The sequence below is a fragment of the Nicotiana sylvestris genome, chromosome 6 (genome assembly GCF_000393655.2).
Source record: "Nicotiana sylvestris chromosome 6, ASM39365v2, whole genome shotgun sequence".
In the NCBI taxonomy this organism is placed as follows: Eukaryota; Viridiplantae; Streptophyta; class Magnoliopsida; order Solanales; family Solanaceae; genus Nicotiana; species Nicotiana sylvestris.
The window spans coordinates 1,689,433-1,761,521 of NC_091062.1; the positions used below are offsets into that span (position 1 = coordinate 1,689,433).

The 72,089-nt window shown below is 36.7% G+C and overlaps 5 protein-coding genes across 8 annotated transcripts in view; 2 read left to right on the forward strand and 3 right to left on the reverse strand.

Moving 5' to 3' along the window:
- Positions 1 to 21,472: 21,472 nt before the first annotated feature.
- Positions 21,473 to 26,502, reverse strand: LOC104241845 (reticulon-like protein B21). The gene is made up of 9 exons (XM_009796801.2): positions 25,275 to 26,502; positions 25,131 to 25,181; positions 24,417 to 24,519; positions 24,234 to 24,308; positions 23,861 to 24,008; positions 23,669 to 23,738; positions 22,727 to 22,792; positions 22,361 to 22,483; positions 21,473 to 22,024 (listed from the first exon to the last, which is right to left on the reverse strand). The coding sequence occupies exons 1-9, from the start codon at positions 26,299 to 26,301 to the stop codon at positions 21,861 to 21,863; spliced, it is 1,827 nt and encodes a 608-aa protein (XP_009795103.1). The 5' UTR covers positions 26,302 to 26,502; the 3' UTR covers positions 21,473 to 21,860.
- A 6,181-nt stretch (positions 26,503 to 32,683) lies between these two features.
- LOC104241846 (formin-like protein 18) lies at positions 32,684 to 43,365 on the reverse strand. 4 transcript variants are annotated; one of them, XR_011400393.1, is made up of 19 exons: positions 43,193 to 43,365; positions 40,089 to 40,789; positions 39,746 to 39,961; positions 39,300 to 39,654; positions 37,786 to 39,103; positions 37,565 to 37,691; positions 37,342 to 37,413; positions 36,563 to 36,661; positions 36,429 to 36,470; positions 36,242 to 36,322; positions 36,103 to 36,153; positions 35,909 to 35,990; positions 35,606 to 35,700; positions 34,772 to 34,843; positions 34,570 to 34,686; positions 34,377 to 34,445; positions 34,218 to 34,284; positions 33,123 to 34,057; positions 32,684 to 32,897 (listed from the first exon to the last, which is right to left on the reverse strand). XR_011400393.1 is itself a non-coding variant. In XM_009796803.2 (18 exons), exons 1-18 carry the CDS (start codon positions 43,263 to 43,265, stop codon positions 33,915 to 33,917), a joined length of 3,780 nt encoding a protein of 1,259 aa, XP_009795105.1. In that variant the 5' UTR covers positions 43,266 to 43,365; the 3' UTR covers positions 32,684 to 33,914. The 4 variants fall into 4 exon arrangements, 1 of the variants encoding a protein (XP_009795105.1); XR_011400392.1 differs by having other exon boundaries at positions 32,684 to 33,030; XM_009796803.2 differs by having other exon boundaries at positions 32,684 to 34,057.
- A 6,081-nt stretch (positions 43,366 to 49,446) lies between these two features.
- Positions 49,447 to 50,594, reverse strand: LOC104241855 (BTB/POZ domain-containing protein At4g30940-like). The gene has a single exon (XM_009796815.2). It carries the CDS (start codon positions 50,554 to 50,556, stop codon positions 49,447 to 49,449), a length of 1,110 nt encoding a protein of 369 aa, XP_009795117.2. The 5' UTR covers positions 50,557 to 50,594.
- Positions 50,595 to 67,164: 16,570 nt separating this feature from the next.
- On the forward strand, positions 67,165 to 67,939 carry LOC104241847 (uncharacterized). The gene has a single exon (XM_009796804.2). The coding sequence runs from the start codon at positions 67,205 to 67,207 to the stop codon at positions 67,712 to 67,714; it is 510 nt and encodes a 169-aa protein (XP_009795106.1). The 5' UTR covers positions 67,165 to 67,204; the 3' UTR covers positions 67,715 to 67,939.
- A 1,745-nt stretch (positions 67,940 to 69,684) lies between these two features.
- The window catches only part of LOC104241848 (eukaryotic translation initiation factor 5A-1/2), a 2,710-nt gene continuing 305 nt past the window's right edge, over positions 69,685 to 72,089 (forward strand). The window contains exons 1-5 of the mRNA XM_009796805.2: positions 69,685 to 69,935; positions 71,268 to 71,390; positions 71,502 to 71,558; positions 71,914 to 71,988; positions 72,081 to 72,089. The exon at positions 72,081 to 72,089 is cut by the window's right edge and continues 305 nt beyond it. Coding sequence (XP_009795107.1) covers positions 69,813 to 69,935; positions 71,268 to 71,390; positions 71,502 to 71,558; positions 71,914 to 71,988; positions 72,081 to 72,089 — 387 coding nt within the window. The 5' untranslated portion in view covers positions 69,685 to 69,812. The remainder of the gene's footprint in view (positions 69,936 to 71,267; positions 71,391 to 71,501; positions 71,559 to 71,913; positions 71,989 to 72,080) is intronic.

A 72,089-nucleotide genomic window follows, 5' to 3' on the forward strand; every position in this document is an offset into this window, starting at 1 on the left:
CGAATAACCCAAAAATCCGAAAAAAACCGAGAGCGAAAAATCCGAGTTTTATTGGTTTGGTTTGGTTTTAAATTTAATAATCCGACACAATTAGTTTTATTTGGTAATTATAAAATCTGAACTAACCCGACATATGTACACCCCTAGTAACATCAAAGAAAATTTGAAAAGTTGAAAGTAGGGATAGAAATTATAACATAAATGACATATAGAAAAACACGACTTCCTCTCATTTCAAAATTTTGTATATCTTATCTGTTTTAAGATAAGTAAGGAATGACCACTCAATTCAAACTCCATCATTTGATAATGCTTATTGCTTAATAACGCAATTCCTGATAATTAAAAATTCAATCCTTTCCCTCTTTGATAAAAATAGAGAGAACAATCTGTATTTGTTTTCTTCCAACAAATTTATGGTTCACAAAATAAAATAAAATAAGCCCTTATTAACACAACCATAGACCACCAAAGGATGTGGTATAGTGGATGAGACTACTCCTCCCTTGACCAGAGATCTCAGGTTCGAGCCCTGGGTATGGAAAAATCCTTGGTAGGGAACGCTTCCCCCCGAATGGAGCCATACGCGGCGCGAATCCAGATATAATCGGGCTCCAATGCGGGTATCGGACACCGGGTGAGAAACCAAAAAAAAAAAACAAGCATAGAATGATAGTGTTACAACCCATATCCACACGTGTTAGTTCATGCCATATATTAGTTAACATAAATCCAAGAAGGAATTACCTTTGAGATGATAAGAAGTTAATCCTATTGGTCTTAAGTGATACAAGGGTGTATAAGGGTGATTAACAAGTATTAGAAGTTAAACGAATCAAGGATGTTGTAACTCGTATTTTCAGGTAAACCTAGAGGTTCTTAATACACTCAAGAGGTCATGTATTAAGGTATTTGAATCATATAATATCCGTATCATAAGTCTTGAAGTCAAACGAGTTATGAAACAAAAGTCGACAAACGTTGTCGCAACTTAGGTTCATAATTTTACTTAAACATTAGGTTAAATGTTTCTAAGCTTTTCTCCTAATTTACAAGGAATTACGGGGTGATCTACCCACAAAATTAAAGATCTATGAGTCTAGTTTCCAACGCATTAAACCGTTTGTCAATACGATCTCGGAGTATAGAGATATTCATATTTTCGCAAGCCTGCGCAGATTGGTAGATGACATGTAGGTGCATCACCTACTTGCCAAAATGATAGGACAAAATTAAAGGACCTAACTCGGCCAAGAGAGGACTTTTAAGGGGTTATGAACTCAGTTATTTCATCCATATTTCAGATCTCAAAACCAAAGTTAACCCCTGCAACTCCTCCCCAAAAATCCCACACAAACCCTAATCGATTTTCCCTCTCTTTCAAGTTCTATTTGAAGGTAAAACCTAGAGTTTGAAGAACCAAGGGAAGGGCTGAGTTATCCAACAAGTAAGGTAAGTTACTGCCATCTTTCATACATTTTTCTCTGCTGTGAATACATGGTAATTCGTTCTATACATGTAAGAACTTACGGGACGGTGATCGGAAGCCGTGAGTTCGAGTTATTCACTTGTAGCGGACTGTTTTGTGTTGCTATTGGGCTGCATGTTTTACTACTATTTTGTGGAGTTTTGGAGGTGGAAGGGTGTGGAGAAACACCATATATATGTAGGGTTGTGGGCTGATAGTTATTCGTAACATTTCCGGGTCGTTTGGCACGACTACAGTGGTCGTCGTATGTATGATGTAATTAGGTTGTGCGTAGATTGTTTTGGGAGGCTCAATATGTTTATTATTGATGTTGTTTGGGCTGTTTGGTGATTGTTTTGAATGGTGTGAAGTCATATATATAGGGGAAGTGCTGTCCGTTTCAACGTAAAATAGGTTGTGGTTGATACATAATAGTTATGACGCTTAAATGATAATGATAGTATCATTTCTCTTATTGTAGACTAAGGAGTTGTGACAATTGCATAACTTGTGATTGAGGCAGTATATACAAGGTATGTGAGGCTATCCCTTTTCTTCTTTTGCACCACTCCGATTGTACATAATGTAATGAACGAGCTTCCAAAGATACTCTACTCTTAGAAGCTAGCAGTACTTGCATTGCTTTCCCTCTTATGGAACGATTGATGTTAATGTTGCTTCTCTTATTCTTATGTTATCAATGTTGTTGGTACTTCGTGATTCTTATAAGGTTCGTAATGAAGAGTTGGTCCTAATAACGTGTACAGAGGATACCGACCTTACGTCACTCTGAAAGGTTTAGAATGTGATTCTATGAGTCGAGCATGCATTATATATATGTATCTATTTTACTCTACCGAGCCACGCTATAGTCGGTCGGGTACGGCACATATTGTGCAACTACTGATCAGTAGGGTTTTACCGAGCTCCACCTGGCCGGGTACGATTCTACCGAGCCTTATGACGGCTGGGTACGTTTTTACCAAGCCTATTATGGCTGGGTACGATATGATGATGATGATGCCCATAGAGGCGTATGTTTTAAAAGTTTATGTATACATACATATGTATCATGCATTTCATGTCAGTAGCCCTCAGAGGTACTCAGATGTTCCAGGTTGTATATTCTCTATCCGTGCTTACATTACTGTTCGTATTTATGGTTCCCTGCCTTACATACTCAGTACTTTATTCGTACTGATGTCCTTTTGTTTGTGGACGCTGCATGTCGTGCTGCAGATCCCTTCTCCGGACTTGCCTTGGTCTTGGTATGCATTTTTGTTATAGACATTATGGGTATGTCGGGGCCCTGTTCCGGCTATGTTGCAGCACTTATGTTCATTTAGAGGCTCATAGACAAGTGTCGACTCATGTATAGTTTGGTATGCCTTGTCGGCTGGTTTTTGTTGTATAGTCTTTCATGGTAGCGTGGTAGCTCGTACCTTATATGTAGTTTCTTGATTGTCTGGTCATCCCATGCTATGTATGTTCATGCCATCATATTTTATTGTTGGTTGTTCAGGATCCATGTCTACCATTTATATTGATCTCGTCAACTCTAAAAGATAATAAAAAAAAGGAGATTAGATAAAATGTACGTTGGTGCTCATGGTCGGGTGCTAGTCATGGCCCTCCGGTTTGGGTCGTGACAGATAGAATGTTTTCCAGTATTCTTTCCCACTATTTTCTTGTTATTTATAGGGAAATAAATTAGTATGCATGTCATATTCGGTGTCGGAGCCAGAATTTTTACAAAGGAAAATTAAAGTTTGAAGAAGTAAACACAATTAAAGAAGATTCACGATATAATATATATACATATAATATAAAAAATAACCTAACTTTACACGGTATAATTTTTCAGCAAAGGGTAACGATTGATACCCTGTAGATAAAGGTGGCTCTGTCACTTTGCCTAAAAAACAATTACGTACACTTAAATGTAAAACATTCAGGGCCTCAAGAAATTTTAGTCGATTGTAATTTTTTGAAAAAAAGAAAAGAAATATTATAATTGCTATGAAGTTTTAATGGTTCGGTGTAAAAGAAGAGACGAATAGGGAACGAAAATAAAATAAAAAATACGTTGAGACTTGTACTGTTTATTAGCCAATTATTTGCAAAATTCAGAAAAGTCATGATTAAAAATATGAAAACAGAAAATTGGACAATTTTCGTTACACATAATTAAAAGGCAATTTGCTCTACGAAACATCTCGCATTCATGCAAGATCAGGAAAAAACGGCATCACAAAGGGTATGATATAGACAGTCTATTCTTATACAAGTGTCAGTGTCTAATTCCATAGCTCGAATCCGCACCCTATAAATCACCCCCAAATAATTTTATTGTTGGTCTCACGCTCCTTGTAACCATAAATAATTTAGACCTTCCGTCCAAAGGGTGTAATATAGACATGCAGTCTACCCTTACGCAAGCATTCGTGTGTTATTCCATAGCTCGAATCTGTATCCTATAAATTACACGAAAATAATTTTAACGTTGCTCTCAGTCTCGTTTTAGCCATAAATGATTTAAGCTTTGACCTAGTTAACTACACTTAATGGTCGTAACCTTTTGCTACAAGTCATAACCTTGATCTAATTGTGTCATTATTCCAAAAAACATAATGTTAATCTAACAACCATTTAAAGAGATAAATTCTCATTTCCAGCTTACGCTGCCACTCACCAAAAAGACACATCATTTAGTACAATTACTAGTTTCTTAATCATATAACGTACGAAATACCAACATAAATTCTATCGAATTCACGGTCCTAAGAATGAATGTAGTGTCTAACTAGTCGTTATATAAGATGGGACACATGTTAAGATGTAAGTATTTCTGGTATATGGACCATAGTCAATATCGAGATAAACTAACAATTGAATGTTACACTTGGGAATTTTGTATCCACAAGACAAGAGTTTGACAACATGAAAGAAAACCTACAGAGAAAAGCAAGGTCCACCTTGTGTCTGTGTGATACAACTATTCAGCCGATTTGTGGTGGGGAAAGGACTTAAAATAATTGGCAGTCCGGTGTACGAAGCATTTCGTGTTTACACAAAGTTTCGGGAAGGGCCGTATTCCAAGAGGGTGTGATGTCGGCAATCTACCCTGACACAAACATCAAGGACTGATTTTACGGCTCGAAACCAATGACCTATAGATCACATATAGACAACTTTACGGCTGCTTCAATAGTCCCTTTAAAGGACTTACAAATGTTAGTATAAGAATTTATTAGTTACATTCCTTCTCAAGTAGGTGGTGTCAAAAAAATTAGAAATAGCTTCAAACCTGCTAACTGAAAATTACTTATAGTTTCAAAAGTAATTGAAATTTAGTAACTTTTTTTACGTAAAATAAAATCTGAATAAAAATACCCTTAAAAATTCGGAAAATTCCAGCAATATACTGGAGTTCGAATTCTTTACAAATAAAATTCCAGTATAATAGGTTGAAAATTAATATGCAAGAGTTCTATAATCCAACATATTATGCTAACTAGCATGGTGATTATTTGAATGTGTAACGCAGTACTAGTGTACAATAGCTAAAAATCAATCAACTTTGTTCACAAAGTAAATTAATAGTTTCAAAAGAGACACATGAATTGATTGGATTGTCTGAATCACGAGCCTTATCTAATGTACTACTTACTATCTTCTCATATGGTTTGAGATGAGAAGAGAAAGGAACGTCGACTAAACAAAATGAATAAATAAGAAATTGACATAGGCAATGAACTGGTTGCATTGCATGGATGTACTTCTTCAAATAAACTCTGATTTTTCATTTATATGAAGTTTTGAGTGCAGTTTAGACAACAATATTTACAAATACACACGAAAAATGGATATAATTATAAATTCGTATTGCATGACTTCGAAACGCTAGAAATGAACCTAAAAATCACGGTAAGCAATGGGTATATTGGTCACTAGGCCATTTTCTATGAACCTACGAAAGTTCATAACAATCAGAGTCCACACAAAAACTTCTACAAAATAAGCATGTACTAATGCATACGAAAAAAGATATACAAATTCGTATTGCATGACCTCGAAACACCATAAAATAAACTCGAAAGTCATGGCAAAGTAATGGGTATTGGTTAGTAGGCCATTTCCTATGGACCTATGAAATTTCAGGCTAATCGGAGTCCGTTAAAAAAATTCTACAAATAGGCATGTACTAATACACACGAAAAAATGGATATAATCACAAATTCGTATTGCATGACCTCGAAATGTCATAAAATAAATGCCAAAGTCATGGCAAAGCAATGGGTATTGGTTACTAGGCCGTTTCCTATGGACCTATACAATTTTAGGCGAATTAGAGCCCGTCAAAAAAATTCTACAACATCAACATGTACTAATACTCATGAAAAAAATGCATATAATCACAAATTCGTGTTACGTGACCTCGAAACGCCATAAAATGAACTCAAAAGTCATGGCGAAATGGACCTACGAAATTTTAGGTCGATCAAAGCCGGTCATTTAAACTTTACAAAATCAACATGTACTAATACACACGAAAAACTGGATATATTCATAAATTTGTGTTGCATGACCTCGAAACGCCATAAAATAAACCCGAAAGTCATGGTAAGCAACGAGAATTGGTCAGTAGGCCGTTAACTATGGACTTGCGAAAATTCAGGCCAATCGAAATCCATAAAAAAACTTCTACAAGAAAAGCATATACTAATATACACAAAAAGATGATATAATCACTAATTTGTGTTGCATGACTTCGAAGCGCCATAAAATGAACTCTAAAGTCATGGAGAAGCAATGAGGATTGGTATTAAGTCATTTCCTTTGGACCTACTAAATTTCAAGACTGTCGGAGTCCGTAACTAATATAATACATACGAAAAAAATGGATAAAATCATAAGTTCGTGTTGCATGACCTTGAAACGCCATAAAAAGAACTCGAAAGTCATTGCGAAGCAATGCGTATTGGTCACTAGGTCATTTCCTATGGAGCTATAAAATTTTAGGCCAATCAAGAGTCCGTCAATTTTTTTTACAAAATTAATATGTACTAATACACACAGAAAAGTGGAAATAGCCATACATTTGTGTTGCATGACTCTGAAACGTCAGAAAATGAACCCAAAAGTCATTGAGAAGCAATGCGTGATGGTCACTAGGTCATTTCCTATGGACCTACAAAATTTAAGGCCAATCAGAGTTTGTCAATTTTTTTTTTTTTTTTACAAAATCAATGCTCATATACTAATACACAAAAAAATAGATATAAGTAATGGTCCTACTTTCGTGTTGTATGACTCCAAAATACCAAAAAATAAACCCCAAACACCAAATACCAACATTAGTCATAGCTAAGCCATAAGTACTGGTCACTAGGTCGTTTCCTGTGAACTTAAGAAATTTCAGACCTATCGAAATCCGCCAAAAAAAACTACAAAATTAACATGTACTAATACACATGACAAGTGGAGAAGAGCACAAATTCGTGTTTCATGACCACAAAAGGCCATAAGATGAACCCGAAAGTTATATTATGTAATGAGTGACCACTAGGGCATTTCCTATGGACATACAAAAATTCAGGCCAATCGAATCCGTCAAAAAACTTTTACAAAATAGCATGTACTAATACACATTAAAAAATTGATATAATCACAAATTTAAGTTGCAAGACCTCAAAATACTATAAAATGAACTTGAAAGTCATGAAAAACAATGATTATTTGTAACTAGATTGTTTCCTTTGGACCTAAGAAATTTCAGGTCAATTAGAGTCTGTCAAAAAAGAATATCTAAAAAATCAACATGTGCGATACACATGAAAAAATGGATATAACCACAAATCGTGTTGTATGACCTTGAAACGCCACAAAATAAACTCGAAAGTTATGGCGAAAAAAAGTGAGTATTGGTCACTAGGTCATTTCCTATGGACCTACGAATTTCAGACCAATAAGAGTCCGTTAATTTTTTTTACAAAATCAACATGTACTAATACATACAAAAAAGTAGATATAATCATAAATTCATGTTGCATGACCCCGAAATACCAGAAAATGAACTCGAAAATTATGGCGAAGTAATAAGTATTGGTCATTAGACCGTTTCCTTTGGACTTACAAAATTTCAGGCCAATCAAAGTCTGTCAAAAAAATTCTACAAAAATCAGCATGTACTAATATACACGAAAAAGTAGATATAATCACAAATTCATGTTACTTGACCTCGAAACGTAATAAAACGAACTTGAAAGTGATTGGAAAGCAATAGGTATTGGTCACTAGGCCTTTCATATGGACCAACAAAAATTCAGGCCAATCAGAGTCCATAAAAAAATTCTACAAAATCAACATTAACCAATACACATGAAAAACGGGATATAATCACAAATTCGTGTTACATGACCTCGAAACTCCATAAAATAAACTTGAAAGTAATGACGAAGCAATGGCAATTGGTTATTAGGTCGTTTCCTTTGGACCTACAAAATTTCATGCCAATTAGAGTTCGTCATTTTTTTTTACAAAATCATCATGTATTAATGAAAATGAAAAACTGGATATAATCATAAATTCGTATTGCATGACCTCAAAATGCCATAAAATGAATCGAAAAATTAAGGTAAGAAATGAGTATTAGTCACTAGGCCGTTTCTAAATCTACAAAAATTTAGGTAAATCGGAGTCCGTTAAAAGCTTCTACAAAATCAACATGTAGTAATATTAGAATTTTGCCCGATTCAATGATTTTCGTGTGCTATAGCCCACGCTTCCTGCATGGGCCAGGCGACCAGACCCGGATTGCCTAAAATTTTGGCGCCCATCAAAAACAATCTAAGGAACAATAGTCACTGCCTCACCATGGTCGTTACTCATTTGTGGCATTTTATGGCCATAAAATTGGAATTTCGTGCGATTCCCAGATTTTCGTGTGCAATAGCCAACGCCTCCTAAATGGGCTGGGCGACCATACCCAGATCGCCTAAAATTTTGCCAATACATAAAAACGACGTAAGGAACAATAGTCATCGCCTCGCCATGACCGTTACTCGTATTTTGGCTCTTAGGACCATAAAACTGAAATTACGCCCAATTTTCAGATTTTTTGTGTGCTATAACACTCACCTCTTGCATGGGCCCGAGCGACTAGACCCGGATCGTCTAAAATTTCTCTGCCCATAAAAATGACCTAAAGAACAATAGTCACCACCTTGCCATGACCGTTACTCGATTTTGGCATTTTACGGTCATAAAACTGGAATTACGCTCGATTCTCAGATTTTTGTGTGCTATAATCCATGCCTCCAACATGGGCCCGGGCGACCGGACCTAAATCACCTAAAATTTTGTCGCCCTATTAAAAACGACGTAAGGAATAGTAGTCACTGCCTCGTAATAACCGTTACTCGTATTTTGGCCTTTTAGGCCCATAAAACTAGAATTCCGCTTGATTCCCAGATTCTCGTGTGCTATAACCTACGCCTCTTGTACGGGCCCGGGCGCCCGAACCTGGAGCGCCTAAAGTTTTTCCGACCCATAAAATATGACCTAGGGAACCATAATCACTAGCTCGTCATGATCTTACTCATATTTTGACGTTTTAGGGCAATGAAATCATAATTGCGCATGCCTCTTGTATGGGTCCAGGCGACCGGACCTGGATTACCTAAAAAAATTCGGCCCATAAAAAATGACCTAAGAAACAATAGTCATCACGTCTCCATTATCGTTACTATTTTTTCGTATTATGTCTATAAAACTGGAATGTTGCTCGATTTTTAGATTTTCGTGTGCTATAGCCCATGCCTAATGTATGGGCACAGGCGCCCGAGCCCGAAAATCCTAAAAATATTTCGACTCATAAAAATGACCTAAGTAATAATAGTCACTGTCTCTCCGTGACTGATACTGAAATTCCGTCGATTCTCAGATTTTTGTGTGCTATATCCACGCCTCTTGTAGGGGCCGGGAGCCAGACCCGGATCGCCTAATTTTGCCCGCCCATAACAAATGACCTAAGAAAAAATAGTCACCACCTCGCCATGACCATTACTCATCTTTTTGGCATTTTAGGGGCATAAAATTAGAATTTCACCTGATTTTCAAATTTTTGTGTGCTATAGCCACGCGTCCTACATGAGCCCGGGCAACTAGACCTGGATAGCCTAATATTTTTCCAACCCTTCAAAAACAACCTAAGAAACAATAGTCATCGCCTCGCCATGACCATTACTCATTTTTTGGAATTTTAGGGCCATAAAACCAGAATTGCGCACGATTCTCAGATTTTCGTGTGCTATAACCCATGCCTCCTGCATGGGCCCGGACGACTGGATCCGGATCGCCTAAAATTTTGTCGGCACATAAAAAATAACTTAAGGAACAATAGTCACCGCCTCTCCATGAATGTAACTAGGTTTTTTGCATTTTAGGGGCATAAAATTTGTAATTCCGTCCGATTCCTAGATTTTCACGTGCTATAGCCCGCACCTCCTGCATGGGACCAAATGACTGCACTCGGATCACCTAAAATGTTGTCGGCCCATAAAAAATAACCTAAGGAACAATAGTCACCGCCTCTCCATGAATGTTACTACGTTTTTTGCATTTTAGGGGCATAAAATTTGTAATTCCGTCCGATTCCTAGATTTTCACATACTATAGCCCGCACCTCCTGCATGGGACCAAATGACTGCACTCGGATCACCTAAAATGTTGTCGGCCCATAAAAAATAACCTAAGGAACCTCACCATTACTGTTACTAATTGTTTGGTATTTTAGGGGCATAAAATTGGAAATTCCGTCTGATTCCCAAATTTTTGTATACTATAGCCTGTGCCTCCTGCATAGGCCCGGACGACCGAACTCGAATCACCTAAAATTTTGTCAGCTCATTAAAAACAACCGAAGAAACAATAGTCATTGCCTCGCCATGAACATTACTCCTTTTTGGCGTCTTAAGGCCATAAAACAGGAATTTCGCCCGATTCCTAGATTTTCATGTGCTATAGCCCACACCTGAATGGGCGCGGGCGACCGGACCTGGGTCGCCTAAAGTTTTGTCAATCCATAAAAAATGACCTAAAGAACAATAGCCACTGCCTTACCATGACCGTTACTCGTTTTTTGCCGTTCTAGGACCATAAAATTGGATTTCGCCCGTTTTTCAAATTTTCGCGTGATGTAACCCACGACTCCTGCATGGCCCTGGGCACCTAGACCTGGATCGCCTAAAATTTTGCCAGTCCATCCGAAATGACTATGGAACAATAGTCACTATCTCGTCATAATCGACTCGTATTTTGGCGAATTAAGGCCATAAAATTATAATTTTGTCCGATTCTCAGATTTTCGTGTGGTATAGCTCATGCCTCCTGCATGGGGACGGTTGACCGGACCCGGATCGCCTATAACTTTGACGGCTCATCAAAAATGACTTGAGGGATAATAGTCATTGTCTCGCTATGATTATTACTCATTTTTTGGCGTTTCAGGGCCGAAAAATTAGTCCGCCCGATTTTCAAATTTTCGCCAAAAATTTTGTCGGCCCATCAAAAAGGACCAAAAGAACAAAAGTCACCGCCTCGCCATGATCGTTGCTTGTTTTTTTACGTTTTAGGGCTATAAAACTAATATTTCACCCGATTCTTAGATTTTCGTGTGCTATAGCACACGCCTCTAGCACGAGCCTAGATCGCCTAAAATTTTTGCGGCCCATCAAAAATGACCTTAGAAACAATCCTCACCGCATCGTCACGACCGTAAATCGTTTTTTTGGCAAATTAAGGCCATAAAATTGGAATTTCGTCTGAATCTCAGATGTTTGTGTGCTATAGCCTACGCCTCCTACATGGACCCGGGAGACCGGACGCAAATCGCCTATAATTTTAACGGTCCATCAAAAATGACCTAAGGAATATTAGTCACCACATCGCCATGACTATTACTCGTTTTTTGGCGTATTAAGGCCGTAAAACTAGTCTGCCGATTCCCAAATTTTTGTATGCGATAGCCCACGCCTTCTGCACGGGCCGGACACCTGGATCTGGATTGCCAAAAACTTTTCTGTCCCATAAAAAATAACCAAAAAAACAAAAGTCATCGCATCGCAATGATCGTTATTCGTTTTTTGGCGTCTTAGGGCAATAAAATTCAAATTCCGCCCGATTCTCATATATTCATGTGCTATATAGCACGCACATCCTGCTCGGGCCCAGGAGCCCGAACTCGGATCACCTAAAATTTTGGAGGCCCATAAAAATTGACCTAAGAAACAATAGTCACTGCCTCATCATGACTGTTGTGAGCACGTGGTTTTTGCCCTATATGAATTACTTTCATAAATTCAAAACAAAATAATTTCTTTTCATTATTTGCAATTTTTGTGAATTTTGTGGCATTTTCTGATAATTGTTTGCATTTGTGTGTGCATTTTCATTTTTGTTTAATTAATGAAAAATACAAAATATCACGCATTGCATTTAAGGTTTAATTTTACATCGTTTGGATTAATTAGTAAATTAGTTTGTTTTATAAAATATGAAAATCACAAAAAAAAATGTAGTTCATTTTTGCATTTTTACTCTTTAATTTTGGATTTTATGGTTTTCTTTAAATTTAGGATTTAATTAATTATTGTAAATACTATGATGAGTGATTAATCTAATTGGGTAGGTTAATTTAGATTAATTTAGGATTTTATTTTTAATTTGAAAAGAAAGGAGTTGAAATTGAAAAATAAAAAGAATTGAAATAAAAGGAAAAACTGAATTTTGGGCTGTTACAATTGAGTTTGTCCCATGCCCAAGTGTTAAACACTCCTTAACCCAGCCCAATACCTGTCCCCTAACCCGGTCCGCCCCACCCTAAAGCCAAACGACGTCGTTTCGTTAGGCTTGATCTGGGCTGTCGAGATTAGTTAATCAGACGGGTGAGAACTAAGGGGTTTTTTAATACTTATATGTCCGAATCCAGACCCCCCTCCCCCTCTCTCTTATCGTCTCGTTCTCACCTCCTCTCAGAGGCCAATAGGAACCCTAATCCGTCGCCCCTCTTTTCCCCACCTCGAGCCCGGCGGCGCCTAATCTCACCCAAATTAACACCAAACAACCATCACACTCTCCTCTTTCCAAATCCCAGACCAGTTTCCCTCGAACATGTCCCGAGCTCGTCGAATCTTAAGTTGAAGATGAGACCTAAAAAATGTCGAGCTCCAGAATCGGTAGATTTGGTGCCGATTAAGACCAAAACGGGCCTTGTTCAGGTGTTTTCATTTGAAAATACGTGATTGAGACCCTTTTCGATCAAAATCGAGAGTTTGAAGAAGAACTTCGCGGCTTGGCCAGTTCGTTTAGGTATCTTTACATTTTGGTTGGTTCTTTCTTTGTATTTTTCTGTCTTCTAAAGTCATCTTTCTTCATCGTGTTTCTGTGTTTGTGTTTTCATAGTATGCTTGTTGTTATTCATGCATGATTTGTCTGATAATCAGCTTAATTATCTTGTTGTCTGTTTAGAATTAGGTAAATCATTCTTGTTTTCTGTTTTGTTTTGGGCTTTGGTTTAAAGTTCCCGTCTCTTCTTTCTCCTGGTTAATTTTAGGTCAGTTTTGTTTAGAATGTTGAATCTTTGATTGATCTCAAGCGATGCTTAAAGACCAGCCCAAGAAGGATTTGAATTGGGTCTAGTTGGGTCATTTGGACCCGGGTTCTGCTAGGCTGGGAGGGTAAATAATCAGGGCTCGAGGGGTAGTTTAGGAAATGGGGAAGGGGGAATCTTTGGTAACTGTTTTAGAAGCTTCTAGTAGGGGTCTTCCGGGGAATTTTCAGATTTAACTTTGTAAGCAAGTCATAAAATTAGGGACCTAAGGGGTAAAATAAAATCTGAAAGGTTGCCCTATTTTCTTGCCTATAAAGACACCCTTTTCTTGCCTGAGAAGGCAGACCTAATTGATAGAGAATTCCAGAAAAACAAACGGCTGAGACATTTTTGAAAAAAGGAAACATACACTGTTCTATTGCTTTGGATCTTAAAGTTTGCATTCCCTGAATCAATTTCTGCTTTGCTTTGGGTGTAAAATGAATTGAGTTCGAATTTTTTAAATCTGGTTTGGACTTCTGCTGGGGTTAGAGTGTGTTTTTGAGTGCTGATTCTTCGATTTGAGTCTGCTGCTGTTGTTTTCTTTAAATTCCCTCTCAGCTCTGTTTTCTTTTGTTGATCATTCAGGTACACTATCAAAACTTGCCATGGAACTGAGTATTGACTAGCATGTATGAAGATTTGGAAATTCAAGTTGAAATTTGAATAAGACATCTTAAATTCCTAATGTAGTTACTGTTAGTTATCACCATTATGTATGATTAGGTGCTTCATTTCGTTAAGTTTGATTTCTGGTTTGTGCTAAGTGCTGGTTCATAACTTAGTGTGATTTAGTTGCTAGATTTAATGTATAATCTTAGAATATTAGGTATTGTAATATTGTTTGAACTCTAGTTGCACGAATGGACGGGTAAACATGCTATAAGGATAGACCGCTAGGGTATATTAATTGGCTTTTCTGTAACTTGAAATTAGTGAATGACTGGTTGAATCAGAATTACGTAGGTGTGTGACTGCATAAAGATTAGAATTTCCTCTTGCTACATCAATTTCAATACTTCTAGCTTGGTACCAGTTGATGGGTAATTTGAGTGGGCATAGTGATTTGGATCTGGATTGGGCTCACAAGGACTCGATCCTGAGCCAGTGTTTCATTTGCCATGCTTTCCAAAATAGGTCTCTTTTGGTGTTTCTTCTAAGCCACTTTTAAAATCGGTAGCTCAGCATTTGCAACAACGTGATGGGCTTTCCTTAAGGGCCCAACATCTGAAACAAAACAGACGCCCCTTTATTGATTCCGTGATTAAGTGTAAACTTTGGCATAAAAGGCCTCTGAATTCTTTAAATCTAATAAATTATCCCGACTCTTTTGAGGTGAGCCATATTAGTGACACAAGTAATTTGTGGCCCTCCAAATATAATTATGTAGGAACCCTTTTAAAAATGGAATTGAGGTGTGCCGCGCTAAATAAAATCTCAAATGCGTGGCCCTCACTTAATTGTTTATTTTGATATCCCTAGAATTCGAGGCGTGCCATTTAGCAAATTTCCATGGCACTCGCAAAGTTAAAAACGCGTAGCTGCTTTAAGCGCGTCATTAAATAACATTACCTTCCTAAACTCGGGTGCGCATTTATGTGACCCAAATCCAAATCTCAACGATGTTAAAATATGTCAAAGACCACGGGAGCATTTATGTGACATGGTTTGAGACGTGTTTTAATAGCGTTGCAATTTTCTCTAAAAAATGAATAAAAGCGGTTAAAGTTAAAAATGCACATAGGTTTGAAACTTGTTTTAAAATCAGATAATTAAGATGGATATAACAGTTGAGCGATCGTGCTAGAACCACGGAACTCGAGAATGCCTAACACCTTCTCTCGGGTTAACAGAATTCCTTACCCGGATTTCTAGTTCGCAGACTGTAATACAGATCAATATTTTCCTCTATTCGAGATTTGAAACCGGTGACTTGGGACCTCAATTAATAAATAAATAATCCTGTTTCGATTGTCACTTTAAGTTGGAAAAAACTCCCTTATACACCCTTCCCGGGGGGTGTAGGTAAAAAGGAGGTGTGACAACTGTTACTCATTTTTGGCGTTCCATGGCCAAAATATTGGAATTTCGCCCAATTCTCAAATTTTCTTGTGCTATAGACCACGCCTCCTTCATGGGACTAGGTGACCGGGCCTGCATCGCATAAAATTTACCGGCCCAACTACCTAAGGAACAATAATCACCTCCTCACTATGACTATTACTCATTTTTTGGCGTTGTAAAGCTATAAAACTAGAATTCTGCGAATTCTTTGGGCGACCGGACCCGTATCGCCTAAAATTTTACGAACCCATCAAAAACAACATAAGGAATAATATGCACCGCCTCGCCATGACCGTTACTCTTTTTTGGCGTTTTAGGGCCATAAAATTAGAAATTCGTCCGATTCCCAGATTTTCGTGTGATATAGCACACGACTTCTGAATGGGCCAGGACGTTCGGACTCTGATAGCCTAAACAATTTAGTCAGCCCAACAAAATGACCTAAGGAACAATAATCACTGTCTCGTCATGACCATTATTCTTTTTTGGCTTTTTAGGGTCAAAACCTGAAATTACGCCCAATTCAATGATTTTCGTATGCTATAGCCCACGCCTCTTGCATAGGCTCGAGCGATCACACCTTAATCGCCTAAAGCCCACACCTTCTGCACAGTCCTGGGCGCCGGACCAGAATCACCTAAAAGTTTGTAGGCCCATCAAAAACGACCTAAGGAACAATAGTCATTGCCTTGCCATGACCGTTACTCGTTTTTTTGGGGCATTTTAGGGCAACAAAACTTGAATTCCGCTCAATTTTCAGATTTTTCTGTGTTATATCCCACACCTCATGCACGGGACAGGGCGCTCGAACTCGGATTTCCAAATATTTTACGGGCTCATATAAATGACCTAAGGAACAATAGTCACCGCCTTGACGTGATCGTTACTCATTTTTTAGTGTTTTAAGGCTATAAAGCTAAAATTTCGCCCAATTCCCAAATTTTCGTGTGTTATGCCCACAACTCCTCAATAGGCCTGGGCGCTCGAATCCAGATAGCCTAAAAAAATTCAATCCATAAAAATGACCTAAGGAATAATAATCATTGCCTCGCCATGACTTTACTCGTTTTTTGGCGTTTTAGGACCATAAAATTGGAAATCCATCTAATTCCCAAATTTTTGTGTGCTATAACACACGCCTCCTGTATGGACCCGGACGCTGAACCCAGATAGCCTAAAATTTTGTCGGCCCATAATAAATGACCTAAGGAACAATAGTCACCGCCTCGCCATGACTGTTACTCATTTTTTGGCATTTTAGGACCATAAAATTAGAAATCTGTCTAATTCCTAGATTTTCCATGAGCCCAGACGCCAGACCCGGATAGCCTAAGATATTGTCAGCCCATAAAAAATGACCTAAGGAATAACAGCTACCGCATTGCCATGACCGTTACGCGTATTTTGGCGTTTTAGGGCCATAAAAATTGATTTTCGCCCGATTCCCACATTTCTGTATACTATAGCCCACGCTTCTTATATGGGCCCGAGCGACCAGACCCGAATCGCCTAAAAAAAATTCGATCCATCAAAAATGACCTAAGGAACAATAATCACCGCCTTGCCATGACTTATACTTGTTCTTTGGCATTTTAGGGACATAAGACTAGAATTCCATTCGATTCCCAAATTTTCGTCTGCTGTAGCCCAAGTCTCCTCCGTGGGCCCAGGAGACCGAACCCGAATTGCCTAAAATGCAGACGACGCATCAAAAACAACCTAAGGAACAATAGTCATCGTCTCACCATGACTGTTACTCGTTCTTTTGGTATTTTAGGGCCAGTAAACTGAAATTTCACCCGATTCCCATATTTTCGTGTGCTATAGCTCACTCCTCCTACACGGGCCCGACGTCCGGATTCGGATCGCCTAAAATTTTGCCCACCCATAAAAAACGACCTAAGGAACAATAGTTACCGTCTTGCCATGACTGTTACTCGTTTTTTGGCGTTTTAGAGCCATCAAACTAGAATTTCTCCCGATTTCCAGATATTTCGTACATTATAGCCCACGCTTCCTGCATGGACCCGGAAAACTAGATCTGGAATGCCTAAAAAAAATTTGGCCGAACAAAGACGACCTAAGAAACAATAGTCACTGTCTTTCCATGACTGTTACTTGTTTTTTGACGTTTTAAGGCCATAAAATTGGAATTTCGCTCAATTCCAAGATTCTCGTGTGCTATAGCCCACGCCTCCTACTTGGGCCCAAGGGACCGAACCTGGGTCTCCTAAAATTTTGCCGACCCATCATACACTTCAAACAATAATAGTCACTGTCTCACCGCGACCTTTACTCATTTTTAGGGGTTTTATGGCCATAAAGCCGGAATACCGCCCAATTTCTTGATTTTCGTGTGCTATAGCCCACGCCTCCTGCATGGGACCAGGTGCTTGGATCCTTATCCCCTAAAATTTTATCGGCCCATAAAAAATGACTTAAGAAATAATAATCACCGCCTCGCCATGATTGTTACTCATTTTTTAGCATTTTAAGGCAATAAAACTGAAATTCCGCATGATTTTCAGATTTTCGTGTGTTATAGCCCACACCTCCTGCATGGGCCGAAGCGGTCATCATCCAGATTGCCTATAAAAAATGTCCTAAGGAATAATAGTCACCGCCTCGCCATGACCGTTAACCTTTTTTGGCGTTTTAGGGCCATAAAACTAGAATTCTGCCCGATTCTCAAATATTCGTGTGTTATAGCCTACGCCTCTTGCATGGACTCGGGCGCCGGACCCGGATCGCCTAAAATCTAGTCGGACTATCAAAAATGTCATAAGGATAATAATCACCACCTTGCCATGACCGTTACTCGTTTTTGGTGTTTTAGGACCATAAAACTGAAAATCTGCCCGATTTCCAAATTTTTATGTGCTATAGCCCATGCCTCTTTCATGGGCCCGAAGCGACCATACCCTGATCGCCTAAAATTTTGTAGGCCCATCAAAAACGACCTAAGGAACAATAGTCACTGTCTCGCCATAACCGTTATTCGTTTTTTGCCATTTTAGGGCCATAAAACTAAAATTTTGCACCATTCCTAGATTTTTGTGTGCTATAGCGCACGCTTCCGGTATGGGCCCGGACGACCGGACCTGGATCGCCTAAACGACCTATCAAAAACTACCTAAGTGACGTTAGTCACTTTCTCGCCATGACCTTATGCATTTTTTTGGTTTTTGGGGGCATAAAAATGGAATTACGGCTGATTTCTAGATTTTTGTGTGTATAGCCCATGCCTCATGCATGGGCCTGGGCGCCTGGATCCGAATCGCCTAAAATTTTGCCGGCCCATCAAAATGACCTAAGGAACAATAGTCACCGCTTCGCCTTGACCGTTACTCGTTTTTTGGCGTTTTAGGGCCATAAAAATTGGAATTCCAACTGATTCCCAAATTTTCTGTGTACTATAGCCCACACCTCCTGCGTGGGCCCGCGTGACCGGACCTGAATCGCCTAAAATTTTGCTGGCCCATCAAAAACAGCCTAAGGAACAATAATCACTGTCTCGTCATGACCGTTACTCGTTTTTTAGTATTTTAGAACCATAAATCTAGAATTCCGCCTAATTTTCAAATTTTCGTGTGCTATATAGGTCACGCCTCCTACATAGACCCGGGCGACCGGATTTGAATCCCCTAAAATTTTGTCAGCCCATCAAAAACAACCTAAGGAACAATAGTTATTGCCTCTCCATGACCATTACTTGTGTTTTGGCATTTTAGGGCCATAAAAACTAGAATTCCGCCCTCTTCTCACATTTTCGTATGTTGTAGCCCATGCCTTCCTGCATGGGCCCGGGCGCCTGAACCTGAATTGCCTAAAATTTTGTTGGCCTATCAAAAATGATCTACGGAACAATAGTCACCGCCTCGCCTTGATCGTTACTTATTTTTTGGTGTTTTGGGCTATAAAACAGGAATTCTGCCCGATTCCTGGATTTTCGTGTGTTATAGTCCACGCCTCCTGCATGGGCACCTAGACCCAGATTGCCTAAAATTTTAATGGTCCATCAAAAATGATGTAATGAATAATAATCATTGCTTCACCATGACCGTTCCTCGTTTTTTGGTGTTTTAGAGCCATAAATTAGAAATTTAAGACGATTCCCGAATTTTCGAGTGCTACAGTCTCCCCATATTCATGAATTCGAGCAACCGACCCCGAATCTCCTAAAATTGTTCGGCCCATAAAAAACGATCTAATGATCAATAATCATCGTTTCGCCATGATTGTTCCTTGTTTATTGGCGTTTTAAGACCATAAAACAGGAATTGAAGACGATTCCTAGATTTTCGTGTGCTATAGTCAACGCCATCGCACGAATTCAAGCGACTAACACCGAATCTCCTAAAAATTTTGCGGGTCCATAAAAAACGATCTAATGAACAATAGTCATCGCTTCGCCATGATCGTTCCTTGTTTATTGGTATTTTAGGGCCATAAAAATAAAATTGAGGATGAATCCCAGATTTTCGTGGGTGCTATAGTCAACACCATCTGCATGAATTTGGGCAACCGGCTTCGAATCTCCTAAAAAATTTTGGGCCCATAAAAAATGACCTAATGGACAATAGTCATCGCTCCACCACGATCATTCCTCGTTTTTTGGAGTTTTAGGGCCATAAAATATGAATTGAGTACGATTCCCAGATTTTTGTGTGCTATAATAATAATCCACACTATCTGCATGAATTCAGGCAATCGGCCCCGAAGTTTACCATTTTTCAGGCCAATCTGGAGTCATCAAAATTTTTTTACAAAATCAACATGTACTAACACACACAATAAGTGGATATAATCACAAATCGGTATTGCATAACCTCGAAATGCCATAAAATGAACTAAAATGCAAAAAAGCGACACTAATCATGGCGAAGGGATGAGTATTAGAGCCCGTTTGGATTGGCTTTAAAAAAGTGGCTTTTAAGTATAAATGCTTAAAAGCACTTTTAAGTGCTGGAGCTTGTTTTATAAATAAGCAGTTAAGTGTTTGGATAAAAGTGCTGAAACTTAAAAAAAGTTGTTGAAGTGTTTGGTAAATAAGTGCTGGTAAGCAGTTCTTTCTGTTAAAATGACTGAAATATCCTTAAAGTTGTTAACACTATAAGAAAATGATTACGATAATATTTTATTCTAAATTAATACATATGCAAAAAAATTATAATTTAGTTCAATTTCAATTTAAACTGATTGCCTAAATATAAGTTATTTATTTAAATAACATGCAATAATCTATTATTTCACCAAAAAATATTTTTTCGGCTCATAGCTTCAAATTCTTTGTTAACATGTAGACTCATTGAAAATTTTGATTTAGAATAGAGTTTCACCAACTTAAAAAAATGAGGGATTCAACAACAATCTTTTTAAAGAAAATGTTATGGAACCAAAAAGAAACTAAAACAAAACAATGTATATAAAATATTAAATGTATCAAACATTTACAAAGCTACAGTTGGCTTTACGTTTACAACTTCAAACAAAGAAAAAAACATTATTTTTCACTCTCATGAATCCAAAACCAAAAGAGTTCGGCAATGATGGAATTTGAAAGGCACAAGTTGGAAATGGCAAAGGAAAGAAGAAAAAGAAAAGATTATGGAATTTGGAAGGCAAAGATTGAAAATGGCGGAGGAAAGGAGAAAAAGAAAAGATTGGGGTATTTTGGAAATTATACATAAATATCAGGGATAACAATGTAAAATATCTGGTCAAAGAAGAATGGCTTTTAAGCTAGAAAAAAAAGGTTGGGATTACCCAACTTATCACTTTTGGCTTAATTTGCACCTTTTGGCTTAAAAGCATTTGACCTTTAAGCAAATTTTAAGTTTGTCAAACACCTCAATAAGCTAAAAAATGACTTAAAAGCTGGTCTGATTTGACCAGCTTTTAAGCTCATCCAAACATGCTCTTAGTCACTAGGCCGTTTCCTATAGACCTACGAAATTTCAGACCAATCAGACAAAATCAACATCTTCTCTTTACTGGACGGACTGGGGACTAATTTTTGTTGTTTAGTTCTGTTGTCTGATATTTCTTTCTGAAAAGAGACCAAAAAGAAAAAAAATGGATTTTTTTTTATATTAAATTACTCTAAAATTTACAAGAAACTTACATTATTGATACAACCAGTCACTGAAGGCAACTAGTCAAATGACAACAATACATTTGATATTTCTAAAATAGACAGGAAATGTATTAACTAACAATAAATAGCTTAATGGAAATCACTGTAACATAAATCCAACCTGAACTTAGGTTACCACCATACCAAAAGCAAGTAAAAAGATCAAAACAATATTCCATTAAAATGTTAATTGCATAAAACTTTATTAGCCAATGGAGTCTATGCTCCAAAACATCAGTTTCTCAGTCAAACAACTATATGTACACTAAGAATAAAAGAATCTTAAAAAGATAAAAAGGGCAGCCCGATGCACTAAGCTCCCATTATGCGTGGGGTCCGGGAAAGGCCCGACCATAAGGGTCTATTGTATGTAGCCTTAAAATATAATGGTTGAAAAATGGGGGAGACGAAAATGAAGAAGACGCTCGTCATGGATCAAATTGGATTAATAGCTTTGTGCTGATCTATGAACGAGCCTGGTTAATGATCTCTCGCATATTAATAAAAAATATTATTACTTATAATATTAACTATTGATTAACTTAAAATGCTTTCTTTTGTTTTCTTGTTTCCATTAAACTGGACTTTCTCCCAACTTGTCTCTGTTCTCTAATTTTTCCTTGCCAAGAATCATCAGCTTTTATAGTAATGTCCTCTGTCATCAAGTTTTGTTGATAGTATCTAATTCCCACATATAACATGAACACTGCACAAATAAATTATAAATCTATCAGTATATGTAATAAGGTTTCTAATCCAAAAGGTAACCCGGTGCACTAAGCTCCCGTTATGCGCGGGGTCCGGGAAAGGGCCGGACCACAAGGGTCTATTGTATGCAGCTTTACCCTGCATTTCTGCAAGAGGCTGTTTCCTCGGCTCGAACCCGTAACCTCCTGGTCACATGGCAGCAACTTTACCAGTTACCCCAAGGCTCCCCTTCGTAATAAGGTTTTTCATTTTTACCAAAACATCATTCACTTAAACATATTTTAATTTGATTTTTTTTTCTTTCATGTGTAAAAATTGAATGTATATTTGTTACCTGCCCATGTTCTGGCAATGATTGAAGAGAAATTCCAAACTATTGTGAAGATTGCAAATCCAACAGCTTTTTTGTGAGTACAAGATTCCCAAGCATCTCTAATGTATCTTATCAAAAATGTACCTTCATATAAAATTTTGCATCGCCAATGAGATTCCAAATGCAGGATTTAAGTTATATGCACTGACAATATAAGAAGTATCAGTACAGTTTATTAACTATACTCGTTGTGACATGTCTCTAACCATTTTTATATCTAATATTTCTTAATCTTCAAAATAAGTGGAATGTTTAAGAAGTTAAAACAAATGAAGGAAAAGAAAATAAAAATAAAAATAAAAGAAAGAGAGATTAACTCGATTTTACCATAAGAGGTTAACTGTGTGGAATAAGAAGAGCAAGTTTTTGGTATGACCATAACTCCAAAAAAGCCTGCAAAACAGGAAATAAACAATAGTGAGCAAGCTATGGTTAGAGTAAATTGGAAAAAAAGAAAAATAAAAGTGTGGTAGTTTCAATTCCAGAAAAGAATCCTTCTTTTTTTCAATTTTGGCATTTTGTTGGAAGATTGATAAGGGACTATAGTAGGGTGTGCGCCAGACCGCCGATGAATAATAGGTACCCACACCCCGGCAGAGTTAGTGAGCCGTGTAATAGGCGATCATTTCTTGATGTTCAGAGGGCACTTGAGTCAGCCGCCTGCGCCTGACAGCGTCTTGACCCCCATCAAATTTTTGGGCCAATTCCCACTTCGTACTACCAAAAAATGAGATTCTTGCCTATTCTAGGAAGAATTACTAAAAGGAAGCTAAAACTTCAAAGTTCCATTTCCTTTCTGGTAACTTTCTTCTCTACTGAAAAAAGAAGTAAAAAGGATCAAACTTGCCTTTGTGCAGTTCAAAATTGAGCAAACTTTTGGTTTAATATTAATCTCGTCATTAGAAAAAAGTTTCATTTTTTGTCTTGAACCCTTAATAGAGCTCCAACATGAGGATAATTTCAAAAGTTGAGAGATATTGTTTGATTTTCTTTTTTTTTGCGAAGAATGTGGACACGTAGAGTCCATCAATTTCGTGTTATAATTTTGTTAATAGCAAGGATAAATATAACACGATTTGCTAACATAAGAGTCCCGGACCAAAAGTGTAAAGGATGGCAAAATTGGGCAATTCCGGATAGTACAATGACAAACTCGAACCTTTTCCCAAGAAAAAAATCAAAACAAGTAATACTTTTTTGACTGAGCATAAACATTCAAAAGAAGTCATTTTTAAGTAATGCAGATGGAACACTTATAGAAAAACTTACCCAATTTGGACAGTTTCCAAATGGTTATGGAGCTGCCATACCGAGCCAAAAGAAACAGCAGAACTGCCATCTACCAGAGGCAAAAATTTGTCAAATTTCCACAACTTTCACAAGATTGGTAAATATATGAATTCAGATCTAAAAAACTATAAGAAGATAATGAAATCCAATGGAAATGTTTGAACTCTTTACCTTCATTGTAGTTGCAGGATCACCGGAAAAAAGGGCTCTGATTTTCAAAAGAAACTCATTTATGAAAGGAAGTATCAACTTCAGTGCCCACACTGCTTCTTCTTCCCCTACTATATACTCGCTTGATTCACCAATATCATTCGCTCTCCTATTTACCCAAAAAAAAAAGATAAATAAAATCAAATAAAATGTTAGTCAAAGCTTTATCGGATAATCTCAAGATATGATACGATGAGCTTAAGTTATGTGCATTGACAGTGTAACTCTTTATACCATCAGGTTGAGCTGATATATAACCGAATTAAATTACACGGATAGTATAAAAATTCTTTATACTGACAGTATATATTAAATTCGTTTTACATTATATTACCTGTGAATGAGCGATCTAAAGAGAAAGATTGCAGCAAGATAGACCAGACCTAAGTAGGAAAGCACAGCAATGAAGCTGTAAAAAAAAGCCATAATTAAGAATACTTTACTTAACTTTTGCCGATTAAAATGATTCAAGAATAAACGAATAAAGATCTGATTTTTTTTTGAAGGAACTAATTACCTGATATTAAGATCTTGAGTATATGAAGATGAAATAATAACAAAGGTTCCAATTCCAAAGACTAATGTAGATTTTGATACATTTCTCCACATCACTAAATCAACTGCAGAAAATTTTAAGAGAAAATCAGAGCCAATAGTCGCAGGGTAAATATATGGGTAAAAATTAACCATACACCCGGTATTTACACCAATAAATGCATGACATGTGTTTTGTATTAAACTGTTAAAGTGAGACACATATTACTCACCAAATTAACCATCCTTAAGTTGATACTTACCCGTACGAACTCGATATTTTAAGTTTTTAACCAAACTAAACAATTTATCCTAAGCAAGTAAGACACACATCACTTCATAAATGGGTATTATTTGGTTTATAAATGGCGGGTCGCGGGTTATGGGTTGGTGGGTTTCATGGAGCGGGTCGTCTCTTATGTGCCCAGATTTAAAACAGGCATGGATGGATGCCACGTGGCACCTCCGTCTAACTAAGGGCAGATTTGTTAGGATAGTTGGACGGCAGGGACTTTTATGGCCCAATAGTATAACGGGGGACAATTTTAAACAATTTACCATAGTAGAGGGACAGATCAGACCCTTTTCCGTATAAACATTGCATTCAGATATTTGATATAAACACTGCGTGCAGATAAACTTTTACCATAAATATCACATTGAGTTTCTAAAAAAGATATTAAGAGGCTGAACTTACCAAAGCTTTGTAATTTGCCATTTTGTCTAGGATTTACATCTGAAACTGGAACTGAAAATCCAACAACATTGAAAAATGAATTCAGTATCAAACTTTGAAAATAAAGAGTAAATGAAACAAAACATAAAAGAAAATGCAGTTTACCTGATTTGGTTCTTGTTGGACTTGGATGAATTTTGGCATGAATTGAAGTAGGAGGGAGCTGTTTCCTATTAATTGAAGAAATTGGTATTTGTCTTTTATTATTATACTGAAGTTTCTTCTCTTCAATCACAATCTTTTTAGGTTTCTGTTCTTGTACTCTAATTTCTTTAACATCAACACTTTTCTTTTCAATTTCCTCATCAATTTCTTCCTCTAATACCTCATCCCATTCTTCTTCTTCCTCTTCATTTTCAAGATTCTTATCTACTTTAGTTACAAATTTGGCCTCAGAAGTTATCTCCCTCGACCTTAACTTCCGAACCTGCCTGTCCAAAATAGCCGACGAAACCTCCTCGTCATAAGTCAAATTCACCACATTGCTTGTGATGAATTTTTCTTCACAATTTTCCTCAGATTTTGTCTTCTTTATCCCAATTAATGGTTTCTTCTCATTTTCCTTAATTGATCCTTCAATATTCTTACTTGACTCCTCAAGATTGGATTTTTTCAAGATTTTTGAATCAAGATTCTTGCTTTCCTCATCAAATTCCTTACTTGATACTAATTTTGCTTTCCCATTAACAGACTCAGACTTTTTCTTGCTCCGAATTGGGATTTTACTCAAATCTTGACACTTTTCATCCAATTTTTTACTCAAATCTTGACACTTTTCATCCAATTTTTTGCTCAAATCAGTTCTTTTACTAGCAATCTGAATTGGGTTTCCTTCAAAATTTTCAGCTTTCCAAGTTTTTCTCTTCCCACTCATAACCCCAACAACACCAAGATTTGATTTTTTTGGCCCCATTTCTAACTTTTTATCCACTTGATTGTTGTTTCCATTAGTAAAGGTGCAATCTTTATCATCATTTTCATCTGGGGTTTCTTCAATATTGTTACTAATGAGTACTTTGATTCCACCTTTTACTTCATCAAGTTTCATTCTATTTTCCCAAACAGAACCTGAGGCCACAACACTACCATTATTTCTTGATGATGTGCTCTTTCTTCTATTGCCAACTTCCATATTTTCTCCTTTTTTTTCAACTTTTTTTTTGGTTCAGTCTAATGATTCAAGATTGTAATCATGAGTATTTTTGGTTGTGGGGCTTACTGTTTATTGAAGGAGTAATAATGGGATTAAAGGCTTTTAGCTGAAGAAATTGTGTTTGGTGGAAAAGGAAAGTTGTGACAACAATGGAATCCTAACATAGAGAGAGGGAGAAGGGACTTTATTTTGCTCCTCTTTTCCTGATGATGTTCTTTAATTACTATTATTTTTTGGTTTATTTTAGAAAGAATTACAAGAAAATACACATAACTTCACACGATAATAAAAAATGATTCATATTTTAAGTTTTAACCCACCTAACCCACATTGTACATATTTTAAAAGCACTAGCAAATTCAAAATCTGTGTTCTTACAACCATTGATTCTAAAAGTTATGGAGTTAAATATGTGTTCTCACACTCATTGCTTTCACCCTCTCTTCTCCTCGCATCTTCTACATATGCTTCAATGGACTGTGTATTTTCTGTTTCTCCTCTTGTGTCACCTGCTTGCATTGTAAGAAAATTGAAGAGTAGACGTCCACCATTGAAGACCATTCAAAACTTTGCTTTTGAAAATGGGTTTTTTTTGAATTTGTTAGTTGTTTGGATTAGGTGTTGTTCCAACTGATTTTAAATATCAAAAAGAGTTCAAATTTTAAATTTGAAGTGATTTGGAGTAGATTTGAGCAAGATTTGAGTTAAATTTGAAAAGACGCAAGGAAGAAGAGTTAGTTTTTTGTATAATTATATATAATCTTGTATAATAGTGTATATGAGCATAGAAACACACCTTATACACTATTATACACTTTTATATACATTTATACAAGCCCCTGTATACGAACTTCTTTCACGATTTTCAGTTGCAATTCTTGTTCAAAACCAGTCCAAATCTTCATTAAATGACTTTAAATTTTATATACAACCTCTTTATATTATTTCTAACAAGTCTAAATAACACTCACTCCAAAATTCTCACAAAATCAAATTCGAAATTTAAACCCACATATTTAAGCTTGTTAAAAATCTAATTTTCACCGCCCAAATGAATTTGATTTGTTGAATTAATATTTGAGTCACAATTACTTATTCGAAAATTAATTTAAAAGCTTAAGGAATCTTTTTTAAAAATTAAATAGTAATTTTTAGAACCTATTGGAGTTAGATGTTGAATCTTAGCGTATTATTTTTGAGTTAGTTGATTGTAAATTGAAATATGAGCTATAAAATTGAAAAGTAGGGAGCCTAGTTGTTCTAATGTGAAATTTTTCCTTTATTTTATGTATGTATGTATGTATCTTCTTTTATTTTTTTGGTTATTTCTTACCCTGTGTCCAGTATCCGCATTGGAGTCCGATTATATTCGTATTCGGGCTATGTAGGGTTCCATTCAGGGAAAGCGTTCTTACCAAGGATTTCTGAGACATCTGGTTAAGGAAAAAGCAGTCTCATCCGCTGCACCATATCCTTTGATGGTTCTTTACTTTCTTCTGCACAACCTCTCAAGCGGTGAAGGAGTGAGAAAAGGTGAAAATGGTTAAATTGAGGTAATAAATATATCTCGAAATTTCACAAATTGATCAAACATCAAATATTATCTTTTTCAAGTAGAAATAATTCATAGGTATTTTTCCTTTTCATAAAGATCAAATACATTTCAAGAAAATTTGTATCATCAATTTTACGTTCGAGAAATATGAAGTTTCAGACCTCGAAACACGGCAAAAAATTCAGTTAAAGGAACAAACAGAATTGCATTAATAAAAATTCATCAATAAATTTTTTTTCTTAAAGGTGATAAATATTGTGAGAAATGATATTTTGGTTTTCAAAATAACTTTCTAGAAAAATAAATTCGTAAAGAATAGGTACACACATTGGATTATGGTCTAAAATACAAGTATTGAACAAATGCTTATTGGTGTAATGGCGTGCATGATTGAATTATCTTGAATAAATATGAGAGGGAGAACATATTATCCTTTTTTTTTTTTTTTATATTCTTCTTTTCTATTTTCCTTTCTTTTCCACCCCCCCCCCCCCCAAAAAAAACAAACCCCCAAAAAAAACCAAAAAAAAAAAAAACAATCTTAAAGTTGGCTGTTTTCATGAAAGAATCACATGGTAGTGCAAAAGGACGAAGTAGCTACAGAATCCTATTTTATTGTCATATATATGCCGACCAATCTGACGATATTGTCTATTTCTCCATTAGAACAAAGTGAATAAGACCTATATATATGGGCCAATATATTTGTAAAAATAACACGGTATAGTCAGTTTTCGGATTGGTCATTCAAAAATAGTCAGCGTTTATCAAGTCAATGAAAAATAGTCACTATTTTGTTGTAATAGAGATTGGTCTAGCATAATATACTGGAGTTCGGTGCACCTGTGTATTAACTCCAGCATATTATGTTGGACCGGTATACTTTGCTGGCTCCAGTTTAGTATACTTGAGACTGGAGCACCGGTGCTCCAAACTCCAGTATATTATGCTGGACAGATATACTTGCTGGAACTCCAGTATATTATGCTGGAGTTCTAGTGAGTGTACTTATGTTGGAACTCTATCATATTATGCTGGAGTTCTAGCATACTTATCCTGGAACTCCAGTATAATATGTTGGAGATCAAGTATACTTATGCTGGAACTCCAGCATAATATACTGGCGTATTTTCTGGGTTTTGAACAGTGTTTTCGCTCATATTTATCTTTACATGAAAAGTGGCTAAATTTCGATTACTTTTGAAACTGGATTATTTTTGAACGATCAGTTGTAAATCTGGCTATTTTTAAATTTCTCCCAATATATTCTCTTGTTCCAAGAAAAAATAGTAAGGGTGCAATGATAATATTTCGATTTAGGACTCTATTAACTCTATTATAATTGGTGTGCCAAACATTTTGCATTTATACAAGTCCCGAAGAAGAGCGCACCCTAAGAGTTGTGATATAGATAGAGCATTACCGATATTTTCACGGTTCGAATTTGTAACATGTAGGTCACAATAAAATAACATCATCATTACTTTAAGACTATCCTACCTATTAACTCATATATATATATATATATATATGTGTGTGTGTGTGTGTAATCTAAGTCAGAACACAAAAATATTCAAAAAATTCTGATAGAAAGCGTTTTTTTCGTACAATTTCATATTAATCGAAACTCCAAAATGAACCTCGGATATAAAGAGTCGTTCCTAATTGGTAGAATTTATTTTAATCTTTTTATTTTTTTATTTTTTATTTTTTATTTTTTATTTTGTTTTTTTAACCGACATGTGAATCCAACTACCTAAATTAGTCACAGGAATGAGGAAGCTGCTCTTAAATTTCGACAAAAGCTGTCTTCTTCCCTTCCACCGACACTTTCTATTTACATTTATAAATCTCTTCCTATAAAATAAAAAAAATTGCAATATAACTTTTTTTGGGCAAAAATAATATTTCTTCCGTCCACTTTTACTTGTCAACTATTTGATAGTGACTCTTTCTTTTGGTAGGGCGAAGAAAGGCTACTTCAATGACGGAAATAGTCGGAAACTCGAAAGGGTTGACTTTAGAGAAGCGTTTGCCGGTAACCAAAGCCTCACTCTGATTATGTCGTGAGCCTGACTGAATCCAATCCATAAACTATGAACTTTGCATTCCCCTTAAAAAATAATAAATGAAATTCATAATTTACCATGATACTCATATTAATTGATGCATATTTTTAATTGAATCGAAAAAATGATTGAAATGAGTAATTAATATTGTGGGTATAACATAAAAAAAAGAATTATCTTCTTTTGATATGCTAAAAGTGACAAATAAAAATAAAAATCTATTTTTAAAAAATTGGACAAGTAAAAGTGAACGGAGAAATTATATTATTTTATATCAATGTAGTATTTCTAGTCGTTTGGACGTCAAAGTGCGTGCTTGCGTAATACCAAACCCAACCCCTTCACCTATTTTTAATAGTTCTCTACTTCATAACTTTTTTGGTGAAAATGACACTAGGTAGCTATTTTTAAAATTTAAAATTTATTTATTATTTACAATATATTTAGAATTAGCCAATTTGTTTAAAGTTTAAACTTCAGAATGTCGTGTTCTAAAGTTCAAAAATTATGTATAAAAATTCGAAATTTATGTCCTGAAATTTTAAATTAGCAGTTTAGAAATTCAGGACACTTAGTACTGAACTTCAAATTAGCAGCTCAAAATTTCGAACGATAAATCCTGAATTTCAAATTAGCAGCTCAAAAATTAGGATATTAATAACTCTTGAATTTCAAATTAGCATCTCAAAAATTCAGAATACAAAAATTCAAGATACTTAATCCTGAAATTCAGGTGAATTAAATAATTTTTAAATACATTATAAATTATGAATATATTTTAAATAACAAGCTTAAAAGTGGTTACCGGCGCCCTTTGCCCTTTTTCCCCAACCCCCACGCACCAATCTTCTCTTTACTTTCTGTCCATAATATATGTTTTATAAGATTTTAAAATCGAATCTTTTCTTTTTTTAAAACCAACATTAACTTTTACCTTTGAACTCACTAGTATTGGAAACAAATAAAATACATTCTTTATCTTAATAATCGTGCACAAACGTCTTGATGACTTCAAAATTGTGAGACAACAGTCCTCCCTCCGGTCCACAATAAATGATTTTTGTCTGTTTTCATACAGATTAATAAATTCATCTTTTAATATTAATTAGCAATAAAATTTATCATATTACTCCCTCTGGTTCACAATAAGTAACCAGTTTACTTTTTCATTTTGGTTCAAAATAAATGTCTAGTTAGGTAATAAAAAAAAAATTCAATTTGTTTTTACTATTTTACCCTTATGTGCATATCCCTAAAAAGTTTTCTCACTCCTCACTATAACTATGTAATAAGGGTAGTTTAGTCATACTAGAATTTTTTGTATAGGATAGCATTTTCTTAATGGGCGTGCTAAAAGGAAACTGGTCACTTAATGTGAACCGGAGGGAGTAATCTTTACTATTTCTTCACATAAACACTCCTAACACATACTTCAAGGGCAATGTAGGAACAACAACAACAACCCAGTATAATCTCACTTAGTGGGGTCTGGGGAGGGTAGTGTGTACGCAGACCTTACCCCTACCCTGGGGTAGAGAGGCTGTTTCCAAATAGACCCCCGACATCCTTCCTCCAAGAACTTCCCACCTTGCTCTTGGGGAGACTCGAACTCACAACCTCTTGGTTGGAAGTGGAGGTTGCTTACCATCAGAGCAACCCCTCTTGTCCAAGGGCAATGTAGGAAAAAATAATTAATTCATTCTTGAAATCTGGAAAAATCATTTATTTTGGACTACAAAAAAAAGACCAAAAAATTATTTATTCTGGACCGGAAAGAATACTGATAAAATATAAAATATAATTTAGGGTACATTAACCAGTAAACCGACCTGTTTTACTATAACCTCGTGCTTTGCAATAGCTTAAACTCTCGTGAAACGAACGCTAATTTCCCTAAGAATTATATACATTTACCATGCCCATTAAAAGCTTCAAGCTATCTTCTCGAAAATGACACAAAAATAAATAAATAAATAAATATATAAATATATAAATAATAAATATAAGAGAGGTACATAAACTTTCCCTAACCAGTAATATAATCTACTACATGACTTTTGAATTGAGAGGTACTATTACGGGTTCAATATATATACGAGTATTATCAAGAAAGTTGTAATCCGTCAATTTTCTACAAGGACATGGTCCTTGATAGGGAATTATGGAGGTCGAGCATTAAGGTTGTAGGTTAGGGGAAACTTGTGAATATTTCTACGGCACAATAGAGTGAGACTAGCCACTTAGGAGTTAGACTAAGAATGTCATTGGTCGTCTATTGATGCAGGGCTTTACCTGCTAGTTTTACTATACCAGCCATCTATTTCGTATTTCGTATTCTGTATTTCATATCTCTTATATTGCTGTTATTTTATTATGCATTTTTATGGTACTAATATATCGGCTCCTGTTGCTTTTTTTGAGCCGAGGGTCTCCTGGAAACAGCCTCTCTACCCTTCGGGGTAGGGGTAAGGTCTGCGTACATATTACCCTCCCAAGATCCCACTTGTGGGATTATACTGGGTCGTTATTGTTGTTGCTGTTGTAATCCGTCAATTTTCAAGTAAATAAAGAAGTTAAATAAATATAATAAGTAAAATAGTAGTTTTTGCGTCGAAAATATTTAGTTTATTCACGTTTTGATTCCCATGATATTCAACTGCATGTATATGCATATTTGATCTATTGCTATAAAAGGAACATGACCTGAACTCCAAATTGTATTTACAAAAAGCCATGGTGGCAAAAAAAAAATTAAATAAATATATTGAATCGAGAATGTGAAACACAAAATACAAAAAGTACAAAACTAATAACCAACAACAACTACGTCTCAGTACCAAACAAGTTGGAGTCGGCTATATGAGCATATCCTCCAAAAACTTTCTATACATCTTCCCCAGTGAATATTTACATATGACACATCTTGGAAGTAATCTCACCTGCTAGATATTCTGCAGAAACATTGGAAACAATTGAAAAGGGTAGTACAGTACACAAAACATCCCGCATTTACACAAGGTCTGAGGAAGGGCCGCACCCCAAGAGTATAATGTAGACAACCCACCCTAATGCAAGCATTAGTGGCTGGTTCACCGGAAACAATTATTCCAACAACCTAGGTGTTAAAAAAGGTCATTCAAAACAATAAAAAAAGACTATGAAGTTTGAAAAATTACCTGTTAGAGAACTGTACAGTACCATTGCCAACTTTTCCACAGAAAAGTTGTCCACTTTCACCATGTAGAACTGGCTTCTCACTCCCTCAGGATCTTCAATCTAGGGGAAGCTATGCTATTAATATAGAACAACTTCAACTATAGTGCTAAACCGCGTGAAAAAGCTCGGAGAGCTTGCTTTAATACAACTACATGCGTGTTGCCAATATTTCCACTTTGACACTTTTAAGAAACTGAACCTTGGGCCGAACTTGACCTCAAAAGTTATCCCATAAGGTGAGGATTGTCCAACACCATAGAAGGAGACGACAGTCCATTTCCTCAACCAATATGGGACAATCTAACAGAAATGTCCATCATCGATCTACCTATTCTCCATCAAGAACTGATTTCTCATTTCCCAGGATCTTCAATCTTCGGAAAGCTTTGCTATGATATGCAACTATTTGGAAGTTCCACTATAGCGCTGAAACAAGAGAAAAGGCTCAGGGAGCTTGCTTCAGTCCATTGAAAGCTTTGTGATGTCCGCAGACAAATCCACAATGTATGTTTGCAGGAGCATATGGTGATTGATGTATGACTACATTTATTCTTTTTGATAACTGCGAAATCTGCTGTCTCCATTTTCGAAACTTGGTGGATAACAGGCCCGCTCTTATATCCTTCTCAGCTTAAATACCAGACTCAGATCCCCAGGACTCGAACTCGAGATATACGCCTACCACATATCTCCCCGTTGGTGCTCATATATGACTATTATCAATTCGCACTATACACTGAATGCTCAAAGTTTCAAGTTTTCTTATTTGAAGCACGTGTCTTCTGCTTCTCCCTAGCTTCCTTCTCTGCTTTCTTTCTCTCAAATTCCAGCTGCTTGAGATTTTCCTCTAGGGCAAGATTGAACATTCTTTGAAAGCTCATAAACGTTGCGACAACTATGGGGAAAAAGATATAATAGAGGTAAGCTGAAGATCATCTCATTCAAAAGAAGACTTGTTTTACTAATCACCACTTAAAGGATATCAATATGCCCAGATACAGCCATATGAAATTCCTAGCAGAAGTAGATAATTGCTTGAATTCAACATTTATTACCTTGTTCAAATGGATAGCGAGCTGGATCTTCACCAAAGTAAACAATCATCGAATCCACATTTCTGCCCTGTCACATGCAATAATCACATGAGGAATATTTCAACATGGTCGAATTACAATAAGACCACGAAAACCTGTGTCATAAAAGGCCAGACATACCACATCAGAAAAAAGTTGAGCTAAGGACTCGACTTCGTCTTCAGCAGAGCTTAGAAACTCCTTCAGAGCCTGGCAAGTGGAAGTTACACCAATTAATTAAAAAACCAATGTTCTGTAATTTCTTTTTTTCATTAATTTTCCCACCATAACAAGTGTAACTAACCAGAAAAGATGAAATAAACTGGTAGGTTACCTTACAGAAATTCTCAGACACAGCTCCATCACTTTCTGACATGGACAGTTCGTCTTTAACTTTCTCCATTCCTTTGCTAATAGCTTGCATTTCCTCTGCTAAATATTTCAATTGTATCTGAATAAAACATGTATTAATTCATTAAGTTCCATCCATATCTCTAATGATTAACAATGTCATCGGCCGGTTCAAGTAAAGATACCTTCAATGCAGGTTCCAAGCTGGAAAGATCTTTTGAAAAATCAAGTAGCTCAGGCGATTTGTCAGCAAGTATCTGGTAGACAAAAATTCCGTAAAGTGTTTTGGAGAAGATGATTGTCACCAGCAAAGGAAAAGTTAATTCAAATGCATTTTTCCAAGATAAACCTAAAGTATTTTTCCTTTTTTTGTCTTGTGATAGGTAGATGAGACCTTAAATTATCACATTGCAAGCAACCTTTGAGAAAACCTTAGTCGTCAAGATGGTTCGTGCTTGCTAAAATCAAGTGTTAGAGGCAAAATGACATCAATATGATGAAAATTCTGAAAGTATAACACACACCATGTATTTTAGGGGACATTATATTGATTGATTTGGATGCAAAATACTTTGCAATAGAAGGTACATGAAGTCTAACCAATAAAGTATCCCAAAAAGAAAAAGTAATCAAGTGAAGGCAGATCCGTGACCGTTTTCACAAATAAACGGTATCTAACCACTTGAATGGATATTTTAATATCACCAAAAGCCATGAGTATCGAAAGGTTAATAACTGATATATGCTCTCTTATAACTAGTAATGGTTCATTTCAGCACACTACAGCATTTTCACTTTAAAGTTTCTCCACAAATCTGAGAGAAAAATTAACAAAGTAGAGAGCATTAATGGCAGAGAAGATTCATTGGATCGGCCAACAAATTGGGAGAAACTAATTAAACTGATTCTTTTCTTGAGCATGGGCAGTACATCTGCACACTACAGAAAAACCAGGTACAAAGTTTGTAGACTGCATTATTCTGCTCTCATGAAGCTATATACAAAGTGCAGATCTTTACCTTGCAAAGATAATGCATGAGAGTCATCTTAGCATTCGACGAACGTGTGTCAGTTAGCTTAAGGAGGCTATCCAACTTGAAACCAGCAGCAGACCCTATACCAGTTGCATCAAGACAAGCATGATATTAAAAGAGGAATAATAATTGCTCCAAGAATACACCAAATGGTTAATAACAGCATAAACCATGTCCGCGAAGCAAATGATAATATGAAGAATTTTAAGACCAGAAATGCACATTGCAATGAGAATAGCTGAGACATCAATAGTCGTTGGGCTTTTTTCAGTGGTGATGTTAACCAACCTCTTGCAGTTCCCTGGTTGAGAGCATTTCCCAAATACAGAATTGTCTGCAGAATCCCTTTCAATTTCGATGAACCTCTGATCTGATTAGGACATTAAAATGACACGGAGTGAACATGGAATATCAAGAAAGCATTCGATAGTAATAAAAGATCAATCAAGAAGGAAGAATAAAACAGAAAAAAGGATATTTGCCTGATCAGCTGCTGAATTCACAATACTGAGATTGTTCCTTAGGTCCGAAATCTGAAAATATTGAAAACAAAATATGCGCCTTTAGCAAGACAAAACCTCACATTTCTAAAGTCAGGCAGCAGACACACTATCCTCTCACCTGCGATTGAAACTGAATCTTAAATGAGAAAATCCGTAGCTTGGACTCTACACGAGGGACTTGTATCAATTCCAACATAAACTGCTACAGAGAATAGTCATAGCAATTTTATGTCAAATATACAAGAAAGTCCCTGAGAGAAACTGATATAGTAAACCAAGATAAGGTTAGTTCATAATAGGCTGACCTGTTCACATCTACCCAACATCTCCTTATCTCCTTTATAACCCTGTAACAGAAACATTGGAAAGTTTGTCTACAATATTGTAATATGCATTGAGTAATATTTTATTAAATTTATTTTGTGGATACATTTATTACCTTGAGCACCTCCATTTCTTCCTTTGTTGGGCAAAACTTAATCAGGTTCTCAACCTGATCAATATCTAATGCTGAATCTTCCAACGCTAGCACAGAACTCTGCCGAAAGTATCAAACTGGAATCAGCCAATGTATTGGAGACATCATTCAATTTCCAATAGGTCACATAGTTATGAATACTTTCATGGACAGTACAATTTTTGCTACTGGTACAGCTATACATTGGAAAAGAAATCAATGCTTTAGATCAATGCTTTAGATAGGTAAACAGAATAAGTTATCAAATCAATACACGTTCAAGCCGTATGTTATCCTTTAAATATGAAGACTGTAAATAAAAGCTCATATGGAAAATCCACTGTGTGGCCATGAACTCTCCAATAAAGTCAACTATCTGTTTAGTATTCCAGTTGCGAAGGTTAGTTCAGCATATCAAGAACAAAGCACAAAGGATGGGAAGTTATCAAGGTTAACAGTCTAGGAACTATGAGAGAAGAAGATATCATTACTAACAAGGAGCACCAAAAGTGAAACTTCCAGCTATAAAAGCAATGAAAAGGCAGGCTGCAAGTTGCTTGAGGCCTTAAAATGGTAAAAGAATTATGGCGATAACATCACCAACCTTATTGCATGCATGGAAAGGAAATAACGGTTACGCAAGCAAACATGGCACATACGAACATGAACATATGATTCATCCAGCTCTATTCAGAGAATAAATACATCGACTAAGTTATGCCAAAATGTAAGTCCAGTATATGCAAATGAATTTTGCTTACCAGCATGTCGTGCAGCGGTATCTTCACCTTGGAAAGCATGATTTCACAATTATAAGCCCGTCTATGATCAATCTGCCATAAAAGTATTTAGATAAATAATCTCTCTTAAAACTTGGAAGTAGAACAGCCAGTAGATTCCGGCAGTATTATGCAAGTATCAGGTAAGAGGTATTTATGAAATGTTACAAATTTAGATAACAGATTCAGATAACAGAAAAGTCACCAGCTGCACTTTCTGAGGCTTCTGCCCAATTTTGGACCTCAAATTCCCATTCCTTCCTGAACCTGCTTGGTCTAAACTTTGAACTGAGAAGAAATATTCAAGTTCTGACATATTAATCACCGATGACCTATAAAACAGAAACACATCAAAGTAAATGAGACATTATATTCTGAAAAAGGAGTTGACCACATGACTGCATTAACAATATATCCTGAACATACTTGGAGGCATAGCTACATTTTTCAATTTCGGCCCAAAAGCTTCCTTGGACTGTTTTACTTATTTTTAACCAATGCAAAGGCTTCAGCTTCTTTGAATTGCTTCTTGAAGTCATAGTACTAGACAACAGCCGTCGGTAAGTTTTATTAGGTGGAGGAGCAACAGGAGGGGCTGGAGATGGAGAAGCAGGCAGATTATTCCCTGCATTACCACTTGATGCTGACCGTGTGTGACCAGAACTTGCTTCTACATTCACCTTAGGAAAAGGAACCGGAGGAGGAGGAACAGGAGCAGTCGGTGGAAGATTGTTATTATCCTTGAGTGATGAATCCAGGGAAGGAGGAGGTGGCGGCGGCGGCAATTGCACTGCATATGAATTTGTAGGACTAGAATCATGTGCAGTAGGCAAAGGAGGTGGTGGAGGTGGAAAGGGCCCTCCAGTTAAAGAAGAATTCTCCTTCACAGGCTGCCCAGGAAGCGGTGGGGGTTGAGGAGGTAGCATTCCACCTTTGGACACTAATCTTTCCTTCTGGGGCGGGGTAGGTGGAGGTGGAGGTTGAGGTGGTCCACTTATTGAGGAGGAGCAGGCGGTGGCGGTGGTTGTATGTAAAGGAGGAGGAGGAGGAGCAGGCGGTGGCGGTGATGGTGATGGCTCTCCAATGGAAGTTGATTTTTTTTCCAAAGGTGGTGTAAGAGGTGCTGGACTTTGAGGAGATCCACTAACAGAAGCAGAATTCTCCTCCAATACAGAGGTTGAATGTGGTAGAGGTGGTGGCAACGGCAACGGCCCACACTCTCTACCCAACTTTTCTTCTAGAGGTTTGACATTGGGTATGGAGGCTGATGGAGAAGAAAAACTTGGGATAAGCGGTTGGGGATAAGGAGAACTTTCGGACGGGCAAGTACGCAGAGAAGGTTCCATTTTGGAAATTTTGTCATCCTCACATGGACTTGAAAGCATCTCAAGAGGAAGTCGAGATGTGTCAGGTTGAGATACTGTAGTTCTATCATCTTTCAAATATACAGTATTAGGACTTTGGTTTCTGGGCGTAGAAGGCTGTGAGGGAGAAGGTACAGTTCCAATGACTACTTTATCCTTGGGAGGAGTGAGTAGTGTTGGTGGCATTGGAGCAGGAGAGAGAGGCTTTCCAGAGACAATATCTTGATCCTTTGCCGGTAAAGGTGGAGGGGGCGAAGTGAGAACATCCGTCATGAGTGGTCGGTTCTTGTTTTCAGGTAGAGAAGAAACTCTTTTCAGCTTACCACATTCTTGTCCATGAAATGAAGGATGTTCCACTGTTGTGACATCATGAGGTGACACTGATGATGATGTAGCAGAAGCATTAGAGTCTACACTAATACCAATAGAGGAAAGCATTGGAAAAGATTTTGATGGCTGCAACTTTGATATTTTCATCTCAGTTTTTTAATTGAGCATTAGTTTCTATGCTAGAGTCAATACGAGAAGATTCTGAAAAAGCAGTTAATGGTTGCAAGTCTGACATTTTCATCTCACCTTTGGTTTCAATAAGCTGAAGCTCAGCTTTTTGTTTGTTGCCATGGTATTCTTCGGACGACGGATCGGAGAATGACCCAACCTGCTGCTCCAAAGTTGACTGTCTCAAGCCCTTAGAAATATTTTCTAATGCTGTAGCTCTTTGCCTCTCTTGAGGCTTCTCTAAAGCAGCTTGATCAACGAGCAGGCTAGTGTCCGCATTCTCGGACGAAGATTCCAATCTTTCCGGGATCAAATTTGACGCAGCTATTTGTTGGAGCGTATTGCCAACAACATCACCCTTTTGATTCAGCCAATCTGCACTATCCTCCATAGGATCTATGGAAGCAACATCATCCATCTCTGAAAAAAGAACCTTCATCCCGTGCATAGTCGTTAATTATAATATGCTTCTTGATAGAGCAAACATAAAATAACAGAAGTGCATCTAAGGAGAACAATGATACCTCTGTTTTAAAGTCTTTTGGAAATTGATCCTTAGCATCCCACAATGTGTCAAATTCATCACGGTTAAGTATCAGAACGTTTGACTGAATAAAAGATGTGTTAAACATTGTCCGAAACATCATCTTTTCCCGGTCATCGTTCAAGCTAATACATTCCAAGACTACATCACCTTGTATATGGCAATTGATATCAATCTTCACCAATTCACATTCTACCTGCAACAACATGATGAATGCCTTATCTGATCCAAAAAAGTTAACAAAGCTACCATCTTTCTATGATAGCAAAAGCCCTGAAATAGCAAAGAATACTTGAGATTTCCGAAGGAGAAAAATATCTTACCTGTTTGTAGTGATGGACAACATTATTTTTCTTTGGTGTTGAGAACAAAATTTTCCGAGATTGATCAGCAACTATTAATGGATCCTGTCCATAAATACGAATTATGGGCCGGCAACCACCCTCGCCATCAAAGTTAGGTATTTTCCTAATAATGATGCAATCCAAAGTGAGTGCTCTATCCAATGGAGGCCATTGCGTGTTCATGTTCCTCCTTGCTACATACTGTAAATATCTTAGCTGAGAAGGAATTGGATTCAGTGGTTGCGACAAGTACAAAAGCTCGCGAGGAGCCTGCTTATAAATCATGTCTAAGGTCTTCTGTTCCCCCGTGAAATGTCGTCTATATATTAGTAATGCAGCCAACATAAATGCCAAAACTGGCCAACCACCCCATTCACAGTGCATTAGGAGCACATTTTGTTGCCCAAGGGAGAGCCAACTTTCACTTGATCTAAGAAAATGGTTTATCATCTCCATAGTGAGCAAAGGACATCCTTCATAGTGTCGAGGGTAGTCCATTATGGTCACATCATGTGCCGATAGATCTTTTGCAATCAGGCTTTGTGACTCGCCCTCCCGAAAATTGAAAGCCAAAATTGACACATCAGGGTAATGATCCTGAAGTTGGCTAATTACACCTGCTACATAGCCTTTGTAATTTTTTTCTTCCCAAACATCAGTAGTGAAACACCTATCAAATACTGCAAATAACGACAGATGCAATTATTAGCTAAACTATTATGCAGCAGGCAAACGCTATAAATTCATCAACTATGTCATTTCCTGAAAGAGAGATGGCATGACTTCGTAGTCAACAGCTCTAACCTTTCCAACTTCAGACAAACTAACAAATGTCTCAACAACTCTTTGTATACAGTAAAACATCTTCTTGCGTCACAGTTGTATTTGCATTGTCCACTTCAAGGAAGCATGCCGATGTGTGTTCTTGGATTTTCTTAACATTACATTCGTAGTTATAGACATATTAGCTTCGGAATCTCCTACTTTTTGGGTCAAGGAGAAGTAAGAGTATATGGATATCAACAGGCACTCTGTGGGATATGAGAGGAGATTACGGATTGCGTGCGACAAGTGTATTACACCTAGAATGTATATAGATATCTATAAAGGTGTAATACAAGTACAATACAAGGGTGGTAAAAGACTTACAAGTTAGTAAAACCTCTAAAGGTAACATGTGCATGTTACATTCTAGGGAAAAGGTCCAAATTTGCTCCCTATACTATGAGAAATGGTCTAGATTTGCTTTCCATTAATAATTTTGCGTCAGATATGTGCTTGCCGCTACAAAAATGGGCTAGATTTACCTTAGTTTCAGATGGCAGTGTTTAGAACCAGGTTTTGCCATGCGCCCAATAAGTGGCTGAACTTTAACCACCCTGACATCAAACCACCCTTCCACCACCTTCGGACCACAACCTTTGATACCTACACACTTCAAGCCAAAAATAACAGTACTACACCAAGACCAGCAACCGTGGGAAAATTCCAAGCCACGCAGGGGCGGACCTAGCCCTTCGAGCTTCGACTGCCGATTTGGCTGAACCAATAGTTTTATTCCACACTATGTATTTGTCTTAAAATCTGTTGAATATATATAATTATTAATTTAGAAACTGATAACTTAAAAGGACTAGAATCCTGAATCCATAAGCTTCAAATCGTGGCTCATCTGCTGCCTCTAGTTTTGAGGGAAGCCCAATAAGTAGACATCCAGCTGATACGGCTACCAGGGCCCAGGTATGTGCTTGCTGTTTCAAAAATGGGCTAGATTTACCTTAATTTCAAATGGCAGAAGCTTAGAGACTAATAAGTCTAACAACAATGTCTAGCACCAGGTTTTGCCACGTGCCCAATACATGGCTGAACTTAAACCACCCTCCACCACCTTCGGGCCACCGCCTCTGAAACCTACACACTTCAAACCATAACCAACGGTAATACACCAAGACCAGCTATCGCAGGAAAATCCCACGGCCATGCAAGGCGGATGTAGAGCAAACGGTACGGGTTCCCGTGAACTCAGTAACTTTTGCATAGACCCTGTATTTATATTAAAAAATTCATTAAAAATATATTAATATTTAGCTTGGAACCCAGTTCGTTTGTCCAGTTATCATGTAGATTAACTTGAGATTATTATAGGAATCTATAAGCTTAAAAGTCTGGATCCGCCTCGGGGCGGAGCTAGCTTTTCGACAATGAATTCGGCCGAACTCAATAGCTTTAGTCCACTATGTATTTGTCTTCAAATCTACTGAATATACAACAACAACAACAACAACAACAACAACAACAACAACAACAACAACAACGACCCAGTATAATCCCACAAGTGGGGTCTGGGGATGGTAATATGTACGCAGACCTTACCCCTACCCCGAAGGGTAGAGAGGCTGTTTCCAGGAGACCCTCGGCTCAAAAAAGCAACAGGAGCCGATATATTAGTACCATAAAAATGCATAATAAAATACCAGCAATATAAGAGATATGAAATATAGAATACGAAATAGATGGTTGGTATAGTACAACTAGCAGGTAAAGTCTTGCATCAATAGACGACCAATGACATTCTTAGTCTAACTCCTAACTGGTTAGTCTCACTCTATTGTGCCGTAGAAATATTCACAAGTTTCCCCTAACCTACAACCTTAATGCTCGACCTCCATAATTCCCTGTCAAATCTCAATCCCATAAGCTTCAAATCCTGACTCCGCCTCTGCTGCCACGAATTTGGGGAAAGCCCAATAAGTAGACATCCAGCTGATTCAATAGCTACCAGGCAAAAGGTGAACTTGAACCAAATGAATTTCCCTCATATCCTACCATTTGAGCGCACAAAGAAAGAACCTAGCAGATGATCACTTCTACAGTTTCCATTTATACACAAAAACATGAACAGATAAAGCAAACTTAACAATTATTGATCTCCCCATAACAAATCAAAATATGAACCAATAAATCAAATTTAGCAATTGGAGTAGTATTTATCAACTTTGACTGAGTTTGCTACAGAGTTCATCGATCAATAAGTCAACTTTGAGAGAAAAAAAAAATTTGAAAACAGAGTAAAAAATACGAACCATAAACTCTTTCGCAGATCTCTAACAGTCCATCAGGTGGCTTCCGATAAAACAATTTCCGAAACAGTGCCATGTATTAATTCCTTTCAATTAACAGAATTTTATATTATACAGTTTAATTTAGATGGTTACTTATATAATTTCTGTAAGTTTCTGTGTGCATGTGAACAGAAAATTTGGTTAGTTGACGAGGAAGAAAATGTATTTTTTATTTTATTTTATATTTATAGTATGTTTTTCTTTGTACACAAGAAAAGCAGTAGTTTACAATACAAGCTGAGGGTCACCTACTGTTAACCACTTTAACTGTATATAGAGAAAGGAGTCAAATTTGTTTTTGTTTTTTTTTTAATAAAAAGGACAGCCCGGTGCACTAGGACCACACACAAGTAGGGCTGGGCATATATCGGGTATAACCGATAGCCCGAACCGAAAAAAGCTTATTGGGGTATCGATATTGGGTTATTGGGTTAACAGTTCGATAACGGTTTAAAATTTTTTCACTATTGGGTTATCGGTACGGGCCTACATTTGCCCAATTTCTTATCGGGTTAACCGATAACCCAATAAGAAGTAAAAATTGTACGGGGCGCCCTATTTGGTCGTCCCCATTTAACGTATACCCATTTCTTTAAAACTTTTAACTTGTACCCACTTTTTAAACAACTTCAGCCCCATTTCTTCTCATCCTTCTCCCAGTGATCTCCATATCTCTCCGGAACTTAACATTGATGTAACAATATCTCTCCTTCTGTGGCTTCACTCAATTCCTCAGAAGCCATCTTACTATATATTCTAGTAGCGTTATTGTACTAATATTTACTAAACTATCAGCATATGAAGAAAATTAAACATTATATTTGTCATCCCACAACGATATAAAAGCAGGAGATGATGATGAAGCCAAATTTACTCTTATACAACAACTCCTCTTCTGAGTTCGATCTCGTCTTCAAATGTTTTCTTCAATATGTTTAATTTGTTTGGTGTTTGTGATGACTGATGGCGCTTTAGATGTTTGGAAAAGAACGTACAGATCAGAACATTATTGATAGCTAAATCTATATCCTCTTTTGAACCTGCTTGTTTTATCAAGTCTGAGCTTTTGGTTCAAAAATGAATATTGTCGAACTGAAAATATTTCTCATACCTTTTTTCAAAAAAAAAAAAAACAATTGTAGTAAGTGTTGACTAAATATTTCTTCTGATACAAATACAAATGCATTAATATAAAGAATAGCTTCATTCCAGATCAGAAATTGTATAAACCAAGAGATTCGACAGTTACACATAAAAACTTCAGGTATAGAGCTGAAGTTCGACAGTTACAAAACAAAAACTTCAGCTCTAGAGCTGAAGCTTACAAACAAAAACTTCAGCTCTAGAGCTGAAGCTTACAAACAAAAACTTCAGCTCTAGAGTTGAAGCTTACAAACAAAAACTTCAACTCTAGAGCGGAAGTTTGCCAGTTACAAACAAAAACTTCAGATTTAGAGCTGAAGTTCGACAGTTACAAAACAAAAACTTCAGCTCTAGAGCTGAACTTCAAGCCCGACTAATAGAAAGCTCAAGTTTTGCGTGATTCTCTTTGCTACTTCAGCCTCGTATGCTGAAGTTATGCGAAAAAGCGGGTACGCTTACAATTTTTTTTTGCAAAGCGGGCACAAGTTAAAACGTGACACAAAAAGTGGGTATAGATGCAAATGCCCCCAATAAGAATTAGTACTATTTCAGTTGTGTTTGGACACTGTTGAATTACTAGTACTCTTGTTGCTCTTGCTACAATTAGACTCTGAAAAAAGACATTGATCTCTTGATTATAGTTTGGCAGGAAACCAAAAAATTGTTACTTATGTTCCTGTTAACTGCTATTTCCAGCGAATTGGAGACGAAATGTTTGTGGAGTTGTAGTATCAATATTTGAGATTGCACATGTCTTGAATTTGTCAAAATGAAGCATGCTTCAAATATTAGTTGTGGTCATAACGCAGAAATGGGTAGTATGTTATATGCGAATTCTTCTCTTTTTTGCTTAACTCTAGTGAATTGTCTTTTTTTTTTCCTTAACTCTATATTGAGTTATCTTATCGGGTAAACCGATAACCGAACCGATAATGGTCAATAACCAATTAACCGATAACTAATAACCGATATCTTATCAATTCGGTTATCGGTTTATCATATTTGTAAATCGATAACCGATATGCTACCGATAATATTCACAGCCGAATCGAACCGACCGATGCCCACCCCTACACACAAGGGTCTATTGTACGCAGCCTTACCCTGCATTTTTGCAAGAGGTTGTTTCCACGACTTGAACCAGTGACCTCCTGGTCACATGACAACAATTTTAACAGTTACGCCAAGGCCCCCTCCTTTTTTTGTGATTCAAAAATTATTGGTCCGATTAATCTGGTTTCGCGAGTAGATTCCTTATTAAGAAATTTTTCATTTCCAAATGTGAACTATTAAGGAGGGAGGGATCTTAATTATTCTGTCCCATCCCCTTAGTGGTGATCAAATTTGTTCTTGTATTATCCAATGTTGAATAGCTTTGCTCTCCATTAAACATTTGGTCAAAATTAAGCCATCATTAGAAAAAGTCAACCTTTTTGCTCTTGTTGTTCTCTAACAAGTTTCAACTTGAGGGTAATTCTAAACTATAGTAATTAATAGTTGATGGGTAAATTTGAGTTTTGTATTTTTCTCGAAAATTTAGATATGTGCAGTCCACCTATTTCACGCACTGAGCTCTGTTAATGATAAGGGCAAATAATTTAGTAATGACAATAGCGTATATGAAATGTAACGAATGACAAAACTAATCAATTTCGAATAATACATGCATAATTTTGGATTTTTTTCATTTTACTATATAAAGGATTTTAAGGTATTGGTAATACTTTTTGCATTATGTGGATTTAATATGTGATAACATGTTAGTCACTATTTAGACTAATTTTCCAATTAATGATTATTATAAAGATTTACTAATAAATAATTTATCATTCAATTGATTATGTAAATAATTATTTTGCCATCAACATATAGAGTTTAAGCTTTTTTATAATTTCTATATTCCAATACAGAATGTAACTTAATTTCTTTAAAGTCTATTTACTCAATTAGTATATATTAACTCGTTGGTAGATAGCTAATTCAAAATACCGTAGACGATATATGTTGTTCTATCTTAAATGACTTGTAAAGAAAATTTCATTTGTACTAATTGCTACAAAGTGAAACTCTTCGCCAAAGTGCATATATATATATATATATATATATATATATATATATATATCTGTGTGTGTGCCACTTTTATAATTCTTACATTGCTGTTATTTTATGTATTTTATGTTATTTTGTGTTATTTAAGTATGAGTTTATTAATTGTACTAATGTTTAGTCTCTTTTTGTTGTCTTGAGCCGAGGGTTTCCGGGAAACAGCCTCCCTGCCCCTCTGGGTAGGGGTAAGGTCTTCGTACATATTACCCTCCCCAGACTCCACTTGTGAGATTATACTGGGTTGTTGTTGTTGTTATTGTTGTGCTACGTTTAGCCATGGGCAGCTTTAGGGGACGGAAAGAGCTCATTCGAATTCGCTTCGAAAAAGTTATTGTATATAAGATTAAATTTCTTTTATGTATATATTATATGTTGAATTTTCTTAGTTCTTCCCTATTTATTTTTTATTTTGTATTTCCTCGGAGAAAATTCGGTCTTTATTTAGCTACTAAAATGACGTGTACATCACCCTCGCACCCACACAAAAATATAGAACAAAACATAGCACGTGGACGTTCAAATTTCAAACCCTACGATGCTTTTCTAAAATAAGTAGGTTCACATAAATTGGAACGAAGGAGTAGTTGTTGTGAGTACTTTTTTTCTGTTTCATAAATTTGTCAGATTTTTAATCTGTATAGATCTTGAAATGCTGCTCTGATTTTATGAAATAATAACATAATATTATTTATAAATATTTTGGAAATGAATAAAATATATAGACTGGTAAATTAAATCTTATAACATGGGACAATCGAGTAGTTGAGGAGCCATAAGCTCTATTAATACCTTGGTATTAAAGTAGCAATATCACTTTGCTAAAAAGTTCATAATATTCTGATAAAAAATATCAGAATATTATATAATATAATACTATACTTCGCCATTTCACATTCATTCTAAAATTTTGTACACTTTGACAGGTTAATCAGAAAAGCCCAATTCTCAATTTATATTAATCATTTTTATTGACAATGAAAAGTATAGTAGAAGATTCCTACTTTATCCAAGTGACATATATATATATATATATATATATATCAAAATGTGCAGGCAATCCTTGTTGTTATATCCTGTCTTTGGATAAGTATTGTGATTAAGGGTCGTTTGGTAGGGTGTATAAGAATAGTGCGGAATAAGGTATATTAACAATGCATGGGTTAGTAATGCAAGCATTAGTTATGCAAATATTATTTCTTATCTATTGTTTGGTGTGGTGTATTAAAATTATAATGCATCGCATAATTTTTAAGAAAAATAGTTGCTTACAAAAATGTCCTCCATATTCTCTAGCTTTAAGGGACTTTAAGGACAATTTTGTCTTTAATCATGCTAATGCATGCATTAAAGCCTTGGTATTACTAATGCCATGGTTTTCTATACATTACTTATGCATAGGATAATGCCAAGTATAATGTATAACTAATACAAGTAAAAGTTATATACAAGTTGAAAAAAGTACCAAACAAGGTATTAGTAATGCATAGAACTAATGCTTGCACTATTTTTTCTAATACCTCCTACCAAACGACCCCTAAGTCACTTAATAAGACAAGAGTCTGAAAATTGAAATAAAAATCGTCTAGTGATTCTCTAATGCTTCTACTTATATAGATGGAGTCCAGTACGCTACCATACAAAACAACAACAATCCAGTGTAATATCACAAGTGGGGTCTGAGGAGAGTAGTGTGTACGTAAACCTTACCCTTATCCCTTGGGGGTAGAGACAGTTTCCGATAGACACTCGGCTCAACAACAACAACAACCCAATGTAATCCCATAAATAGAGTCTGGGGATGATAGTGTGTACGCAGATCTTACCCCTACTCTGGAGGATAGATAGACTGTTTCCAATAGACACTCGGCTCAAAAAGATGAAAAGAGACAATAGAATCCAATGGGCTATTATACAACAACAACAACGACCCAGTGTAATATCACAAGTGGGATATGGGGAGAGTAGTGTGTACGCAGATCTTACACCCACCCTAGACCTGGAGGGTAGAGAGACGGTAATCTGATAGACTTTCGGCTCAACAATAACAATCCAGTGTAATCCCACAAGTAGGGTCTGGGGAGAATAGTGTGTACGCAGACCTTACCCATACCTGGAGGATAGAGAAATTGTTTCTGATAGACTCTCGGTTCAAGAAGATGAAAAAGACAATAGAATCAAGTAAATAGCTTAAAATTCTCACGCGGGAGTACCCATCTTATCTGAATATAGATTATGAATGCATGTATTAAAAGAAACTTCCAAGTTACTCTGTTTAAAAGTTCACAAGAAGATTAACAGGTAGAGTAAATAATGAGAGAATTCATCTGCTTGAATTAACGCCAAATTGAAAATGCATGTTAATTAATCAGTTTCTATCAACCTAAAAGGGCAGTACGGTGCATTAAGCTTTCGCTCTTGTGTTTTTACGGCTTGAGCTTGTGATCTCATAGTCATATGGAAGCAACGTTACCTCTTATGCCAATACTCCCTTTCTTCCAACTCTAACAACCTATTGAAGATCACCAATCGAAAAATCACAAATTGGACCACCATGACTCTGTCGAAGTTGTGATGTTAGAGCCCAGTCACGACCACTATAAACCGAAATGGTATCGTTCATTGACGAGAACAATTGCCCCTCATGAAATGCCAGTTTGGGATAGCAAGGCCTATTATCCACAGCAGTAATTGGTGTGCAACTTTCTTTCCATTGTACACTTCTAGTAGCAGCAACAACAACAACAACAACAACAACAACAACAACAACAACAACAACAACAACAACAACAACAACAACAACAACAACAACAACAACAACCCAGTATAATCCCACTTAGTGGGGTCTGGGGAGGGTAGTGTGTACGCAGACCTTACCCCTACCCTAGGGTAGAGAGACTGTTTCCAAATAGACCCCCGACATCCTTCCCTCCAAGAACTTCCCACCTTGCTCTTGGGGAGACTCGAACTCACAACCTCTCGGTTGGAAGTGGGGGTTGCTTACCATCAGAGCAACTTCTAGTAGTAGCAGTATTCCTCAAATCAATGAAACGCAAACATCCTTTATCATCTACTACACAAATGGAGTTACTATTCTTTATAACTATCACATCTACAAATTTCTGTAGTTGGCGACTAACGAGATACTGGTTTCTTTCTTCCCAAGCAGAACCATTCCACGACGAAACCAATGCCTTCTCCCTAATATCGAACAAGACGATGCAACAGTTTTGATTCAATGGATACGTAGTAGCGATCATCAAACAGTTGGTATCATACCATTGCAGCTTGCTAACATCACCAAGCGTTCGCGCATCTATGTTGTTCATTAGCTCCCCCGTGACGTAGTCCCAAACACCAATCCTACACCCATTGCTACTGCTTTTACAATTGGAGGATAACTTGTTATCAGAGCTAAAACATAGTGTACCTGCTGTGTAATCCTTTAATTGATTTGTAAACTGGTGTTTATAGCTCAGCTTCCCTGTAGATACGTTGAATAACCCTATGCCTCCAATATCTGACTTTCTATCAAAACTAGCTACAATATTTTCAGAATCAACCCAACAGACATCATTCACACGACGATAATCAAGATTGATTGTAGGGTGCTCTTGAAGCATCCAGTCGTAGACGCGAACCACGCTACCCTGAGCCACACAGCACCAGCCATTTGAGCTAGCTCGAATGGCCTGAGTAGTGCCCGCACCATCCCCTACTGGCCGGCCTGTTATGGACTGTGCCAACCGAAGCCTATTGCCATCAAACGGATCGCACTCAGCAGACCGAACATGATCCAAGAGACCATAATATAGAGCCTCTCTGTATAGGAATTTCTTATCGATTTTGGGAGGAATATAGAGCTCACCTGTTCTGAGTAAGTTAAGAATGACGGCAAAATAATCAGGGTCTCTATCAATGAAGTATTCATTGGTTGTGGCATTAGAATGCAGGTTCCAATTCTCATCAAACATGGCTCCAAAGAATGAATTCCTACCAGCGGAAGCTAAGGTTGTGGCCGTAGTTTCGAATATTCTGCCACCAACATTAAGTTTCACCCTGTCTTTTTGGTTTTCCATGTCGAAGCCAACTTACGGGTTCAGACCGAACTTAATAGCTTTTGCTCAAACAGTAAATCTAGAACTCAGTAATTAATACTTGAAGTCGTGGTTAAAAAATTCAAAACTCATAAAGTTGAAATTTTGGCTTTATAACGATGAGATGTTTTTATAGGTGTGATTTTGTATGAAATTACAAGTAGGTTTCTGAAAAAGAACTTAAAACCCTTCAATTTTCGCAAAGAATTTATTTTTACCTATTCCAAGTAGTTTTCTAAAATAGAACTTGAATAGGACTAGAAACATTCCTAAAATAGAACAATTTTCTAAATTCCTATCAATAAATCACTTGCCATAAATATTTATTGGCTGTGCCACATTACGATAATTATTTAATTAGTAGTGCCGTTTAAATCTTAGGCTTTCTAGCTACCAAATAGTATATTTGGCATAATCGCTCTATACCAAGGATTTTTTCATATTCAGAGTTCGAACCCGAGACCTCTGGTTAAGGGAGGAGCAGTCTCACTGCACCACATCCTTTGATGGTCACAATGAATTTAAGTTCTATACCAAAGAAAGTGTAAAAAAATATTTATACAATTAAATCATCATTATCAACTTAATTATTTATAAGATAATAACAAATAACTGATAATTTTTTCTTATAATAATGCTAACGTTCAAGCTATTTTGCATGCAACTTGACTAATTTATCTAATACCTATCAATTAGTATCTCGCAATACCACTGGTCAAAAATAACTCTACCACGAAATCAAACTATATAGCAAAATCATCAAAAACATATTCTTCCCTATGAAGAGCAAAAACCAAATAAAACTATATAGAGAATTATATAATTGACTGCGTACAATAAACCTTTGTGATCATCGGGTTGCCCTTTTTATATAATTGATGGACGAGGGGTCTCCCAGACACCAATCGTACACGTGAACCACACTACCATGAGTCACAGAGCACCAGCCACTAGGGGAAGCTCGAATGGCTCGATTGACCTCACCATCCCTTGATGGCCAGCTTGTTACTGACTGCACCAACCGGAGCCTATTGCCATCAAATGGACCGCACTTAGCTGACCAGATATGATCCAAAAGGCCATAATATAGAGCAGGGGTGTTCATAAAAAATCCGAAAAATCGAACCAAACCGAAAACCAAACCAAATCGATCAAAAAAATCAATACTTTTTGATTTGATTTGGTTTTGGTTTTGAAATTTAAAAACCGATCAAATTTGGTTTGGTTTTGGTTTTAATAAAAAAAAAACCGAACCAAACCTAATATAGGAGTAACTATTTTAAATTTAGAATTACACCTATATATATGTATACTTTTATACAAAGTTTCAAAAATTTTATAGTAAATGTTAATCGTTTGCACTTTTAGTACAGTTCTTTACCTTTACATTCTAGTTTGATTGGTAGTTTTCTTTTGTTAAGTGTAAGAATCTATTTCATGTTAAAAATAATATATTTTTAATTGAGTCCTTAAATTATTCATCACTATTTGATTCAATTATCATCAATATATGTTGGTAAATAATAGATTTCTCAAAGGGCAATTAATTTGATAGTGTTACGTTAAAAATGTGGTCGCCGAAATATGTGTTTGGTAGTGTATGTCTTATATTTAAGAAAAAAATCGAAAAGTAACCGAAAAAACCGACATAAACCGAATCGAGAAAAAACCGACTTAATTGGTTTGGTTTGGTTCTAATATTTGGAAAACCGACTTACTTGATTTGGTTTCTTTTTAGAGAAAAACCGATCCAAACCGAACCATGAACACCCCTAATATAGAGCCTCTCTGTATAGGAGGTTTTTATCGATCTTGGGAGGAATATAAAGCTCCCTTGTTCTGAGTAGGCCAAGAAGGACAGCAAAATAATTAGGATTTCTATCAATGAAGTGTTCATTGGTTGCGGCATCAGAATGCAGGCTCCAATTCTCATCAAACATGGCTCCAAAGAATGAATTCTTGCCTGCACTCGCTAAGGTTGTGGCCGTAGTTTCAAAGATTCTGCCACCAACATTGAGTTTCACCCTATCTTTCTGGCTTTTCATTGTTCAGAAATGTTGTTTTACTCAGATATTCAAATCAATACTAATGTAAGAGATCTGTTTACATAACAAATTCAGGCTCAATAACAATCACAACTAACATCAGCATTATTATTCATGCGACTTATACTAATGTAATTTCTTCATGTTGATAGTAGAAGTATTAAAAAAATTGATGTAACCACTAACCAATGGTACAACTATATGGTCACCTCAAGAATAAATTTGCTATTTATGATCCTTTTGAATTTCTTTTTCGTGTTTGGCTAAAATATCTCCTTTTTTATGTTACCAATATGTTGTACAATATTAGTTGCAGTATGAATAAAAAGGGTTGCTGGTATATAAGGTATTTCGCGTTCACACAGGGTCCGGGGAAGGGTCGCACCCCAAGAGGTGTGATGTAGACAGCCTATTCTAATGCAAGCATTAGTGGCTGCTTCTACGGCTCGAACCCATGACCTGTGTGACCCATAGTTGCGGTATGAATATTGATCCTAAAATCAGTTCTTTAAAGTTCCCTTTTTAATTCTCTTCTCTTACAGTTGTTTTTTCGAATATTGGAACATTCGGAAGCTCGAAAATATATATATATATATATATATATATATATATATATATATATATATATATATATATATATATATATATTATGGAATGATAAAATAGTACAAAAATTACATACCGGACTGAGAGCTTTTTACTTTTACGGTGAAAACTTACCCGCTGTAATTATTAACTCTAGATTTTTGTTATCATATTAGGCTTGGTGTGAAGGGTTTAACTCATACACCAACGTGTAAAACTTTTTTACACTAGGTTAACCTCAATATATAAAAAATGTGATATTCGTAATCTTGAAAATAAGACAATATGTATGCTGCAAGATGTAAAGGTAACTTAATTAATAGCATAAAAGTTCTTTACACGGGTGTATAATTAATTTGTTTTAAAAATTGCTCCATTTATTTCAATTTATATGATGTATTTTCTTTTTTAGTTTGTCCTAAGAATTATATTTCTATATTGAGAAATAATTTAACTTTAAGTTTCTTATTTTACCCTTAATAAGATGATTTATTGGTATACAAGTATCTATAACTCGTTTTAGACTACAAGTTTTAAAAATCTTGCTGTCACGGCCCAAAATTCCCACCTTCGGGACCGTGATGGCGCCTAACATTTCACTTGCTAGGCAAGCCAATGTAAAATAATATTAGCCACTTTTAAACCATTTTCATTTAATTAATAACAAAGAAACAATTGCGGAAATAAAATTATTAATCCATAATAATAGCAATGTCTAAAATCATCCCAGAACTGGTGTCACAAGTACACGAGCTACTAGAATAATACAAATAAAGGTCCGAACGAAAATAAAGTTGTCTGAAAGAAAATACACAGCCAAGATAAGTAGAAGGGGACTCAAAGCTGCGAACGTCGTGCAGCTATACCTCAAGTCTCCTGTGGATAGCTGAATCCGAGCAAATCTACTGTGCGCCGCTAGAATCAACTCTGGTATCTGCACAAGAAGTGCAGAGTGTAGTATGAGTACAACCGACTCCATGTACCCAATAAGTGCCGAGCCTAACCTCGACGAAGTAGTGACAAGGCTAAGGCGGGTCACTTACATTAACATGTACGCAATATTAATAATAACAATAATAGGAAAACAGGAATAGAAATTAAACGGGTAAATCATTTCAGCAATCGAGTCAACTCGGTAGTCATAACCAATTATTATTTCGATCAATTTCCGTTGCAGCGTGCAACCCGATCCCACAATATATTCATATTCAATTCTGTTGCGGTGTGCAACCTGATCCTCAATATATTCATTTTTAATTCCGTTGCGGCGTGCAACCCGATCCTCAATGTATTCATTTTCACTTAATTTTGTTGCGGTGTGCAACCCGATCCTCAATATATCTTTTCAATCAATTCTGTTGCGACGTGCACCCCGCTCCTCCAATATATTAACTTTTATTTCTGTTGCGGCGTGCAACCCGCTCCTCAAATAATATAATTTACCAATCCTTATTAAAAAAAATTAATCCAATAATTGCAGCAATTAATATGGAATTATATGGCAAATAAGCATACAATAATTACGATTTATTTAGGAAACAAGTAACATGTAGCAATTAATTGTGGAATTAGGGAGGAAATATACAATTTAATACTTAATATGTTAAATGTCAAGTAACAATTAAGTCACATAAATCAATTAAGCATGTATCAATCAAGCATGGATTTAAGGCATAATATTGAGCAAGGAATATGAGAGAGATAATTAATATAACAATTAATTCATGATTTAAACAATTTATGTTTTTCAGAAAATTATGCAAACAATTAATTTGACGACGTATAGGCACTCGTCACCTTGCCTATACGTTGTATACATGGAATTCACATAACAAATAATTCAAGGGTTCTATTCCCTCAAGTCAAGGTTAACCACGACACTTACCTCGCTTTGCAACCAAATTCAAGATTCCAATAAACCTTTGCCTCGTGAATTCGTGTTCGAAGGCTTCAAATCTAGTCCCAAACAATTCAATATACTCAACACAAATCGTAGGAATTAATTCCATATGAATTTACTAACTTTCATATGGGATTATATGGCAAATAAGCATACAATAATTACAATTTATTTAGGAAACAAGTAATGACATGTAGCAATTAATTGTGGAATTAGAGAGGAAATATGCAATTTAATACTTAATATGTTAAATGTCAAGTAACAATTAAGTCACATAAATCAATTAAGCATGTATCAATCAAGCATGGATTTAAGGCATAATATTGAGCAAGGAATATGAGAGAGATAATTAATATAACAATTAATTCATGATTTAAACAATTTATGCGATAATAGCCTGCCAAACCAAAAAAGTTGCGAATCTCTATGGCTGAGGACGGTCTGGGCCAACTCTGAACCGCGACAGATTCCATATGAATTTACTAATTTTCCGGATAAAAATCTGAAATTTACTTTAAAAGTCAAAAGTGGGACCCACATCTCGAATACCGAAAAACTCACGAAATCTGAACACCCGTTCCGATACGAGTTAAACCATACAAATTATTGAATTCTAACATCGAATCGACTTTCAAATCTTCATTTTTTTTTATTTTTGCAAAATTTATAAAAATCTCAATTTCTTACATCTAAATCAGAAATAATTGATAAATGATTTATGAAATATGATCACTTTCGGGTATAGAACACCTACCTCAGTCCAAGTTGTGAAAAATCCCTCTAGAATCGCCCAAATCAGGAGAGGCTTCGTACAACGCAGTCGAGGCAAAAGAGTTATGCTGACAGGAAGGTTCGAGATGCATCCTACATGGTTGGTGAAAAGATTATGTTGAAGGTTTCGCCCATGAAGGGTGTTATGAGATTTGGAAAGAAAGGTAAATTGAGTCCTCGGTTCATTAGACCTTTTGAGGTGCTTCGGAAGATTGGGGAGGTGGCTTATGAGCTTGCTTTGCCACCCAACTTATCGAGTGTGCATCCGGTATTTCATATTTCTATGCTCGGAAAGTATATTGGGGATCCGTCTCATGTTCTGGATTTCAGCACGGTTCAGTTAGATGACAATTTGACTTATGTTGTGGAGCCAATAGCTATTTTGGGTCGTCAGGTTCGAAAGTTGAGGTCAAAGGATATAACTTCAGTGAAAGTGCAGTGGAGAGGCCAGCCCGTGGAGGAGGCTACCTAGGCGACTGAGCGAGCGATGCGGAGCATATATCCTTATCTGTTTGAGGCTTCGGGTATGTTTCCTGACTCGTTCGAGAACAAATGTTTGTTTAAGTTGGGGAGGATGTGACGACCCAGCCAATCATCTCATGAGTTATTGCTCTGCTTCCCCCATTTCTGCTTCTAATTGCTTTGTATAATGGTTCTATATGTGATCGGGTTGATTGCTTAGGGTTTCGGAAAGGATTTGGTAAGGTTTGAGACACTTAGTCTCTTTTAAGGAAGGTTAAGTTGGAAAAGTCAAATGGATGTTGACTTATGTGTTAGAGGGCTCGGATGTTGGATCGGGCTGCACGCTGCAACGATATGACTCTTGGATTGTAGGAGCCCCTCCGGAGTCTGTACACCCCCAGTGAGCGTAGTTGACTATAAATTACGGATCGGGTTGCACGCCGCAGTGGTTACTATGATTTTTTATTACTATGAGATATTAATGAGCCTGAGTGCTGAGAGTGAGTACTGAGTGACGAGAGCTGAGTCACGAGTGACTGAGAGGCTGCCCGAGAGGCCATATTCTGAGTGATACCTTGCCTGAGGGGCCCATTTATGATATTTTTACCGTTTTCACTCTTCTTTTGAAATAAGCCTCTGGTGGAAAAAATTGCTAAGTATATGATTTCAAGTGTTTAAACTAAAATTTGATGATTTTTTGACGAAACTGGTTTTAAACTGTGGAGTTGATCTGTTATTCTGTCGTTTATTAAATTATATGATTTTTAACTGCTCCTCACTGCTTTCAGACCTTATTTACTTTAGTTACTTACTGAGTTGGCGTACTCACGTTACTCCCTGCACCTTGTGTGCAGATCCAGGCGCCCGAGCGGCAGAGTGAGAGTCCTCAACATTGTCAGAGTTTGCCGAAGATTGTAAGGTAGCTGCATGGCGTCCGCAGCCCTGCTTTCTTCCTCTTATCCTTGTTTTCCCGCACTTTAGACTTGTTATGTATTAGACATGAAGATTTGTATATTTAGAGGCTCTAGACTCGTGACACCAGATTATGGGGCGGTGTAGTTTCCTCTTATTTGACTTCCGTATATTTTCTGTTGTTTTAAAACGTTTATAATTTGGTATTTAGAACCTGTGTTAGAAAATGGCTTATTGTTAAAGGAAAAAGGGTTAAGATTCATTGATTGGTTGGCTTTCCTAGTAATGTGATAGGCGCCATCACAACTGGTATTTGGGGTCGTGACACTCGTATTTGTGGAACAGGGCTGCCTGTCTAGTGGCTGCATCTGCACCCAGAATGTCGCACCTACAACATCGCAGAAACGCTCCAATGACCGCAGAAGTGGTCTGCCTCGCAGAAGCGGCTCATCCATCGCAGAAGCATCTGCGCACCTGCGCTAATTTCTCCACAGAAGTGGAGCTCGGCAGGGTTGTCCAATGTTAGAGAAGCGCCCGGAATTCCGGAGGAGCGACCACGCACCTGCGCACAAAAACTCGCAGGTGCACGCACTAGAACCAGCACTGGACAGCAAGTTCCAATTGTTCCGTGGCTCGTCCGAAACTCATTCGAGCCACTCGGGACCTTGTCCAAATATTCCAACTAGTCTCGAAACATAATACGGACTTGCTCGGGGTTTCAAATCACGTTAAACAATGTCGAATTTACAATTCACACCTCGATTCAAACTTTTGATTTTCAAACTTTTCAATTTACAAAACCCGTGTCAAAACATATTAAACGAATCCAGAATGACTTCAAATTTGGCACACAAGTCATAAATGACGTAATGGAGCTATTTTAATTTTTAGAATCTCAATCCGAGTTGATATCAATAAAGTCAAATCTGCGGTCAAACTTTGGAAAGTCTTTAGATTTCTAGTTTCCGTTAAATGGCGATACCTTGAGCTAGGACCTTTGAATTCGATTTCGGGCATATGCCCAAGTCCCAAATCACGATATGGACCTACTGGAACTGTCAAAATACTGATCCGAATCCGTTTGCTCAAAATGTTGACCAAAGTCAACTCAGTTGAGTTTTAAAACTCCATTTCACATTTTAATCCATTTTTCACATAAAAACTTTCTTAAAAAAATTACGAACTATGCACGCAAGTCGAGGAATGATAAATAGTGCTTTTCGAGGTCTTAGATCAAAGAAATGAATGTTTAAATTAAATATGACATTTTGGGTCATCACATTTTCCACCTCTAAAATAAATGTTCGTCCTCGAACGAAATTAGAAAAGTACTTGAGCTGGTGAAAAGATGTGGATATTTACTCCGCATGTACGACTCAGACTCCGAGGTAGCTGCCTCAATCGGCTGACCTATCCATTGCACCCGAACTAAAGGATAACTCTTATATCTCAACTATCAGACCCACCGGTCTAGAATAAGTATCGGCTCCTCTTCGTAAGTCAAATCTTTGTCCAACTGGATTGAGCTGAAATCTAATACATGCGACATATCACTATGATATTTCTGTAGCATGGATACATAGAATACCGGATGAATTGCTGATAAGTTAGGTGGTAGTGCAAGCTTGTAAGCTACGATACCCACCTTTTCAAGAATTTCAAAGGGTCCAATATACCTAGGGCTCAACTTGCCCTTCTTTCTGAATCTCATTACACCTTTTATAGGTGAAACTCGGAGCAATACTCTTTCTTCAGTCATGAATGCAACATCATGAACCTTACGATTAGCCTAGATTGAGCTGTGCGAAGTCGATCCTGGATAGTCTTGACCTTATCTAAGGCATTATGTACCAAATCAGTACCCAAAAATGAGCCTCTCCCGGTTCAAACCAGCCAATTGGCGGACGACATCGCCTCCCATATAATGCTTCATATGGGGCCATCCGAATACTCGACTAGTAGCTGTTATTATAGGCAAACTTCTCAAGTGGAAAGAACTGATCCCAAGAACCTCCAAAGTTTATAACACAAGTGCGAAACATAACTTCCAATATCTAAATAGTGCGCTCGGACTGTCTGTCTGTGGATGAAATATTATACTTAACTCAACCCGGTGCCTAACTCACATTCTACAGCCTCCAAAAGTGTGAGGTGAACGGTATACCTCGATCTGAAATAATAGACACGAGCACACTATGAAGGCGGACAATCTCACGAATGAAAAATTTCAGTTAACCGCTTTGAAGAATAGGTAATTGCCACTGGAATAAAATGTGCTGACTTGGTCAACCTGTCCACAATGACCCATACTGCGTCAAACTTTCTCTGAGTCCGTGAAAGTCCAACAACAAAATTTATAGTGATACGCTCCCACTTCCACTCAGGAATTTCTAACTCCTGAAGTAAACCACCATGTCTCCGATGCTTGTACTTAACTTGCTAGCAATTCAGACACCAAGCTACATATGCAGCTATATTCCGTTTCATTCTCCTCCACCAATGATGTTGCCATAAATCTTGATACATTTTGGTGGTACCAGGATGAATAGAATACCGCGAACTGTGGACCTCTACAAGAATTAATTCATGAAGCCCATCCACATTAGGAACACAAATACGACCCTGCATCCACAGAACTCCATCATCCTCCAAAGCAACCTGCTTGGCACCACCATACTGTAATGTGTCCTTAAGGACAAGCAAATGGGGATCATCATACTGTCTCTCTCTGATGCGTTCATATAAAGAAGACTAAGCAACTGTGCAGGCTAGAACCCGACCAGGCTCTGAAATATCTAACCTTACAAACTGATTAGCCAAAGTCTGAACATCTGCAACTAGCAGCCTCTCACCAACTGGAATATATGCAAGGCTGCCCATACTCACAGCCTTTCTACTCAAAGCATCGGCCACTACATTAGCCTTTCCAAGGTTATACAAAATGGTGATATCATAGTCTTTTAACAGCACTAACCATATTCTCTGCCTCAGATTAAGATCTTTTTGTTTGAATAAATATTGTAGACTACGATGATCTGTGAATACTTCACATGACATGCCATAAAGGTAGTGTCTCCAAATCTTCAACGCATGAAACAATGGCTGCCAATTATAAGTCATGAACAGGATAATTCTTCTCATGGATTTTCAACTGCCATGATGTATATGTAATCACCATGCCATCTTGCATTAATACTGCACCAAGTCAAATACGAGATACATCACAATACACCGTGTACGATCCTGAACCTGTGGGCAACACCAACACTGGGTCGTAGTCAAAGCATTCTTGAGCTTTTGAAAGCTCAACTCACACTCGTCTGACCATCTGAATGGAACACCTTTCCAAGTCAATTTGGTCAACGGGCTTGCAATAGATGAAAACCATTCCACGAACCAACGATAATAACCTGCCAAACCTAGAAAATCCCGTATCTCTATAACTAAAGTAGGTCTAGGCCAGTTCTGAAATGCCTCAATCTTCTTAGGATCCACCTTCATGCCTTTTGCGGATACAACATGCCCCAAAAAGGCAACTGAGTTTAACCAAAACTCGCATTTTGAAAATTTGGCATATAATTGATTATTCTTTAAAGTCTGAAGCACAATTCGAAGATGTTGTTCATGCTTCTCTCGGCTGCTGAAGAAAATTAAGATGTCATCAATGAATACAACCATAAATGAATCCAGATACGGCTTGAACACCCGATTCATCAAATCCATAAATGCTGCTGGGGCATTGGTAAGCCCAAATGATATCACTAAGAATTCATAATGCCCATACCGGGTCCGAAAAGCTGTCTTAGGGACATCAGATACCCTAATCTTTAACTGATGATAGCCTGACCTCAAGTCAATTGTCACGACCCATTCCCATAACAGATCGTGATGGCGCCCAATACCGTTGTCAGGCAAGCCAACGCGAAAGTATTAGTAATTCTTATTTTACTTACCCCAAACAGTTACAACATTTTCTTAATTTGCAACTAAAAGCAGGTGATAATATGCAACATTCGATAATAATTATACAACCCAAAAGAACCGTCTACCAATGTGTGTGCCAAGACCTGGTGTCACAAGTTGTGGGCAACTAGTAGAATATACAAAAGAATAAATCCATCCTACTGTCCGAAATAGAATAGACAGCAAAAATAAATAAAAAAGAGACTCCATCAAGCTGTTGAACGGCATAGGAAGGGGCAGCTCACCGTGAAAGTCTCAAACTATGAATCAGGTGCGCGCACCAGACTGATAGCCAGATGTACCTGCCTCCGATCCTGTACAATTAAGTACAGAAGCGTAGTATGAGTACATAAACAATATGTACCCCTTAAGTATCCCGTCTAATCTCGAAGAAGTAGAGACGAGAGGTCGTTTTGATACTTACTAAGGTCAAATAATATAATGAAGTGTTATGCTAAGCATGGGAGTCACAAATAATCAATAGTTTGTAGCAAGAGGTAATAAGCCATGTTCTTAACAATTTTACAATTCCCCGTTTACATTCCAAATATTTAGCAGATCAAGTCATGAATAAGATTTCACATAGATATCATGCGCACATTATGCCGAGGTCGACGGCCCGATCCAACAGGAAATAAATTGTGCACTGCCAGAGGGTCGAATGGCGCGAACCATGGATGCATTTATTTCTACCGAGGCAATCGGCCCGATCCACAAATATCAATTAATATCAAGAAAACACATGAATGCGCATTTATTTTCAAACAAATTCATACAAGTGTCCAACAAGTGTATACATTCGCTTATATTCCTTTCCAAGTCTCTAGCATACCCTAAGTGATCACATTAGCAAGAAAATATAGAGACATTCACAAATATAGCATGGTACGGGTCCTAGACTACTCGTACAATTAACATAATAGTAGCTACGTACGCACTCTCGTCACCTAGTGTATACGTAGCCCCCGCATTTAGTAGCAATTATTCAATTATTACACCTATGAGGATAATTCCCTCTTATAAGATTAGAAAAGAGACTCACCTCGCTCCAAAGTGCGCTTCAAATACCAAGAACGAGCCCGAACTCTCAATTTGGAGCCGAACGATCCAAAACTAATTAAATGAGGTAGGAACTAGTCAATATAAGCTCACACACCTCGCTCCAAAGTGCGCTTCAAATACCAAGAACGAGCCCGAACTCTCAATTTGGAGCCGAACGATCCAAAACTAATTAAATGAGATAGGAACTAGTCAATATAAGCTCACAAGATCATATTATATCTATTTAAGCAATTTCCCAACCCTTAACACAAGTTTCCCAAAGGTTGTCTTACATACACACTGGTGGAATTTCATTTTCTTCCGCTTTTTAAAATAGTAAGAGGGGAATTGAGTAAAATATCCTTGTCGACCCCGGGCCCACGTGCCCAGATTCTGAAATTTTTTGAAGGAAGTTGTTCTCCATAACCTAAGAATCAATAATATATGATTTCTAATTAATTTCATAACAAATTTCGTGGTTAAATCTAACTTTTGTCAAAATCCTAGGTTTTGCTCTAACCCCTTGATTTCACCTTAATTCTAGTGTTTAATCTACCTAAGACATATGTATTAAACTAAGAATAGGTGGAATAATCTTACTTCTAGATGCTAGGTGGAAGTCTTCTCTCAAAAGCTTCCAAAATCGCCAAGGAGTGAAAAGTGGCAAAAAGGGACTTAGAACCCGTATTAAATGAAGCTCAATGCTTCAGCGATTTCCGCATCTGTGGTTAGGGGACCGCATATGCGATCCCGCTTCTGCGAGAAAGTGAACGCATCTGCGGAATTGGCCAAATAGGATGTGACCGCTTCTGCGGTCTAGAGGCCGCTTCTGCAGTTTGGGCCTGGCCTGCCCTGGGCCGCATCTGCGATAGGCAGACTGCTTCTGCGGTCTTGCACATGTGGCCGACCAACCGCAGGTGCGGTTATGACAGAAGCAGATGCTTCAACACTTCTCAAAAATTCCAACTTCACTCGAGCCTCGTCCCATTGACGCTCGGGGCTCTCGGGCCCCGCCCGAACATACCGACAAGTCTGTAATCATGAAACAGACCTACTCGAACCTTCGGAACGCCCGAAACAATGCTAAATCTAAGAATCACCCCCTAAAACCAATTGAGTCAAACTTATGAACTTCAAGTTCTTAATTTTCCTCTAACAAGCCGAAACGCCCTTAAACTACTCGGATTGACACCAAATTTTGCGGGCAAGTCTTAAATGCTATTTTGGACCTGTACCGGGCTTCAGAACCAACATACGGGCTCGATACCTATGTGATCAATCATTAGTTAGCTTCTTTAAATCCTTTGAATTTTAGTTTAACAATTTCTAATAAAAAATCGTTACTCAAGTTAGGGACCTCGGAATTCGATTCTGGGCATACGCCCAGGTCCCATATTTTCCTATGGACCCTCCAGGGCCCTCAAATCACGAATCCGGGTCCGTTTGCTCAAAACGTTGACCAAAGTCAAACTTAGCCTTTTTTAGAAAATCCTTAGGAATCAAATGAGCATATTTCACTCCAAACTCTTCCAAATATCGAACCAACCATCCCCGCAAGTCGTAAATTAGTTAAAGCAAGCGCGGGAAGTTTTATTTAAGGGAACAGAGTTCTAAAAGGCAAAACGACCGATCGGGTCATTACATCAATCTTCGAAAATACCTTGACACCCTGAAGTTGATAAAATAAAATCGATTCTTGGCAACGGATATTTATTTTTGATAGTGACCTTGTTCAACTGCCGATAATCTATACACATCTACATAGAGCCATCTTTCTTCTTTACAAATAATACTGGTGCACCCCAGGGAGAGACACTAGGTCAAATTAATCCTTGATCAAGCTCCTTCAATTCTTTCAAATCTGGCGGGGCCATACGGTATGGTGGAATAGAAATGGGCTGAGTGCCTGGAGCCAAATCAATACAGAAGTCAATATCTCTATCGGGTGGCGTCCCTGGCAAATCTGCAGGAAATACTTCTGCAAATTCACGAACAACTAGGACTGAGTCCATAGAAGGAACATCCGCACTGGGATCGCGAATATAAGCCAAGTAAACTAGACACCCCTTCCCGACCATACGCCGAGCCTTCATATAAGAAATAACCATGCTGGTAGAATGGCCAGGAGTTCTCTTCCACTCTAATCGAGGCAAACCCGACATGGCTAAGGTCACCATCTTGGCATGGCAATCTAATATAGCATGATAAGGTGATAGCCAATACATACCCAATATGACGTCAAAATCTACCATGTCGAGAAGTAGAAGATCCACACTAGTCTCAATAGAAGATCCTCAATATATCTTTTCAATCAATTTTGTTGCGGCGTGCAACCCGTTCCTCCAATATATTAACTTTCATTTATGTTGCGGCGTGCAACCCGATCCTCAAATAATATAATTTACCAATTCTTATAAAAGAAACTAATTCAATAATTGCAACAACTAATATGGAATTATATGGCAAATAAGCATACAATAATTACAATTTATTTAGGAAACAAGTAATGACAAGTAGCAATTAATTGTGGAATTAGGGAGAAAATGTACAATTTAATATTTAATATGCTCACTGTCAAGTAACAATTAAGTCACATGAATCAATTAAGCATGTAGCAATCAAGCATGGATTCAAGGCACAATATTGAGCAAGGAATATGAGAGAGATAATTAATATAACAATTAATTCATGATTTAAAACAATTTATGTTTTTCGAAAAATTATGCAAACAATTAATTTGACGACGTATAGGCACTCGTCACCTTGCTTATATATTGTACACATAGAATTCACATAAAAAATAATTCAAAGGTTCTATTCCCTCAAGTCAAGGTTAACCACGACACTTACATTGCTTTGCAGCCAAATTCAAGATTTCAATAAACCTTTGCCTCGTGAATTCGTGTCCAAAGACTTCAATCTAGTCACAAACAATTCAATATACTCAATACAAATCATAGGAATTAATTCCATATGAATTTACTAACTTTCCAAATAAAAATTCGGAATTCACTTTAAAAATCAACCGTGGAAACCACGTCTCGAATCCCGGAAAAACTCACGAAATCCGAATATCCGTTCCGATATGAGTTCAACCATACAAAATTTATCGAATTCTCACATCGGATCGACTTTCAAATCTTCATTTTTTATTTTTGGAAGATTTTATAAATATTTCAATTTCTTCCATCTAAATCCGAAATAATTGATGAATATAGACAAGGATTTATGAAATATAATCACTTTCGGATATAGAACACTTATCCCAGTCGAAGACGTGAAAAATCCCTTTAAAATCGCCCAAATCCGAGACTCAAAATTCAAAAATGAGTAAAAATGGCGAACACCCGATTTTATGTATTCTCTCCAGCATTTTGGCACCTGCAGACTCGCATTTGCGAGACAAAACTCGCATTTGCGGAACAGGGCTGCTTGTCCAGTGGCCGCATCTGCGCCCTGAAATATCGCACTTGCGACATCGCAAAAGCGCTCCAGTAACCGCAGAAGCGACTCGTCCATCGCGGAAGCGGCTGCGCACCTGCGCTAATTTCTCTGCAAAAGCGGAGCTCGACAGGGCTGTCCAATGTTGCAGAAGCGATTGGAATTCCGCATGAGCGACCATTCACCTGCGCACAAAAACTTGCAGGTGTGACGCACTAGAACCAGCACTAGACAGCAGGTTCCAATTGTTCAGTGGCTCGTCCGAAACTCATCCGAGCCACTCGGTACCTCGTCCACAAATTCCAACAAGTCCCAAAACATAATACGGACTTGCTCGGGGTTTCAAATCCCGTTAAACAACGTCAAATTTACAATTTACACCTCGATTCAAACTTTTGATTTTCAAACTTTTCAATTTACAAAACCCGTGTCAAAACATATTAAACGAATCCGGAATGACTTCAAATTTGGCACACAAGTCATAAATAACATAACGGAGCTATTCCAATTTTCAGAATCTCAATCCGAGTCGATATCAGTAAAGTCAAATACGCGGTCAAACTTTGGAAATCTTTAGCCTTTAGATTTCTAGTTTCTGTTAAATAGCGATAACTTGAGTTAGGGACCTCCGAATTCGATTCCGGGCATACGCCCAAGTCCCAAATCACGATGCGAACCTACTAGAACTGTCAAACACTAATCCACGTCCGTTTGCTCAAAATGTTGATCGAAGTCAACTCAGTTGAGTTCTAAAGCTCTATTTCATATTTTAATCATTTTTTCACATAAACTTTCCGAAAAAATTTATGGACTGCGCATGCTAGTCGATGAGTGATAAATAGTATTTTTCGAGGTTTTAAATTACATAAATAAATATTTAAAATAAAGATGATATTTTGGGTCATCACACTTTCTATCTCAAACTTTGTGCTCAATCAAATATTGCGAACAATGGGTCAAAAGGAGTATAATACATGGAGGGAAGGGAGGAAAATGGACAAGAAAATTAATAGGTGGGGCATCAAACTATACCAATAAGGTTAAACTTCATATAGCCAACCAATTGGACTATTATGCACGAAAATCTAAGTTAAACTTTGTTGTAAGTTAATTTAACCTAATGATGCAAAAATCCAGATATTATCAATGTACAAAAATTAAACCATGTTAGATGATTAATTCTCTTAAGTTTGTTCGTAATATAAAGACGTCACAAAGAGATAGGAAAACTAAGTCAAGAACAAATCACATGATCAGTAAGGCCTTAAGTTAAAGACTAGTACTTCCAATATTCAATAACAATCACACACCATAATTCAAAGAACTCTACTCATGCAATCTTGAAAACTTGAAACATGAGTAAGTATACGTAATTACTATAAACTTTGAAAAAATTGATCACTACACCAAACTTAATAAACTAATTAAACACTATAAAACCCTTGTTAAACAATCACATATATCATCAAGAAAAACCTTAAAAAGTGTTCACTTTTTCATGTTATAAGCAATGTCTGGAGTAAGAAACTTATTTTCTTTCCTTATTTTCTTTCTCATTATTGCCTTAAACTTCACTAATGGCTTAGCCATTGATCATAAATCTGATGCTAATATTGCATTAATCCCACAAAAGAAAGGAATAAAATGGTTGCATTGGCCATTTGTACATGCACCACCACCACCTTCATCTTTTTTTCCTAAGTTTCCATTTCCAAAAATATTTCCCTGGCCGCGATTTTTGCCACCTAAGCCTTTTTTGCCTAGTGAAAAAAGCGTCAGTGACATAAGCATGGACAACGGTCAGAACGTGCTGGAAAAAAAATATTATTGTGCTTTAATTATTGAGGCGTGTATGCTTGAAAGGGATACGTTATGTGTTCGCCATAGGTGTACCTTCTCTTATGATTGTTGTACATCCATTAATACTGAATTTGGTTCTGAGGAATGTAATCAGTATGAATTTGCCATGATAAAAAATGAGTGTGCAAATCAAGCTGCTCCTCCTCCTACAGATTACTAAGTTATTAAGGGAGTATATGTACGTATATGTTCATATAGTCGATCCAACTCGTTTGGGACTAAGGCGTAGTTTACATTATTGTTATTTTATGTATATGTGTGTATATTTCATATAGTCGACCCCAACTTGTTTGGGGCTGAGACGTAAGTGATGTTTGTTGTATGTGTTTGTGTGTATATCTATGAGAATAAATTAATGAAGTGATTTGCTTCCTGACTTATCAAATTATAGTGCTATTTTTCATGTCATGATATATACAAATTCTTGCAAAATTTATCTCGATTGTTTCATAAATTAAAAAATTGTTAATATTAATCATCTTCTACATCTTAACATATATATTTCATGTCAAATGGACCATATAATTAAATAATTATTTTTAATGGATCATATAACTATTGAACCCCGTTCTATTTCTATCTCATTATTAAATTTTAACCATAATTGAATAGATATTCATTAACTAAAAATGGACCATAGAGTGGACAATGGCCAAAGTCAATGTGATATTATCCATATAACAAAAGGACAGACACATACCTAAACCAAGATCCAGCCCTTTGGTATCGGGTTCAACTGAACCCAGTACTTTCAGTACGGAATATAAATTTATGTGTAAAAAATTATTAAAATTATGATATGTAGTAGATATCAGCCCATAACTTTAAAAATATAATTAATTTAAACCCATAAAATTTTAATTATGTATCCGCCTATGCATTTAACTATTTTCTTACTTGTTACTTCTTCTCTCCTAATTTATGTGGCATTCGAAAAAGAATAATTGACATATTTTAATAAATCAATGGAGAAGAAGGTGGATGTCTATCAACAAGGATATGGAACAAGAATTAGGAATTATTCCTTGAATTGGATTATTCCTGTCACTTTTTCTTGGAGTATTTTTTTTTTTGTTTTTCCTCCGGTGTTTAGTGTCTTACGTTTGTTTTGGAGCTCGAATAATTCGAATTTTTAATGCAAAATCTCATTTTAAGAGGTGAAATGCTTTTTATTAAAGACGATTTCATACATAGAACTCAAACCTAAGACCTTTAATTTTATTAATGATGAAGAATTATTTACCTCTCACGTAACCTCTAGGGCTTTATTGAGGCATCTCATTCCTTCTACAATAGTGTTAAAATATAAAATAATTTTTAATCAGTCAAGATTCTTGCTGAAATTCTAAAAATAGATGGCCCTTCTTTTCTAACATTTATAAAGGGTGAAAGAAATAGGAAAAGATTCCTCTGGTTATATTTTATTTAAAGTTCTTTTATTTATGATCCTTTTTAAGCTTTAATATTAGTTTCCACATAGTAAATAATTATGCAATTTCTCTAACGAATAATTAAAGATATTAAACGCATCATTAAAGGCCACTTTAAGCTAATTATCTGCTAATAAAAATTTACTTATTAAGTATTCCCATAAGTTTTTGATCGGTTGAGCGAGAGCCCTTTCACATGGGACTCCCGGAGTACTATGATTGACTTTAATCTCTGGTCGATCAACCGGTCTCGCAGTCAGGCAGGCTTATACCATTATGCACACGAGCGGAATCTTAGCTTGAGCCTATCTTCGCGCACCTTTATTACTCTTAGGGTTCGTTTGATTAGAAAACAAGTTATCCCAGAATTAATGATCCGCGGATTGTTATCTCACCCTCTTATATGAATAAAAAAAATACTATAATCCTGAATAACTAATCTGGGTTAGTTATACAACGATTTTATCCTAATCAAACGTGTGATAAACTCATCTCAAATTTAATCCTGAAATAATTATCCTTTATCCCTCATACCAAACGAGCTCTTAATCATTGTATTATAATCCCAATATAATTTGTTTATAGTTGGAGTTTTATTTAAACAAGAAAGAAAAAGCAAAAAACAATTATTTTCCTATTAGGAGTGAAATTTGTTGGCCCAATAACATGTATAAACGTGTGGGTATATTTCTTTTAAAATATTTGTTTATTTGCCCTTCCCTATCACCAAATATTATTTGTATACACTCCTTTTTTATTCTCTACCCTAATAATCCTTAGAAGTCCAAAACCGAGGGAGAGAAAAAAAGGAAAAATAAGGCAAAAATCATGTCTGATGAAGAACACCATTTTGAGTCAAAAGCAGATGCTGGTGCCTCTAAAACTTATCCTCAACAAGCTGGTACCATTCGTAAAAATGGTTATATAGTTATTAAAGGCAGACCCTGCAAGGTTAAAATCTTACCCTTTTTCTTTTTTTATTTATTTATTATTAAATCTACTTTTGTCAAGTTCAGGTTTTGTGTATGATTCTTGTTTTTGTTTTATGGGGTTTGTAATTTTGAGGTTATATAGTTTCTTTGTTTTATTATTAAATCTACTTGGGCCAAGTTCAGATTTTGTGTATGATTCATGTTTTGTTCATGGGGTTTGTTAATTTTACACTATTTTGAATGAGTTTTTTTAAACCCTATTATTGTTTTATTATTAATGGGATTTATTACTTTATTATTAGATTCACTTTGGAAGGTTTAGATATTAAATCTGAACCTTGTTTTTTTTCATGGGGTTTGGTTTTTTTGGCTCTTTTTGAATGAATTTTTGGATATAAATCAGATCTTGATGGATTCTTGCTACTTGTTTTTATGGATCTTTATTTAAGTGGTATGTAGTTGTAGTTGAAGATAGAAGTAAAGGGTGTGTTTGAGCTATGTTTTTTTTTTCCTTTCCTAAGCCGAGGGTCTACCGGAAATAACCTCTATGCCTTCTTGAAAGTAGGGGTAAGGTCTGCACACTACCCTCCCCATATCCCGCATGTGGTATTGCACTGGGTTTGTTGTTGTTGTTGTTGCATGTCACACCAAGTTGGTTTTAAAAAAAAAGTGTAGTTAGCTTAAGCCTTAACCACAATTATCTACTAAACTGCCATAGTGATATTACACATGGATATTTTATGTTGACATCAAAATAAGGAAAGGGTGTTTTTGAGTTGTTACTTTTAAGTTCTGATTTATTTGATTTTTGTGTATGCATATGTAGCTTAGATAATAGTAAGTTTCTTTGTTTTCTTTTCCAACAAAACTTAGGTAGATTGGGAAGAATCACCTAGCCTTTTTTGTCTCTACCTTATTTGAACCCTAGTCTCCACGGTTTTCTTAAAAAAGAAAATTTAAAATATACTAATGAAGGTACCTGTATCGTAATGCTATTGCCCGCTATCACTGTTCTTGTATTTTTCTCGCTTTAGCTATAGTTGGTACGAATAAAAAGGTTGAACCTTTACAAAGCCATTTGAGCTATTTTGCTTAGCCTCTCTGAAAATGTCTGCCGGGTGTGTGTCGGATCCTCCAAAATAGTGCATTTTTGGAGGATCCGACATGGCTGCAATATCATTTTGGAGAGTCCGTGCAACATAGCTTTTGAGGAAAAAGGATACAATATCATTGTTGTATCAGCTGAAATAATGCATCACTCAGTAATCTTTGATCTTTTCATCACAAATGGGTATGTTCATTTATTTGATCTTTGACGATTGTCCCTTTATACGATGCTAATCTTGAACAGGTTGTTGAGGTCTCCACTTCAAAAACTGGCAAGCACGGACATGCAAAATGTCACTTTGTAGCAATTGATATTTTCAATGGAAAGAAGCTTGAAGATATCGTTCCTTCCTCCCACAACTGTGATGTAATACAGTGTTTCTTCCTCTCTCTTTTTTTTTTTATTTCTAATGGTGTATGGTCAGTTTGCGAACATTAGAAATTTGATTTTGTCTGATCATTTTCATGTTTTCCACAGGTGCCCCATGTTAATCGTACCGACTATCAGCTGATTGACATCTCTGAAGATGGTTTTGTAAGATTTCTACTACCTATGATACGAACGTGTATCAGTCATCCTATAATTGGGGCAAAAAATTTTAAATGATAATGCAACATAATTTTGATTGATGACCTTTTGCATCATTTTGTATATCTGTAGTAGCTTAGTCGTAGCTTCTTAATGAAGTTGAGACTCATTTTTCTTTTCTACCTCAGGCGGAAGAGTCTTCCGGGAAGACAAACCTTTTCTTCTCCAAAATTTAATACTAAAACCAAAGACTTGAAATTAAGATGTTGTCTCATTCAAACTGTCTTGAACTCGAGTTTCTTTGGCTAATTCTTTCTTCAACTCTGTTTCTAGTGTTGTAATTTGTTCGTTTCTTTGCCAGGTGTCTCTTCTTACTGAAAATGGAAACACCAAAGACGACCTCAGGCTTCCCACCGATGAAGCCCTGCTGAGCCAGGTACACATTTTGGATAAATATAACATGAAGAACCTTTATTTTCTCGTTTTTCCATGCACAATATCTGAGTAAAGTTGTCAACTTCGTTATAGGTTAAAGGT

What these genes read in the sequence shown, in the direction of transcription:
- LOC104241845 (XM_009796801.2), bottom strand. Translation starts at nt 26,301, where the DNA reads ATGGAAGTTGGCAATAGAAGAAAGAGCACATCATCAAGAAATAATGGT. An exon ending in TTTAGATCGCTCATTCACAG is followed by an intron (nt 24,009 to 24,233) that starts GTAATATAATGT and finishes TTGGGTAAATAG; the next exon opens with GAGAGCGAATGATATTGGTG. An exon ending in CATTGCCAGAACATGGGCAG is followed by an intron (nt 22,025 to 22,360) that starts GTAACAAATATA and finishes TTATTTGTGCAG; the next exon opens with TGTTCATGTTATATGTGGGA.
- LOC104241846 (XM_009796803.2), bottom strand. Translation starts at nt 43,265, where the DNA reads ATGGCACTGTTTCGGAAATTGTTTTATCGGAAGCCACCTGATGGACTG. An exon ending in AGATTCAGTTTCAATCGCAG is followed by an intron (nt 36,154 to 36,241) that starts GTGAGAGGATAG and finishes CAATATTTTCAG; the next exon opens with ATTTCGGACCTAAGGAACAA. An exon ending in GCTTGGAACCTGCATTGAAG is followed by an intron (nt 34,687 to 34,771) that starts GTATCTTTACTT and finishes TGTTTTATTCAG; the next exon opens with ATACAATTGAAATATTTAGC.
- LOC104241855 (XM_009796815.2), bottom strand. Translation starts at nt 50,556, where the DNA reads ATGGAAAACCAAAAAGACAGGGTGAAACTTAATGTTGGTGGCAGAATA.
- LOC104241847 (XM_009796804.2), top strand. Translation starts at nt 67,205, where the DNA reads ATGTCTGGAGTAAGAAACTTATTTTCTTTCCTTATTTTCTTTCTCATT.